Source organism: Rattus rattus, chromosome X (genome assembly GCF_011064425.1).
Source record: "Rattus rattus isolate New Zealand chromosome X, Rrattus_CSIRO_v1, whole genome shotgun sequence".
NCBI lineage: Eukaryota > Metazoa > Chordata > Mammalia > Rodentia > Muridae > Rattus > Rattus rattus.
Window position 1 is genome coordinate 114,020,083 of NC_046172.1, and position 70,735 is coordinate 114,090,817.

At 42.1% G+C, this 70,735-nt stretch overlaps 2 long non-coding RNA genes across 3 annotated transcripts; both read right to left on the minus strand.

The window, feature by feature from the left end:
- Nucleotides 1-14,870: 14,870 nt before the first annotated feature.
- On the minus strand, nt 14,871-56,919 carry LOC116888676. 2 transcript variants are annotated; one of them, XR_004386334.1, is made up of 8 exons: nt 56,810-56,919; nt 52,550-52,623; nt 47,236-47,353; nt 44,501-44,652; nt 23,141-23,232; nt 19,707-19,778; nt 16,741-16,909; nt 14,871-15,210 (listed from the first exon to the last, which is right to left on the minus strand). It is a non-coding gene; the product is annotated as an uncharacterized LOC116888676 (long non-coding RNA). The 2 variants fall into 2 exon arrangements; XR_004386333.1 differs by having other exon boundaries at nt 23,132-23,232.
- LOC116888677 lies at nt 29,873-33,097 on the minus strand. Its single transcript, XR_004386335.1, has 3 exons — nt 32,866-33,097; nt 31,603-31,735; nt 29,873-30,057 (listed from the first exon to the last, which is right to left on the minus strand). It is a non-coding gene; the product is annotated as an uncharacterized LOC116888677 (long non-coding RNA).
- Nucleotides 56,920-70,735: the final 13,816 nt, after the last annotated feature.

Sequence of the window (70,735 nt, forward strand, 5' to 3'; positions counted from 1 at the left end):
TCGGTATTACTTCGTTTCAGTTACATTGCTTCCACACCAGGGTATTTTTTATATTGTATGAGTATTTTGAAGGCGTCCTTTCTGTTTCTTTCTCAGCCTGTTTATCTTTTTGAGGCTACTTACTTGTTTGAGTTAATTTTGTACCCAACCACTTTGCTGGAAGTTGTTTATCAGGTTAAGTAGTTCTCTGGTGGAACTTTTGTGGTCACATAAATATACTATCATATCATCTGCAAATAGTGATATTTTGACTTCTTCCTTTTTCAATTTTATCCCATTTGACCTCATTTGTTGTCTGATTGTTCTGGCTAGGACTTTGAGCACTATATTGGTAAGTACAGAGAGAGAGTAGACAGCCTTGTTTGGTCCATAATTTAGTGGTTTAGCTTCATGTTTCTCCCCATTTAGTTTGATGTTAGCTACTGAACACCAAACATGTGATTTATGTCATTAAAAATGTTTTGTAATTTAAAAAAAAAAATTAAAACAATTTTTTTTTGGTTTTTTTTTTTGGGGAGAACCCCAGGAGCCTTGCACTTCCTAGGCAAGCGCTCTACCACTGGCTAAATATCGACCCTTAAAACAATTTTTAAAAATTACATTTTTGTTTCCTTTATATCAATAGTAGATATATTAGGAAGGGCTAGAGTCTTATCCTAGCACCAAAATATGTTAAAAAAGAAAAGCAGTAAGATCTAGTGCCACTATCATCTGTCATCACATCTTTTTTGAAGATGTGAATACATATGATTAAGGCCTCTGATGTCTGCCCATCTTTATCCAGGAGCTTTCTATCAAGTGATTCTATATTTGCAAAATTTTCTGGTGGTCTTGATAACAAACCAAAGGGATCCAGACCTAGGGAAGAAAAAGAAAATTCATAAACATCAGGATTAGAGAACAGCAAAGCATGGTTCTCATTCAGATTCACTTCAACCATTGTGACCTTTGTGCCAGGGATGAAGCTGACTTACTGAAAAGCAAACCCCAATTACAATGTATTTTACCTCTAACAAGTTCTACTTTCTGAACCGTTTTGACATTTTTTAAATAATGGCAAAGGTCTAGAATGTGAAAATAAAACATTCATAGACTGACATAAAAACCACAGCCAACAAAGGAATAAGGATGGTTTATTCTGGATCCATTTGAGTCACCATGGCCGAGAACTGATTTAGATCACCCCAAATTCCATGTTCCAACATGGAAACAGTTTCCCAAAGATTTTTATACTTTTTTATACAACAAATAAAATCATGAATCAGGGCAAGTTTAAAAGACATTGGAGTGGATGGGAGGTGGCTGTAACATGATAAGGAAGTTGTTCTACTGGCTCCAAGATGCTATCTGTTGACATTCTGCACTCTTGAATGGGTGGAAGCTAGTGGTCTGCTAAATTAGCCAGCTTCTGAGGCTTTTTATATTATCATGATATGTTGCTTCACATCAGAGTAATGGAGCGAGGAATGAAAGCTGTTTCAGAAGGCTAAGCTAGCCCAAATTAAAAGTAATTGTCCTCTAAACCTGAAAACCCCCAATCTCTCCGCTAAAGACTGATTCATCTCAGCCTCCGAAGACAGACTCCTCCAAGATTGGATTCATCCATGTTTTGTTGGTTTTTTGTTTTTTGTCTTTGAGACAGGTTTCTGTGTGTGTGTTAACCCCAGCTGTCTCAGAACTCACTCTATAGGCCAGGCTGGCCCTTAAGTCAGAGATCCACCTGCTTCTACCTTCAAGCACTGGGAATAAAAGCGTAACTTTACCACAGCCCAGTTCTTCAGTTTTTACTCACACCAATACAGCTTCTTTTAGCATTTTTTGCTCATATATAAATCTCTTTTTTACTAGATGTATTCATTTTTTTTACTTTTGTATTTTTCCCTGTATGTATGTATGTACATCGTCTGTATATATGTATTGCTCACAGTGGTTAAAAAGAAAGCACTGGAGCCCTGGAAAATAACAGTAGGTGGTGGTTACCTATATGAATACGGAAATTGAACCAGGTCTCTGTAAACAACCCAGAGCTCTTGGCTCCTATAACATCTCACTGGACCGAATAAAGTCTTCTTTCATGAAAAAATTAAGGCATTTTATTCATTAAGTAGTTAAACAAATTTCATACATAATACATATAAAATTAATATATACTAGGAATCTCAAAGGTCATTTCACTACTCAAGTTTGTGTTTTTGACTGAGGTCTCTACATAGCTTTTTATTGTTTAATGCTTAAGTCTTTACATATCTATAATGCCAGACTGAGGTAGAATTGCTAGTTAGAGGCCAGCCTAGATGGACTACACAGTGTATTCCTCCCAATAGAAAAAGGTACGTTTGTATCTTCAGAATCCATTGGGGGGGGACTCAACAAATGATGTTTAAAACTGAAAGCTTCTCAATACAGTCACCCAGCTGTGTACACAGAACTTTCAGACACCAGCAAATCATTCTCATACACTCAGATTTTTTATGAACATCTTTTTTTTTTTTATTAACTTGGTATTTCTTATATACATTTTACGATTATTGTTTTCCTTTCGGTTTCGAGCAAATATCCCCCTCCCCCCCCCTTCCTTATGGGTGTTCCTCCCAACCCTCCCCCCATGCACGCCCTCCCCCAACAGTCTAGTTCACTGGGGTTCAGTCTTAGCAGGACCCAGGGCTTCCCTTCCAATGGTGCTCTTACTGGGATATTCATTTTCTACCTATGAGGTCAGGTCAGGGTCAGTCCATGTATAGTCTTTTGGTAGTGGCTTGGTCCTGGAAGCTCTGGTTGCTTGGCATTGTTGTACATATGGGGTCTCAAGCCCCTTCAAGCTCTTCAGTTCTTTCTCTGATTCCTTCAGGGGTTCCTATTCTCAAATCAGTGGTTTGCTGCTGGCATACGCCTCTGTGTTTGCTGTATTCTAGCTGTGTCTCTCAGGAGCGATCTACATCTTCTGCACTTCTTTGCTTCATCCATCTTGTCTAATTGGATGGCTGTATATGCATGGGCCACATGTGGGGCAGGCTCTGAATGGGTGTTCCATCAGTCTCTATTTTAATCTTTGCCTCTCTCTTCCCTGCCAAGGGTATTCTTGTTCCCCTTTTAAAGAAGGAGTGAAGCCTTCACATTTTGATCATCCGTCTTGAGTTTCATTTCTTCTCGCATCTAGGGTAATTCAAGCATTTTAATAGCCACTTATCAATGAGTGCATACCATGTATGTCTTTCTGTGATTAGGTTAGCTCACTCAGGATGATATTTTTCCCTTCAACCATTTGCCTCTGAATTTCATAAAATTTGTTTTGATACCCATAGTAATATTCCATTGTGTAGATGTACCCATTTTCTGTATCCATTCCTCTGTTGAAGGGCATCTGGGTTCTTTCCAGCTTCTGGCTATTATAAATAAGGCTGCGATGAACATGGTGGAGCGTGTCTTTTTTATGTTTTGGGGCATCTTTTGGGTATATGCCCAACAGGGGTAAGCTGGATCCTCAGGCAGTTCAATGTCCAATTTTCTGAGAACCTCCCTCTGATTTCCTGAATGGTTGTACCAGTCTGCAATCCCACCAACAATGGAGGGTGTTCCGTCTTTCTCAGCATCCTCGCCAGCATCTGCTGTCACCTGAGTTTTTGATCTTAGCCATTCTCACTGGTGTGAGGTGAAATCTCAGGGTTGTCTTGATTTGCATTTCCCTTATGATTAAAGATGTTGAACATTTCTTTAGGTGTTTCTCAGCCATTCGGCATTCCTCAGCTGTGAATTCTTTGTTTACCTCTGAACCCATTTTAATAGGGTTATTTGTCTCCCTGCATCTAACTTCTTGAGATCTTTGTATATTTTAGATATAAGGCCTCTATCTGTTGTAGGATTGGTAAAGATCTTTTTCCCAATCTGTTGGTTGCCGTTTTGTCCTAACCATCAGTGTGCTTTTGCCTTACAGAAGCTTTGCAGTTTTATGAGATCCCATTTGTCGATTCTTGATCTTAGAGCATAAGCCATTGGTGTTTTGTTCAGGAAATTTTTCCAGTGCCCATATGTTCCAGATGCTTCCCTAGTTTTTCTTCTATTAGTTTGAGTGTGTCTGGTTTTATGTGGAGGTCCTTGATCCACTTGGACTTAAGCTTTGTACAGGGTGATAAGCATGGATCGATCTGCATTCTTCTACATGTTGACCTCCAGTTGAACCAACACCATTTGCTGAAAACGCTATCTTTTTTTCCATTGGATGGTTTGGCTCCTTTGTCAAAAATCAAGTGCCCATAGGTGTGTGGTTCATTTTCTGGGTCATGAACATCTCTTTTTTAGTTATTAAATTATAAAGTAGATTATATATGTTGCCCATAAAGTACATTCAAACAATCTTCAACATTGACAGATATTATAAAGACATAGCTTTATACAGTCTTTGTCATTACCTTAAACTGTGGGCATATATTCATTTTAATATATATTTTGAATATCTGGACTTCTGTATTTTACTTGAGAAGACATTTAAGAAATGATAAAGTAAATAGAGCTTGGCACCGTGTCTTATATGAAATTCAATGTCAATTACTTGTCTTCAAATTCCAAGTGACATTTACAATTAGCAATTCTATTTCTGTAAAAAAAAAAAAAAAAAAAGCATTCACATTGAATCTACCCCAACCACCCATCCCCACACATACATTTACTCTTCTAGATGGAAGCCTAATTCTTTGCCCTGTGTTTTGATGGTTGGGTACACATCAGGCCTATTCTAAACTCCCGTGGCACGTGGAATTGGCTTTTCTTGCGGGTCTTCCAGTGCTGCATTTCCTGGATCCAGCAGGTGTAGTAAGTGCGGCTGTAGAACAGCGATGGTGAGTGAGTTCTGCTTCCAGCACGGGCAAGAGCAATAGAAACACACACCTCCTCTTACAGTGCGGTGCCTCTAACCCACAGGACTTCCCTCTTTAAAAGTTCATTCTTGAGTTCCTTCATACAAAGTCTTCTCTCTAGCCCATGTTTACCTAGTGCTCACTGTAGTCCTTTCCTACCTTCGGAACACTGGGATTACAAGCAGGAGCCATCTTGATGACGTAGAGTTTGCATTTGTTTTTGAGTTATTTCCACATTTTCAAATCAAAGCTGGGAATAGCACAGTTTCAGTATCCCAGACTACTTGTGTCCACTTCAGGTCCCACGAGGAATTACACCCGCTTCCTGGCATTTCTTGGGGCATTGGAAGACAATGAGCTTCAGTTTGAAAGCTAGCCTTCCTTCCAGCAGGGGCTTATAGGAAAGAAACTGCTGGTGTCCTGTTGAAACTAATTCCTCTTGGGGGCAGCAGAGCTCTAGGTAAGTTCAGCAATGCCACCTTACATCCTATTCTCCCCCCAGTTTAGTCTGAAAAAAAGAACAAGAAAAATGCCCGCTTCTTCTGTGCAGATTCTAGTTGTACAAGGCAGCCATTTTACTTTTACATTTGCAATTCAAACCAAAGATTGCAAACCACCACCCTTCTTCATGAAAACACCTCTCCTTTGTCTAGATAAATTCCCTCAGAGCCATGTGCATTCAGGCTTGATTTACTTGGTGATACTTGTCCACTAGGTGAATAAAAAGTAGAAAGAAAGCATGTGAATTCTGAGGACATGTCTAGTAAATCCTGAATCCAAGTGCTTTTTTACTCATTTCTTTACTTATGAATTTCTGCAGTGTCCTCAGGTTGTGGGAGGACAACCGCCATGCCTGAGGACCTCTGTTCCATCTCCAGCACCCTTTTTAAAGGAGATAACTAACACTTACAAATTGTTCTCAGACCTTGGCAAGCATACTACAAGGGTACACTCGCACCTACAGTAAACATGTATGGTATTAAATTGCTTCACTGCTGATAGTTCGTGTCACCCCCTAGGTTCTACACCAATGTACAGTTAGGGTTCAGTTCTCCAGGCTGTAGAAAGAAAATAATGCCCAATCTCTTCCAGAACCCTAAAGGCCAGGGCTGTCATGGGAAGGAAACTGGAGGTAACATGTCTGTTGAAACTATGTCCTCATGGGGGCAGTAGAGCTCTACGAGGAGCCATCGTGGTGCCCTCCTCTTCCACCCATCTTATTTGAAAGGAAAAAAAGAAAAAATCATTTTCCATTTCTAAAAATATCAGAAATTAAGCCTGCCTTCCATTTAGGCTCAGAGGCAGCTCATAAGGCAGCCATTTTGTTTCCGTATTACCTCTTCAAGGCTAACAGATGCCTATAACTCCATCCATCAGCACCCCTGTCCTTTTCCTAGGTAAATCTCTGAACTCCACAATGGGAATCGATGGTCCAGAAAGATGCTGTTGTATTATCATATCTCCTCAGTGGGGTAACATGGATGAAGCCAGGAAGACAAAATTGCTTGAAGCCTGTTTTCTAGCAAATATTTAGCAGATTTTGGTATGTTATTTAATGTAAGTTACCTCAGGCCCACTCACCTATGAAATTCCTATTTTCTAAATAACATTAACTCCTAACTGAAGTGCCATTCTCCCATAAAGCCATTCTGAAGGACATACATCCATACAGAAGCATTTCTCAAATTTCAAGCAAAACAATACTGTCTACTTTTTATAAAGCAATGTTTTACAGTATATTAAATTTTACCATTACCTGTGGTAGAGGTCTAAAGTGTGACAAACAAGGTTTATGAGTCTTCATATTTACTGTTAACACAAAAATACAGCCCTCACCTCCAAAGGGATTAGAGATACTATATGCTGAAGTCATATATGAGTAATCTTGACTCAAGAATGCATATCTAGGTTACCCCAACTTACATGTTCCAATAAGGTAGCAATTTACTGAACTATTTATAGTAATAAAACAAAGAAAGTCAGAATACAGGCCCAAGGCCTGGGATGACCTCAAATTCAAGAGTCTGAAGAGCAAAAAATAAAAAAACTATCTATAAAAAAAGAAAGAAAGAAATGAAATAAAAATTCTAAACTACAAATATCATTAAGATTGGCCAAATCTTAACAAAATATAAAATTTTCTCAAGGGTTTTATCATCTGGACCAAATGTGGTTATCTTACACTGTTACTCATTTAATCAAGGGGTACCAAACAGCCAAGAGTTCAAGATAAGCCTGGACTACTACATTGGGACCTGTTGACTGAAGGGGAAAAAAATCACCTGTATTACAGAATAAATGTGTACTGTATATACTGACATAATACATACTTTTACAGTAGAAAAGCAGATGTTTTGCTGTCTTGGTGTTTACATTGTTTTTTGTTTTGTTTTATTTTAAAGTGTGCCTCTGAATGTATACCAAGTGTGTAATGCTAACCGCAGAGGACAAAAGGGTGTGTCAGAACCCCTGGAGCTAAAGTTCCCAGGAAGAGATGAGCCTGTTGACTTGGGTACCCATGACAAACTCAGATGCTTTGGGAAGAGCAGGAAATGTTCTTAATGAGTCACCTCTGGAGCTCTTCTCATGTTCTTGTCCTGAAACCTTACCATGAAACTTTATAGTTAAATCTGTGCTGAAGGTACCAACCTGTGATTCCCACAGTAGAGGAGTTCAGGGAAGAGAATTAAGGTTTCGGGAACAGAAGGTGTGGGGAGCGGGTGTAGCGGCAATCCCAAGATGGCGCCTGGGACTGCTACCGAGTCTTAAGACTAGCACCTGAAAGTAAACCACGTCCCATCATGAGAGCTGTGCAGGCGCACCATCACGATAGATCAGGCCATGTGACCTGGACCTATGAACAGAGGATACGCACACTGGATGGTTGAGCAGTTGAGGGAGGTTATAAGGGAGTACGCTCGGGGGCTGGAGAGAGTTTGTTGCTGCTTGCATGCTAAAAGGTTCCTGAATAAACTGCTTTGAGAAGAACGTCTTGGTGTCGCTCCTTTCCTGCTGGTCGGGGTTGGAAGCGACAAGAAGGGACACAGCAGATCCACAGCTCACTTATGACATAGAGAGCTATGCTAGGAATGAGTAAAATATAAAGCAATTACAGCCCAATGCTACTGTGTAGGTTGGCCAGATTGTCCTAGGCCTCAATGCTATCACCATCCTCCAACCTTGGGAGTGGTGGCACTGCAGCTCAGTTACTTGAATTATATTTCCAATATTCACATCTAGGATGAACAAATGAAAACTTTGGTGCAAATAACATTACCCAAAGCAAGCACCATTAACAGCTTGTTATATATGTGTATTTAATTGGAAATGGAATAAAAGGAAGATTGTTGATGAGAGCTAATACTTTTAAACTATGTATGGTTTGTCAGGGTAATATTGTATTTGTACCTTTGGGTGGACACACAGGGAGAGGAAAACAGGGAGACTGGGAAATGGAGTGGAGGTTTAGTGGCAGAGAGAAGGAGGACACTAAGAAGGAAGAAAGAGGCTGAAGAACTCAGGACAGCCATCCTAGGTGTTTTTATCAGACAGGAAGGGTAGGGGGACAATCACTCACAAGCCATTGTGTGCAGCTCTGCCATCATAAGAACATGGTTTAAAAATTAACAGCACCATTTCCCATGATTCTTTGCAATGGCAGAAGATTACAGACAGCAAGAACAGCTCTGGGTGCCTATTTGAGCTTCCTGGATTTCTCCTCTGGCCCCAACAAAAACTCTGTAGTTTCCGTAGTGCTTTCTCCTCAGAACCTGGAGAATGAGGTGTCTGGCTTCCATAGGCCACGAGGAAACAGGTTAAGATCACTAGCTGAGAACCAGTGAAACCCGCCACTCTGCTTCCTGTTCCTGAGGACAGCTGTGCATGTGGTACAAATCTCTCAATCAACATATAGTCTACATTAACACTCTGTAAGATCCCATGATTCCAGTCTGACTACAGAAGGAAAAAAATATATATATATAACGGACAAGCTTTGCCATTTGGGACTCGAAAATTTCCTGTTTCAAAGGCGACAAAGCAGGATCAAGGAAGTCCCTGTATGCCTGAGCCCTGTGCAGGAATATATGAAACATATTCCACATGACGGCACTGTGGCCCCACAGGAGTGACTATGCCCTGACTGAAGTTCCCTATTCCCCACCTTTCCAGTACGAAAAAAAAGTCAATACAAATATAGTATCCTGTAACTGGCTGGGTCCAGCCTTCTTTCTGTCAGAGGCCTGTTGTATTCCCAGAATTTAGCTTCCGTTTTGCATTTTATTCCAATGACATTCCTAACAAGGATAGACCTGTGCTCCCACTAAATAAATAATTGAATGGATAAAATGAAATATAAAATCAAAGCGAGCAAGAAGAGAAAGGAAAGCAAGCCTTGAGGCACCCACCTGCCTCATTCCTCTTCTCTTGGGAGGAAGTCTGTGCAGTCCATGCTCAAATCCTGCATTGCTCCCCATCTGCACCCAGCAGCATTCAGCCTCCATGCTTGGCCCTGAAGTCTGATGGATTCCTGGTCTTGAGAGCGATCTCAGGGATCACTTCTAGGGAAAAAAAGGACATGAGGCAACCTCAGGGCTGAACAAAAGCAAACCATCAGGGGACCTAGTCCTTACCTACTTCACACAGACTTCCCTGGATAGCATGCTGTGTGTGATCCAGACAAGGGCTCTAGACAAAAGGCCTTGTGTGTCCTGTGCCAGGCTGACTCTAGTGGCCCCGGATAGAGGATCCAGATACCTGTCAACACTGAATGCTTTACACAACCCCACTTGGAGAAACATGTGCATTGAAATCAGAGTGGTTTCCAAATGGATCTGTCACTGATTCTCTCTAGGGGATACTTTAGTTCACACTGGAACAGGGGCACAGAGTCTTCCGACAATGGAGGCCTATCACTGTTTCCCATGACATAACTATATATGCCTGTTACTGTCTTCACTCTAGATTATACATTCAGTCTTACACTTGCCCTTGGCAATCAAGACATGGACCTCTGAGAGGAGCTGGGACTACACAATGTGTGCCAGGGCAGCTTGGGCTAAACGGGGAATCGCTGTGTCTCACCAAGAAAATCCTACCCACACATGGCACAAGGAGCAGGAGACAGAAGTCCCCACCAAGAGCCTGCATTTTCTTTCCTGTGGTTTCTTCTTGTTATGCCCCAGATACAAAGAACAGAGCCCCACCCCACAACTTCCTGTGTCACACTGTCTCAGTCCCTACTGGTCTTCTGTTGGTTCTGTACTCTTCATGTTCAGCTCCAAGGTAGTGTTGGTGTTCAAATCTCTCCTGCTGGAGAGGAAAGGCACTGGGCCCAAGTGTGGAAGCCAAAGGAATCCTATCTGTTATTCTTTCCACATCGCTAAGGCTCATGGGAATGAAGCTACAGTGGCCCTACATTATAGCTCTGCCTGCAGGATGGCAGTAGGGCACTTTAGAGCACTTTATATGGTCATATAGGCCATCCTTGACTACTTCTCTCCCATGATCAAGCATAAACACACACACAAAACCATTATCTAGAGACAACGGATGAGGAACATGGATATCTAGCAATTTTTATTGTTTTTCAGATGTAATTCTCTACTAACCTTTCTTCGTTCAGACTTGTTATAATCTACTTGGAGTTACTTGTACTTCAAAGGGGAAACTTAGTGGATGAAGGCAGAGAAATGAGAAAACTGTGAAGTCTGGACATTGTCTTTGGCATATAATTAATGAACTGCCAAGGGATATTGGGTGATGTTACTTAACACAAGGTGAAACCTACTCCTGACATCTGGGCATGGTAGTATGGACATAGAAATTCTGAAATTCCCAGGGACAAGGACAGATGTCTCATGGAAAGAACTACGCCACCATGGGCCATTTAGTTAGTTCACTAAAATTTGGACTTAACATAGTCCTTTGCTTCTAAATCTCTTGGCATCACTCTATCACAAAAAACTTACAAAAATATTGCTGGGGCCTGGAGAGTTGGCTCAGTGGTTAGAGCACTGACTACTCTTCCATAGGTCCTGAGTTCAAATCCCAGCAAACACATGGTGGCTCTCAACTATATGTAATGAGATCTTATGCCCTCTTCTGGTATGTCTGAAGACAGCTACAGTGTACTTATATATAACGAATAAATAAATCTTAAAAAAAAATAATTCTAGTAAAATTTTAAGAAGACCATTAAGTATCTGGAATGTGTTAAAAAAAAAAGAACTATCATAAAGAAAGAAAGGGGAAATACCCTAGGTAACAGAAGGAAAAGAGTCCCATGTTCTAGGGAAGAATTGGAGCATAGATTGGCTTCATGTGGAACAAAACACAAAGAAAAAAAAATGCTGCTGAAAATACTCAAAGTTGGGCTGAAGAACTCAGGACAGCAATCCTTGGCGTTTTTTCAGACAGGAAGGGCGGGGGACAATCACTCACAAGGGCTTGTGTGGAGCTCGACTGCCCTCATGAGGATGCAGTTTCAAAACTAACAGCACCAGTGACTTGCCTTCCCATGATTCTTAGCGGTGGCGGAATGTTACACACAGGAAGAACAGCTCTGGGTCCCTAGTTGAGCTTCCTGGACTTCTCTCCTCAGGCCCCAACAGAAGCTCTGTACTTTCTGTAGTACTTTCTCATCAGAACCTGAAAAGTGAGGTGCCTGATTGCCCTAGGCCACCAGCTACCAGGTTAACCTCACCAGCAGAGCACAGAGGGAACCCGCCCCTCTGCTTCTTGTTCCAGTACCTCAGGTCAGCTCTGTTCCTGGTCCAAGTCTCTCAGTCAAGAGTCTGCATTAATGTTCTGACAGGTCCTGTGTTTCCCATTTCTCTACAGAAGGAAAAAAAAATGTAAGAGGCAAGTTTGCCCATTCCGGATTCTGAGACCCTCCCTGTTTCAAAATGGCTACAAGAAGGATCTAGGAAGTCCCTGTGAATGCGTGTTATGGAATGTTTGAAACATATTCCGCATGATGGCGCTATAGCCACACAGGAGTTAAGACATCCAGACAGAAGATCTCTCTCCCCGCCTTTCCAGTATGAAAAAAAAAAGTCAATACAAGCATGGTATCCCATTACTTCCTCCTGTCAGAATCCTGTTGTGCTCCTAGAATTTAGCTTTTATTTTGCATTTTACACCAATTCCATTTCTAAGGAGGCTGGACCTCTGCTCCCACTAAATAAATAATTAAATGGATAAAAAAATATAAAAAACAAAGCAAACAGGAAAATAAAGGAAAACATGCCTTGAGGCATCCACCAGCCTCATTCCTCCTCTTGGGAGGAAGTCTGTGCAGTCCATGCTCAAATCCTGCATTGCTCCCCATCTGCACCCAGCAGCATTTGAAAGGTAAAAGTTTTAAAGTTGTCCCCCTAGACAAAGTTTAGAGCAGAAGAAAGAAACAGGTTAGGCCCCAGAATTGTATGTTCCAGGAAGCCTCTCCTAGGGCTACAGAATAGGTAATTACATTGGCCAGATCAACAGCTTTCTCCCAGGAACTAGCTGACCATGAAGTTAGATTAAAATTTTAGAGAACAATCTTAAGAAGCAGGAAGCTTCTCCCAGGAATTGGCAGACCATAAAGTTAAATAATCTTGAGAAACAGGAAGCTCCTCCTTCTGATTTTACACTGGTATTCTCTACATTTTCCAATGACGCCCTCCCTACCCCCTTGGGTTGTGGATTCTTCCTTTAAATTCCCCTTCTCTTACCTACTTCCGGTCGAACTCCTGTGCCCCTGAATGGGATAAGAGTCTCGACCTCAGTGCACTGATTCCTATTGATAAACCTCATGTGATTACAGCAAGGATGGTCTTGTGTGAATTCTTGGGGGGGTCGCATCATCCCAAGACTTGAGTGAGGGTCTCCCCACTCTGGGGGTCTTTCACATTCAGCTTCTCTGCTTGCCCCTGAAGTCTGATGGATTCCTGGTCTTGAGAGCGATCTCAGGGATCACTTCAAGGGAGAAAAAAGACTGTCAACACTGAATGCTTTACACAACCCCACTTGGAGAAACATGTGCATTGAAATCAGAGTTGTTTCCAAATGGATCTGTCACTGATTCTCTCTAGGGGATGATTTAGTTCACACTGGAGCAGGGGCACAGAGTCTTCTGACATTGGAGGCCTATCACTGTTTCCCATGACATAACTATATATGCCTGTTACTGTCTTCACTCTAGATTATACATTCAGTCTTACACTTGCCCTTGGCAACCAAGACATGGACCTCTGAGAGGAGCTGGGACTACACAGTGTGTCCCAGGGCAGCATGGGCTAAATTGGGAGTCTCTGTGTCTCAGGAAGAAAATCCTACCCACACATGGCAAAAGGAGCAGGAGACAGATGCCCCCACCAAGAGCCTGCATTTCCTTTCCCGTGGTTTCTTCTTGTCTTGTTCCAGATAAAAAGACCAAAGCCCTGCCCCACAACTTCCTGTGTCAGCTTGTCTACTGGTCTTCTCTTGGTCCTGTACTCTTCATTTTTAGCTCAAGGTAGTGCTGGTGTTCAAATCTCTCCTGTTGGAGAGGAAAAGCACTGGGGTCCACTGTCGAAGCCAAAGGAATCTTACCTGACATTGATTCCCCATTGCCAGGACTCATGGGAATAAAGCTGTAATGGCCTTGCACTGTAGCTCTGCCTGCAGGATGGCAGTAGGGCACCGCAGAGGCTCACAAAGGCCATCCTTGACTACTCCACCCCCATGCTCAAGCCTAAAAAAAAAAAACAAAAACAAAAACACAATAACCAACATAGAGAGACAAAAGCCAGGAACATGGATATCTAGTATTTTCTTACTGTTTTGCAGAAGTAATTCTCCACTGAACCTTCTCCATTCAGACTTGTTAAACTCCCCTTGGATTTACTTGTGTTTCAGAGGTGGGTAACTTGGTGGATGAAGAAAGAGAAAGAAAAACCTTGAAGCCTGGACGTTGTCTTTAGGATAAAATTAGTAACTGCCTAGGGTTTGTTCGGTGATGTTATTTAACACAAGGTAAAACCTACTCCTGCCATCTGGTCATGGTAGTATGAACCTAGAAATTCTGAAATTCTTAGGGGCAAAGACAGAAGTCTCATGCAAAGACCCACGCCAGCCTGGTCCATGTAGTTAGCTCACAACAACTAGGGCTTAGCATTGTTCCTTGCTTTTAAACAATACCTCTATCGTGTAAAACCTATGAAAAATTAATCATTCCAAAATTTTACGAAGACCAATAAGTATCTGGAATGGGTAAAAATGAGCCGTCATAAAGAAAAAGAAATATCCTAGGTCACACAAGGAAAAGAACCCATGAAACAAGAAAAAAAAAAAAATACTGGTGAAATTACTCAAAGATGGGCTGAAGAACTCAGGACAGCCATCTTTGGCGTTTTTTCAGACAGGAAGGGTGGGGGACAATCACTCACAAGAGCTTGTGTGGAGCTCTACTGCCATCATGAGGTTACGGTTTCAAAACTGACAGCGCCACTGACCTTACTTCCCATGATTCTTAGCGATGGCGGAAGCTTTTTTGATGGCAAGATCAGCTCTGGGTGCCTATTTGGGCTTCCCGGACTTCTCCTCAGGCCCCAACAGAGGCTCTGTAGTTTCTGTACTGCTTTCTCATCAGAACCTGGAGAGTGAGAGGCCTAGCTGGCCTAGGCCACCAGCTAGTAGGTTAACATTGCCAAGTGAACGCCAGTGAAACCCGCCCCTGCTTCCTGTTCTAGTACCTCAGGTCAGCTCTGTACCTGATCCAAGTCCCTCAGTCAAAAGAGTCTGCATATTCTGAAAGGTCCTGCCTACAGAAGGAAAAAAAATGTAAGAGGCAAGTTCGCCCATTAGGGATTGTGAGACCCTCCCTGTTTTAAAATGGCGACAAGCAGGATCGAGGAAGTCCCTGTGCAACCGTGTTCTGGAATGTTTGAAACATATTCCGGAGGATGGCGCAGTGGCCACAAAGGAGTGAAGGTGTCCTGACAGAAGCTCTCTCTCCCCCTGCCTTTCCAGTATGAAAAAAAATTCACTGCAAAAGCTGTGTGGGTCTAGCCTTCTTCCTGTCAGAAGACTGTTGTACTCCTAGAATTTAGCTTTTATTTTGCATTTTATGCCATTTCTAACAAGGATGGACCTGTGCTCCCACTACATAAATAATTAAATTGATAAAATGAAATCTAAAAACAAAGCGAGCAAGAAGGGAAAGGAAAGCAAGCCTTGAGGCACCCACCTGCCTCATTCCTCTTCTCTTGGGAGGAAGTCTGTGCAGTCCATGCTCAAATCCTGCATTGCTCCCCATCTGCACCCAGCAGCATTCAGCCTCCATGCTTGGCCCTGAAGTCTGATGGATTCCTGGTCTTGAGAGCGATCTCAGGGATCACTTCTAGGGAGAAAAAGGACATGCTGCAACCTCAGGGCTGCACAAAAGCAAACATCAGGGGACCTAGTCCTTACCTACTTCACACAGACTTCCCTGGATAGCATGCTGTGTGTGATCCAGACAAGGGCTCTAGACAAAAGGCCTTGTGTGTCCTGTGCCAGGCTGACTCTAGTGGCCCTGGATAGAGGACCCAGATACCTGTCAACACTGAATGCTTTACACAACCCCACTTGGAGAAACATGTGCATTGAAATCAGAGTGGTTTCCAAATGGATCTGTCACTGATTCTCTCTAGGGGATGGTTTAGTTCACACTGGAGCAGGGGCACAGAGTCTTCCGACATTGGAGGCCTATTACTGTTTCCCATGGCTTAACTATATATGCCTGTTACTGTCTTCATTCTAGATTATATTATCACAGCAGCCTGGTCCATATAGTCAGTTCACTACAACCAGGGCTTAGCATAGTTCTTTGCTTTGCTTCTAAATCTCCACAATAACTCTATGGTGTAAAACCCATGAAAAATTAATCATTGTAAAATTTTAAGACCATTAAATATTGTAAATGGATAAAAAATGAGTTGTCATAGAGAAAGAAAAGGAGATATCTTAGGTAACACTAGGAAAAGATTCCCATATGATCAAAAAAAAAAAATACTGCTGAAAGTATTCAAAGTTGGGCTGAAGAATTCAGGACAGCCATCCTTGGCGTTTTTTCAGATAGGAAGGGCGGGGGGATAATCACTCAGAAGAGCTTGTGTGGAGCTCTACTGCCATCATGAGGTTACGGTTTCAAAATTTAGAGCGCCACTGAGTTGCCTCCCCATGATTCTTAGCAATGGCGGAAGATTACAGCTAGCAAGAGCAGTTCTAGCTGCCTATTTGAGCTTCCTGGACTTCTCCTCAGGCCCCAACAGAGACTCTGACTGTGAAGCTTTCTCTTCAGAACCTGGCTAGAGTGGGCCTGGCTGCTCTAAACCACCAGGTAGTAGGTTAACATCGCTAGCTGAACTTGGGTGAAACCCGCCCCGCTGCTTCCTGTTCCTAGGCCTCCGGTCATCTGTCTAATTGGTGAAAGTGTCTCAGTCAACAGGGTCTGCATTAATACTCTGTAATGTCCTGTGATTCCAGTGTGCCTACAAAAGGAGTAAAAAAAAAAAAAACCAGTAAAGGCCAAGGTTTGTCATTTATATTCTCGTGATTCTTACTTCAAAATGGCCGTCCACAATCAGGTTTGATGATGAGGTATGCATGTGTGGCAGTAATATTTGCTGATGGCAGTGTTGACCCAGAAAATTAAAGGTCCACTGACTGTAGCTCTCTGCTCCTGCCTTTAAAAACTGGAATAAATGGGAGGTCTCTTTGCCTTTTTCCTTTATTGTGAGGAAAACTGATCTGGGCAGTTTAGCTTCCATTTTCACTTTATACTCTTACCAATCTAGTGGATAAGGACCTGTATCAGAACTCAAGCACCAAAAAGACAGTCAGATAGAACGATGGGGAGGAGTGAAAGTGTTGCTGAGACACCTACCTCCCGTCCTTGTCCATCCTCTCTGAAGACCTGAGAGCCAGAAGTGACAGCCTAGTCAATAACAATCCTGCATTTCTCCCTGTCTTCAGCCAGCATCATTCTAGCTCCAGTGCTTTCTCATGGTACCTGATTGTTTTGGGATTTGGGGGGCAAGTCTCAGCATCCAGTTCTAGGTAGGAAATGAAAATACAGCTAACTCGGTACCTGGATTAGAACTAAGTGGGCTCCAGGAAACCAGGTTGCCAGCCAGTTTCACTTGTTCCCTAGGCCTCATATTCCAAACTCTGATACATATAATAGGCCCAGTATGGACCGCAGGATGTGACCCTGTAAGGTGGACCTGGAGACTGGTGAAGACTGAATGCTACAGAAGCCAAGCATTTTTAGTGTTTGAGCATGTTCAACAGTCTAGCAGTTTCCTCTCCTTTCACTGTGGACCTCTTATTCTTCATCATTATTTTTCCCTTGAGCATCAGTGTTATTTTTCCTCATTGATACTTAAGATATACACCATATACAGGATTCAGCACTTTCATTAAACTTAATATTCACACTGATGAATTTTCCACATTCACTCCAACTCACCCAATGCCTAGACCCACAGCTCATTACCGATAATGAAATACTCATTAAATTTGCATTGAAATTCATTATGTTGCACAATGATTTTCATGTCTTTACTATGCATAATGTACCTAAGGCTAAGGAATCGTTATAGCTCAGAGTTTGAGGCTAGCTTATTTCTAGTGAGTATATGTCAGCCTGGAAACTAAGAAGAAAAACATCAAACAAAAATACCAATGTATTATTTAATACATTAATAAGTTTCTATTCATATATAATACAAACTTTTAAAATCTTAATACAGGTTAACAGCCGCAAGATTTCTTTGAAGATTTATTTTATATGTGTGTGTGCACATGTATATGCCTATGAATGTATGTTATGTATGTGCAAGTAGCCACAAAGTCCAAAATGAGGTGTTGGCTTCCCTGGAAGTACAGTTAAGAGGAAATTATGAGCCTGTTCAGTTAGCTGCTGAGAACCAAACTCAATTCCTCTAGGACAGCAAGAGATGGTATTAACTGCTGAGCCCATTCCGGAGCTGGGCTTCTTCCTGTTTGTGTCCTAAATTCTTACTTTACAATTGTATCTTTGCAACTGTGCATGCTGGGGTTTATGTGTGATTCCCACCCTACACACGTTCAGACAGGGTGATTGAGGGTTGCTGACTAGCTCGGGCAACATAGCAATCTCAAGACCCTGGCCTTCTCCAGCCCACTCTCCCCATCACTGGGAACCTTCACGGGAAATCATTCTTGGTAATTCTACATCCTCCTGCTGTTAATAATGCACTAGCTGTGGTCAAAACGCCATCTTAGTGCCCTTCCTACCTGAGAAACATCATCCAGAAAAAAAGGTGTCAGGGAACACAACTGTTTTGACTTTCAACAGGATATTCTGAAGGGTCTAACTTTTGTTTTGTTTTTCTATTCGAAACCAAACTTTCAGCAAAAGAATTAATTTCGTAGAAATCAAATGTGCTCCCTGCTTCCCCACGCGGTGTTTCTCATGCATCTGGACCTGTGTTTGCCCAGTACTCCATGTCCCATACTTGGCCACTGCATCATATCTCTGTCTCAGAGACAAAATGGACATTCCAAATAAAAAAGGAGAAGAATGTTCTGGAATTTAAATTTGTTGCCCAGAAGAAGGCATCTCTAATAACAGATCTTAGCTCTGAGGCTCTGCAAAGATTCTTCTGTTAACTCTACAATCCTCATAAACTAATGGATTTCTTAATACACTCCTCATAACCAAGATGCACATATTGACAAAAGAGAGCAACAAAAACCACTTCAACAGCTTGTAGCTATATTCTACTGCTTCCTTTTCAGGTTAGGTTTTCCTTCATTTCATGAGATAGGGTCTTTGGCTCAAGTGGTCTAAAAGACCCAAGATAGCCCATTATGACTAAACTTTTGATCGTTCCTGCCTCCACCTCCTACTGCTGGGATTGAAGGCAGGCTCCACTGTTGATAAAATGTTGATAAAATGCAAACAGAAGGCCTCATGCACAGTACAAGCCCAGGGATGTTTTCACTGCACAGCCTCAAGATTACCCTTTCATTAGTTGTTAAAATGATAATTTCAAACATTTTTGTGCATGGATTCAATATAAGAAAGTACTATTTAAAAGAGAAACTGTGGAGATTAAGGGGTCATATCGAATAAAGAGTCATGCAATCAATCTCAGAGCTTCTACTACTATTAATTTTATATACTCAGGAGCGATTAAGATTCTTATGGAAAACAGCATAAACTACTTCAGACAGTAAACATGGATTCTTTGATAATTGATAACATGTACGGCCTAACAGTTCTCTTAGGGCCTGAGAGGAATTTAAGGAAGGCCAGCCTCTAGCACTAGCTTCTCAATGCCTCTACAGATGGACCTTAATCCAAGTCAGTGGTTCTCAACTTTCCTAATGCCAAAACCTTTACTCCAGTTCCTCATGCTGTGCTGACCTGGAGGCGTAATATCATTGGGGTTACCAATTTTTTACTATTGTTATGAATCATAATGTAAATATCTGATATGCAGGACATCTGGTATGCAAACCACAGTTTGAGAATCACTGCTTTAAGGAGAAGACAGGAAGTTGGAATGGCGCTGTTTTGAAACTGCTTCCTCATGGTGGCAGTATTGTACTAGACACTTACACAACCGCCATTTTGTAATGTCTTCTCCCGCCCTTCTTGTTTGAAAAAAAGAAAACCCACATAAACTATGGATACCTTGTACACTGTCCAGTTGGAAGGGACAAGATTAAACTATTTTGCTCTAGGTGTACTATTCTCCATAAAACCAAACTTAGGCCAACCACTTCATTGTTAACATTTTCTTACATTTAAATTCTCTCATCTACCCTTCTGGCAGATCTTGTCTGAAATGCTATACTCACATTCGACACTGTACTTCGCCGCCATTTTTCATACTCTGTGTTGAATTGTTGGCAGTTCTTTGCTTTAAAGACCTAAGAAGAGGCAGAGACAGTTCTCATCAGACACCATTTTCTAACCTGTACCCCCTGTATATAGCATAAATTTCTGCTAGGACAGAGAGACCTCGCTCAGCCCACAGTTCTGTGCTTAAAGTGGAACGAAAATGCATTCCTTTGCTATGAAGTGTTTTCTTTTCTTTCTAACTGAAATATTTTTTAACAATAAATTCTGATCATGGTTTCCCCTTCCCCATCCATCTCCTCTAATACCTCCCCCTCCCCCGCCCCAACTCCAGGCCATTGCCTTAGGGAGCCTATATGGTGATTCACTCCTTTAATCCTAGCATTTAGGAGACAGAGCAGGCAGATCTTTGAGTTCTAGGCCAGCCAGAACTACAGAATTTTTTTTTTTCTTTTTAAAAGGGGTGGTGGTGAAAAATACAAACAAACCAGATTGTTTTTAAAAAGAAGCAAAAGCCCTACTGAAGGATATTTGATCGCATAGTGAACCCCAAGAGTGTGACCTGGCAAAATCTCATCATGGTAAGGCTCAGCCTTAGCACATACCTAGCAGAGTGAGAACAAAATAAACATAGGCGAAGACAAGAGTCAGAGAATGAGGAGCCCAAAGGTTAGAACAGGTCATAAAGGTAGTATGAGGCCAAGCACAGGAATTCAGTGAGAAACCTAGAGAAAAGCCTGACTGAACCAGTCAGCTGGGAGAGGAATTTAGGCCAGAAAAGCAGGGTTGACCAGCCAGCCAGAAATCAGAAAGAACTAGAAAGGGTGAGCTTATTCAGCAGTAAGTCTCACAGGCTGAAGACATTCTAGGCCTAGATAAGACTGTACAGAGGCCTAGGTTAGCAGACTGAAGGCAGTAAGCCTCCAAGATGACAATTATACAGAAGAGTAAAAGTTCCCTTTACAAAACACAAGTATTAAACAGAGATACACAGAAACACATACAAACACAAAATCCATAAAAACAGAATGAGAAACTATAACATACAAACAGACTTATAAGATAAAATACCCAAAGAAAAGGTTTACCCTTAAGTGTGGTTTAGTACCCAATGACACTCTATTAGAGAAACCCAGAATTTCCTTTACAAGTGGGTGTCAATTACAGAGCATCTCAGTTAGGAATGGGGGTCTCTTGTCACTATCAGAGCTGGGATCATATCTAGTTTCAACCTGTGTAGGGCCTGTACATGCTCTGAGTCCTGAGAGCTGTGATGTGTGTCAGCCCTGTTGTGTTCAGAAGACACACAGGCCCTCTGGCTCTTACAATCTTAAGAGCTTGTCATCTGCATAGCTCCCTGGGCCTTGGGGGCGAGAACCATTCAGGAGCAAGTGTTCCACAAGACTCCCTCTCCAGTTGTATGTCTCTGTGTTACTTCCCATCTACTGGAAGACAAACTGAATAAAACATTTTTCAACCCCTTTGACTTTCGTGTGGTGCATATGTTGTTGTGTGTATGTGTTTATGTATGTGTGTGCACAAACTGGACTTACAGCAATGTATAAAGTTGAATAAGGTAAAATACTTGAATGCAACATGGAAGTTTGTAATACAAATTAATAAATGTGGGCTTCAGGCTGGCCAATTTTTCCTCTTAGACTTTACTGGAAAGATATTTATAATTAAAATGAATTTTCTCAGCTTACAGAATAGATACACAGGCATAAAAAAAAAATTCTGTAACAATGACTTATAAGAAAGGCCATGGTGGGTGGTTCATACCCTGAATCCCAGCACTCCTGAGCAGGGGAAGAGGGAGGTGGATCTGTTAGTTCCAGACCAGCCTGGCCTAGAGTGAGTTCTAGAACAGTCAAGGCTACAGAACAATTGTTTTGAGGACAAACAAAAAAAAAAAAAAAACAAAGAGAACTAAATATATTAATAAAATAATTTCATCAGAATGGGTTATCATCATTAATCCCATCAACTATTTTCTAAATTTCCATCCCAATCATATAATAATAAGATTTAATGCCACAGATATTAGGAAGTGGGAAATTCCAGGGCACATATTGTAGAAATAAATTAGCTCCCCACCTCCAGTAGTGAGGATCAAACCAAGGGCTAGGACATGTAACCCAAACATTGTACCCCCCATTTATAGCCATTGCATTACATGTTCACTGTACGTGTTTACTTCTAAATCTCACAGCACATCTTTATTGCATAAAAGTTTAAAAGGGTACCAAAATCTTAAATAATATTAGGCACTTGAACAAAGTGGAAAGGAAACAAATGGGAAACAACCTTTGGTGTTTTGGGAAAAGCATCCAATGATCCCTTCTAAATTTGAGCTTTAGTTTGGCTTCACCTGAAAACACAAAATAAAATACTTTTCAAAGTACCCAGAGCTGAGCAAAACCCAGAGCACCCATCTTACTTGGTCCCTTTCTTTCTGGGTGGCGTTTTTTCAAACAGGAAGGGCGGGGGACAATCACTCACAAGGGCTTGTGTGGAGCTCTACTGCCATCATGAGGATGCGGTTTCAAAACTAACAGCGCCACCGACCTGCCTTCCCATGATTCTTAGCGATGGCGGAAGATAGCGGAAGATAACAGACAGCAAGAACAGTTGTGGGTGTCCATGACTTCTACTCAGACCCCAACATAAACTCAGACCGTAGTGCTTTCTCATTGGAACCTGGAAAGTGCCTTACTGCCATAGGACAGCATCCAATAGATCAATATTGCAATCTGGGCAGCGTGAAACCCCACCCCTCTACTTCCTGTTCCGGGACCACAGGAAATGTAATAGGCACTTGTGTTTCAGTCAAAAGGATTAACAGACCCTATGATAGCCCGTACCTCCAAACTGCCTACTAAAAAAATGGAGTAAGGAGGGGCCACAATTGGCCATTTATGAATCCCCTGGACACTCCGCCTTCTCCAGAATGTCTAGCAAAAACATTAAGGTAGTGCTCTGCGCCTGGGTATATATGAATTATTTTCTACATAGAAAAGAAGTAGAGTAAGAGTCCAAACACGGATAATTAGTAACTTTCAAACTATCATAGCTTTCCTTAATATTTGTAAGTCCAGCATGGAGGAAGAGACCTGTAGTTAGGTATGTATGAAATATGTTCTGAATGACGGTGTGTTGCTCTAAAGACGAAACAGTACCCAACCCCCAGTTCTGATTTATACAAACAAAAAACAAAAACAAAAACAAAAACAAAAATTGAGTCTAATTGGAGAGTCCAGCAATGGAAGCAGCCTTTGCCCCCTTCCTTCAAAGTGAACAAAGAGGACCCTTTGGCTTTCATTTTGTCTCAATGTCAGACAAACTGGATCTCTTCCTGATTTGATCTCCAAAGGACAAAAGACCAAAACAGGAATAAAGAAGGAAAGAGAAAGAAAAGTGAGACCTGAAGCACCTCATGCATCTTCTCTTTGGATAAAGTCAGCATTCAACCTCCAAAGGGTTCTTGTGATATTTATGATTATCTTGTGCTCTTAGGGTCCATTTCTAGAAAGAAGAAAGAAAATGCTGTATGGAACCTCCGTGTCTGCATTAGAGCAAATCCAGGTACCAGAAACCGTACTCTCAGACAAATTCACTTATTCCTTGGGCACCATATCCCGATGGACATAACAGGCCTTGTGTGGGCAGTGGGTGGTTGACTAGCATCATATAAGGAGAATATAAGTAGTAATTCTGAATGCTCATAATCGAAGGGGGAGAAATACATTGCACTGCCTATAAATGCCAATGAGATAAGTAACAGTATCTTATTATTCTCCTATTCTTGTGAAGGGCCACTAGGAAGCAATTCATTGGAGGCTTATTAACAGTTTCCAGTAGTAAATTGATGTCCAATGTGGCGAGAAGCATGGAAGCAAGCAGGCAGGCGAGCTGCTGGCCCGGGAGCTGGGAACAAGCAGACTAGCAATTACTTTCACTGCATGGCTTCAGGAGTCTGTCTTCATTAACTGTTGAACCAGTCATTTTAAATATGTTTGTGCATAGATTCAGGAAATAAGGAAATTCCTTTTTAAAGAGGAAATATGGAAATAAAGGGATCGTATTACATGAGCAATCTCAAAGCATCTACTACTGTTTATTTTAATGTACTCAGGAACAATTAAAAACACCCTAGGTAAAACATCATAAAATATTCAAACAGTAAATATAACCATTCCATTATTTGTAACACCAAGAGTGTATGAGCATACACATTCTCTTAGGCCATACTGAAATTCAAGGAAGGCCAAGGTCAAGTTCTCCAGGCCTCCAAGACCACCCTTGCTCCAAGGAGAGTGCAGGAAGCTGGAATGGCGCCAGCTACATGGAAACTGATTCTTCAAGAGGGCAGTATTGTTCTATGTACGTATAAAAACCCCATTTTTTTTGAGCCTTTTTCTCCCATACGCCTCATTAAAAAAAAAAAAAAAAAAACCTGCAAGAAGATAAGACATATGGCAGCTTTGTACTTGGCCCAGTCTGAAAGGACAAGTTCACACTGCTGTGCTCTTGGTCAGGTGCTCCCTGAAACCAAACTGTGGTCTGTGAACTGTGAACGGAAGTTCACCTCCATTTGTCCTACTCTGTGTTGAATTGTTGGCAACTCTTTGCCCTAAATACCTAAGAAGCAGGGACAGCTCCCATCAGTCACCACTTTGTAACCTGTGCTTCCTGTATATAGTATAAATTTCCACTAAGAGACCAGACTGTCCCCATCCTTCCGGTCTCAGTTAAAAACAGGAGGAAAACACATTTCTTTGTATCAAGTATTTTTTCTTTTCTAATTGAAAATAATTTTTCATACAATATAATTTACTCTTGCTTTCCCCTCTATTTCCTCACGGATCCTAACTAAGCACAAACAAACCAGAAGAAAAAGTACGTAAGAATCATACATGCACACAAACAGAAAAATCATAACAAAACAATTTCAGAAACTGTAAGATGCAAACTAAATAGCAGCAAATTTAAAAAATGCCCAGGGAAAGAATTGAGACCAATCAATCAATCAATCAATCAACAAAATTATCACTGAGTTTGCTTTGAGATGGCCATTACCTATTAGTTATGAGGCCTACCCTTCAGTTTGTTTATATATCCAGGGACACAACTGACAAAAACAAAAACTTCCTTTGCAAGTGGGTGTCATATGCAGCTAGCTTCCTGGTTAGGGGTAGGGATTCGTGTCCACTTTCCACTGTCAGTATTGGGATGATGTGCAGTTTCGGCCTGTGAAGGCCCTATGCATGTGTCTGCCCTGTCTCAGTGGGTTCTAATGTGTCAGTCCTGTTGTATCTGGAACATACCTCTAGTGTGCTCTGCTTCCTCTTCTACATAGCTTCCTGAGTAACACGGGGAAGGACATGATAGAGACATTGCCTTAAGGACTGAGTTTTCTGAAGTCACACACTCTCTCCACATCATCCAGCTTTAGGTCAATGTGCTACTTCCCATCAATTGGAAGAGGAAGCTTGTACAGCATTTCAACATCTTTGAATGTCTTGTTGATGTGCCTGCATGTGAGTGGGCCTCAGACTACTGATAATGTTATGTGGAAAACAAGTCTCATGCAAAAATACTTTTCAAAGTACTCAGTCATCTTGCTTTGTGCCTTTATTTCCGGGTAGCATATTGTCAGACAGGGGAGACAAAAATTAAAATACTAATACTGTATTAAGGTTTGAAAAACTCAGGACAGCCATCTTCCTTGGTGCCTTTTGAGTCTGAACGGTGTTTTTTCTTTTGTTTTCTTTTGCTTTTCTGAGAGAGGGGCAGGAGAAAAGTTGTGACAGGCTCTTTCCTGGAGCTCTACCACTGTCATGGGGGTGGACTTTAAACTCACTGTTGTGATTTATAAAAAGAAAGAAAAAGGCTCCACTGAGCTATCTACCCATGTTTCTTAACAATGGCAGAAGATGGCAGAAGTTTACAAACAGCAAAAATACCTCTGGGTGCCTGTCTGGGCTTCCAGTACTTCTCCTCAAGCCCCAACAGAAACTCAGGACTGTAGTGCTTTCCTATCAGAGCCTGGAGAGTGAGGACCTGGCTGGCCTAGGCCACCAGCTACTAGGTTAACATTGCCAGGTGAGCACAATTGAAACCCGCCCCTCTGCTTCCTGTTCTAGGACCTCAGGACAGCTGTGCACTTGGTCCAAGTCTCTCAGTCAACATGGTCTGCATTAATACTCTGTAAGGTAACATAATTACAGTCTGTCGACAGAAGTAGAAAAAAATGTAACACGCAAGGTTGTCCATTCAGGATTACAAGACTGTCCCTGTTTCAAAACAGCGACAAGCAGAATGGAGGAAGTTCCTGTACATGCCTGTGAGGGAATGTATGAAACACATTCCGCATGATGGCAGTGTTGCCCCACAGGAGTGAAGATGTCCTCACAGAAGCTCTCTGTCCCCGCCTTTCCAGCATGAAAAAAATTTCAATACAAATGCAGTATCCTGTACCTGGGTGGGTCTAGCCTTCTTCCTGTCAGAAGCATGCTATACTCCTAGAATTTAGCTGCTACTTTGCATTTTATACCAATGCCATTTCTAACAAGGATGAACCTGTGCTCCCACTAAATAAAAAATTAAATGGATAAAAAGAAATATAAAAACAGGCAAACAAGAAGAGAAAGGAAAGCAAGCCTTGAGGCACCCACCTGCCTCATCCCTCTTCTCTTGGGAGGAAGTCTGTGCAGTCCATGCTCAAATCCTGCATTGCTCCCCATCTGCACCCAGCAGCATTCAGCCTCCCTGCTTGGCCCTGAAGTCTGATGGATTCCTGGTCTGAGAGCGATCTCAGGGATCCAGGGAGAAAAAGGACTTGTGGCAAAACCTCAGGGCTGAACAAAAGCAAACCATCAGGGGACCTAGTCTCCTACCTCACACAGACTTCCCTGGATAGCATGCTGTGTGTGATCCAGACAAGGGCTCTAGACAAAAGGCCTTGTGTGTCCTGTGCCAGGCTGACTCTAGTGGCCCTGGATAGAGGATCCAGATACCTGTCAACACTGAATGCTTTACACAACCCCACTTGGAGAAACATGTGCATTGAAATCAAGAGTGGTTTCCAAATGGATCTGTCACTGAAATCAGAGTGGTTTCCAAATGGATCTGTCACTGATTCTCTCTAGGGGATGGTTTAGTTCACACTGGAGCAGGGGCACAGAGTCTTCTAACATTGGAGGCCTATCACTGTTTCCCATGACATAACTATATATGCCTGTTACTGTCTTCACTCTAGATTATACATTCAGTCTTACACTTGCCCTTGGCAACCAAGACATGGACCTCGGAGAGGAGCTTGGACTACATAATGTGTGCCAGGGCAGCTTGGGCTAAACTGGGAGTTGCTCTGCCTTAGCAAGAGGGCAAAGCTTAAAATCCTACCCACACAAGGCAAAAGGAGCAGGAGACAGATGCCCCCACCAAGAGCCTGTATTTCCTTTCCGGTGGTTTCTTCTTGTCAGGTCCCAGATAAAAAGACCAAAGCCCCGCCCCACAACTTCCTGTGTCAGCCTGTCTCAGTCCCTACTGGTCTTTTCTTGGTCCTGTACTCTTCATTTTTAGCTCCTAGGTAGTGCTTGTGTTCAAATCTCTCCTGCTGGAGAGGAAAAGCACTGGGGTCCACTGTCGAAGCCAAAGGAGTCTTACCTGACATTGATTCCCCATTGCCAGGACTCATGGGAATAAAGCTGTAATGGCCCTGCACTGTAGCTCTGCCTGCAGGATGGCAGGAGGGCACAGGAGAGGCTCAGAAAGGCCATCCTTGACTACTCCGCCCCCATGCTCAAGCCTAAAAAAAAAAAATACAATAACCATAATAGAGAGACAAAAGCGTGGATGTCTAGTATTTTCTTACTGTTTTGCAGAAGTAATTCTCCACTGAACCTTCGCCATTCAGATGTGTTAAACTCCCCTTGGATCTACTTGTGTTTCAGAGGTGGGTACCTTGGTGGATGAAGAAAGAGAAAGGAAAAACCTTGAAGCCTGGACATTGTCTTTAGGATAAAATTAGTAACTGCCTAGGGCTTGTTCGGTGATGTTATTTAACAGAAGGTGAAACGTACTCCTGCCATCTGGTCATGGTAGTATGAACCTAGGAATTCTGAAATTCTCAGGGGCAAAGACAGAAGTCTCATGGAAAGACCCATGCCAGCCTGGTCCATGTAGTTAGCTCACAACAACTAGGGCTTAGCATTGTTCCTTGCTTTTAAACAATACCTCTATGCTGTAAAACCTATGAAAAATTAATCATTCCAAAATATTAAGAAGACCAAAAAGTATCTGGAATGGGTAAAAATGAGCCGTCATAAAGAAAAAGAAATATCCTAGGTCATACAAGGAACAGAACCCAAAAAACAAGAAAAAAAAAATACTGGAGAAATTACTCAAAAATGAGCTGAAGAACTCAGGACAGCCATCCTTGGCGTTTTTTCAGACAGGAAGGGCGGGGACAATCACCACAAGAGCTTGTGGAGCTCTACTGCCATCATGAGGTTATGGTTTCAAAACTGACAGCACCACTGACCTTACTTCCCATGATTCTTAGCGATGGCGGAAGCTTTTTTGATGGCAAGATCAGCTCTGGGTGCCTATTTGGGCTTCCCGGACTTCTCCTCAGGCCCCAACAGAGACTCTGTAGCTTCAGTACCTGGAGAGTGAGAGGCCTAGCAGGCCTAGGCCACCAGCTAGTAGGTTAACATTGCCAAGTGAGCGCCAGTGAAACCCGCCCCTCTGCTTCCTGTTCTAGTACCTCAGGTCAGCTCTGTACCTGATCCAAGTCCCTCAGTCAAAAGAGTCTGCATATTCTGAAAGGTCCTGCCTAGGGAAGGAAAAAAAATGTAAGAGGCACGTTTGCCCATTAGGGATTGTGAGACCCTCCCTGTTTTAAAATGGCGACAAGCAGGATTGAGGAAGTCCCTGTGCAACCGTGTTCTGGAATGTTTGAAACATATTCCGCAAGATGGCGCTATGGCCACAAAGGAGTGAAGGTGTCCTGACAGAAGCTCTCTCACCCCCGCCTTTCCAGTATGAAAAAAAATTCATTGCAAAAGCAGTATCCCAAAGCTGTGTGGGTCTAGCCTTCTTCCTATCAGAAGACTGTTGTACTCCTAGAATTCAGCTTCCATTTTGCATTTTATACCAATGCCATTTCTAACAAGGATGAACCTGTGCTCCCACTAAATAAATAATTAAATGGATAAAAAGAAATATAAAAACAAGCAAACAAGAAGAGAAAGGAAAGCAAGCCTTGAGGCACCCACCTGCCTCATCCCTCTTCTCTTGGGAGGAAGTCTGTGCAGTCCATGCTCAAATCCTGCATTGCTCCCCATCTGCACCCAGCAGCATTCAGCCTCCATGCTTGGCCCTGAAGTCTGGTGGATTCCTGGTCTTGAGAGGGACCTCAGGGATCACTTCTAGGGAGAAAAAGGACATGTGGCAACCTCAGGGCTGAACAAAAGCAAACATCAGGGGACCTAGTCCTTACCTACTTCACACAGACTTCCCTGGATAGCATGCTGTGTGTGATCCAGACAAGGGCTCTAGACAAAAGGCCTTGTGTGTCCTGTGCCAGGCTGACTCTAGTGGCCCTGGATAGAGGATCCAGATACCTGTCAACACTGAATGCTATGCACAACCCCACTTGGAGAAACATGTGCATTGAAATCAGAGTGGTTTCCAAATGGATCTGTCACTGAAATCAGAGTGGTTTCCAAATGGATCTGTCACTGATTCTCTCTAGGGGATGATTTAGTTCACACTGGAGCAGGGGCACAGAGTCTTCTGACATTGGAGGCCTATCACTGTTTCCCATGACATAACTATATATGCCTGTTACTGTCTTCGCTCTAGATTATACATTCAGTCTTACACTTGCTCTTGGTAACCAAGACATGGACCTCTGAGAGGAGCTGAGACTACACAGTGTGTCCCAGGGCAGCATGGGCTAAATTGGGAGTCTCTGTGTCTCAGGAAGAAAATCCTACCCACACAAGGAGCAGGTGTCCCAGATAAAAAGACCAAAGCCCCGCCCCACAACTTCCTGTGTCAGCCTGTCTCAGTCCCTACTGGTCTTTTCTTGGTCCTGTACTCTTCATTTTTAGCTCCAAGGTAGTGCTGGTGTTCAAATCTCTCAAGCTGGAGAGGAAAAGCACTGGGGTCCACTGTCGAAGCCAAAGGAGTCTTACCTGGCATTGATTCCCCATTGCCAGGACTCATGGGAATAAAGCTGTAATGGCCTTGCACTGTAGCTCTGCCTGCAGGATGGCAGTAGGGCACCGCAGAGGCTCACAAAGGCCATCCTTGACTACTCCACCCCCATGCTCAAGCCTAAAAAAAACAAAACAAAAAACACAATAACCAAATATAGAGAGACAAAAGCCAGAACGGGATATCTAGTATTTTCTTACTGTTTTGCAGAAGTAATTCTCCACTGAACCTTCTCCATTCAGACGTGTTAAACTCTCCTTGAATTTACTTATGCTTCAAAGGTGGGTAAATTGGTGGATGAAGACAGAGAAAGGAAAAACCTTGAAGCCTGGACATTTTCTTTAGGATAAAATTAATAACTGCCTAGAGTTTGTTCGGTGATGTTATTTAACAGAAGGTGAAACCTACTCCTGCCATCTGGTCATGGTAGTATGAACCTAGAAATTCTGAAATTCTCAGGGGCAAAGACAGAAGTCTCATGGAAAGACCCACGCCAGCCTGGTCCATGTAGTTAGCTCACAACAACTAGGGCTTAGCATTGTTCTTTGCTTAAACAATACCTCTATCGTGTAAAACCTATGAAAAATTAATCATTGTAAAATGTTAAGAAGACCAATAAGTATCTGGAATGGGTAAAAATGAGCCGTCATAAAGAAAGAAAAGGAAATATCCTAGGTCACACAAGGAAAAGAATCCCATAAGACAAGAAAAAAAATACTGGTGAAATTACTCAAAGATGAGCTGAAGAACTCAGGACAGCCATCCTTCGCGTTTTTTCAGACAGAAAGGGCGGGGGACAATCCTCACAAGAGCTTGTATGGAGCTCTACTGCCATCATGAGGTTAAGGTTTCAAAACTAACAGCGCCACTAACCTGCTGCCCCATGATTCTTAGTGATGGCGCAAGATGGCGGAAAATTACAGACAGTAAGGTCAGCTCTGGGTGCCTGGGCTTCCTGGACTTCTCAGGTCCCAACAGAGACTCTGACTGTAAAGCTTTCTCTTCAGAACCTGGAGAGTTAGGGGGCCTGGCTGACTAGGCCACCAGCTAGTAGGTTAACATCGCTACCTGGGCTGGAGTGAAACCCGCCCCTCTGCTTCCTCTTCCTGGACCTCAGGACAACTGTGCACTTGGTCCAAGTTTCTCAGTAAACAGGGTCTGCATTAATACTCTGAGAGGTACTGTGATTTTTCCGATTTGTCTCCAAAGGGAAAAAAAGTATAACGGGCAATCTTTGGCATTTAAGAATCTTCCTTAGCCTCCCTCCTTCAAAATGGCAGCGAGTGCGTGCATGTGTGTATGTGCAAGGAAATTTATGAAACATCTTCCGCATGATGGCAGTGTTACCCCAGAGGAGGGATAGTACCCTACCTGCAGCTCTCTCCCTCCGCCTTTACAGTTTGAAAAAAACTCGAATGGACAGAGTCTAACAACCATGGCAGTTTTGTAACTGCTTTCTTTTCAAAATAAGGAAAATTCATCTATGGAGAGTTTAGCTTCCACTTAAATTTCATGGCATTGCCACAGCTATCTATCTACCTGTATGTGGATTCATAGGAATCCACAACCAAAACCAAAAGAAAACCTCTAATGTAAGAAGGAGTCTGACATGGAATATATCATCTAGGCAGAAAGAGAAGGAAGGAGGAACTCTGAGGCACCCACCTTCCTAAAGCATCACACTTTGGGAAGAAATCAATGGCTGCTCACTGATCAAGTCTTGGGTCTCTTCTTCACCCAGCAGCAGTCTAACCCAGTGCTTGCTTGTGCCATGGAGGTTAAACTTTATCATCCAGTTCTAGGTAGAAAAAAAGAAATACTACCAAACCTCAGGATCTGGAGAAGATCAAACCTAGGAACCAGGAAACCTGGTTCTCTGCAGGATCCCCTGAATGGATTCCCTGGGCACCATACCTATCCTGACTTAGGCAACTGGAATGGGGGCCCAGCCAAATTGACTATCCCCGCCCAACCCCCTTAATGATGATCTGGAAAGGTCTCAAGATTTAAGGGTGACAAATGTATTGAAATCACTATAAATCCCAATCAGATAGATCACAGAGTATGTTTTACCCTAAACAAAAGTGAACAGTCAATAAATTTGCGTTTAAATTGTACTGTATTATGTATAACTCCTCATACCTTTATTTTGAAGGAACAGGAAGAGGAAGGTTCAGGAGCAGGGGGAGGGGGTTGTAGGAGTTGGAGGGAAAGACAACTGGAACCAGGGGTTCTTTTGGGGGTGATGTATAAAACTAATACAGTGCAAACTCCTTGGAATCTATGGGAGTGACCCCAGTAAAATCTCCTAGTAATGTGGGATATACAGCCTGAACTGACTGTCTTTTATAACCAGGCAAAGATCCTAGTCCTTGAACTTGGACACCAACCCAGACACAAAAGCAATGACATATAATGTCCTATCTGCAAGACTGGCTGGAACAATGGTGGTCAAGAACTTGTGAAGTGGCCAAGTCATGACTGGCCTAACTTTTGGCCCAAACTAACAGGAGAGTGAGCCCATGGCTGACACTGCCTGGATGACCAGGAACCAGAGGCAGGACAGCCTAAGAGCCTGGATAGAACCAAACAGGACTGCCAATAAATATTTTTAAAAAGTCAATGAAGTGATTCCTAATAATATTCTGCTATACTCATAGTCATAGATCCATGCCACCCAAGAGTCATCAGAGGGGTGTCCTCCAGCAATTGATGGGAGCAGATGCAGAGACCCACAGCCAAACACTAGGTAAAGGCAGGGAACCCATTAAAGAGGAGGAAGGATTGTATGAGCCAGGGGGGTTGAGGAAACCATGACAACAGAGCCCAAAGAGTCAACAAAACAGGGCTCAGAGGGGCTCACAGAGACTGAAACAACAAACATAGAGCCTATGTGGGTCTGAGCTAGGTCCTCTGCATGTACCTTACCTTATGGTTGTGTAGCAGCTGGGTGTTCTTGTGAGACTCCTAACAGTGGGGGTGGGATGACATGTGCCTCTGAATCTTTTCCTTTGCTTGGAACTCTTTTCCTCCTATTTGGTTTCCACATCTAGGTATGATATGAGAGTTTGTGCTCTGTTCTATTTTATTTTGTTAGGCCATGTCCAGTAGATATCCCTGGGAAGCAGCTGCTATTGATTTTGCTGCTTCTGCTCTTCTTCCTCTTTCCCCATTTTGATGGGAACAGAGAAGGAGTTGATCTGGGGGAGAGGTGACATGGGGATAGGGTTTAAGTGTAGGGAGGTAGAAATTGCAGTACAGATGTAAAACGTTAGAGAAAAATAAAAGATTTAAAAACTGGTCACTAATAAATAATCCAATTAAAATGGGGTACAGTTCTAGACAGAGAATTCTCAAAAGAGGAATCTCAGACAGGGAAGAAACACTTAAAAAATGTTCAAGAACCTTAACTAAAGCTATCAAGAGAAGGCAAATCAAAACTCCACTGAGATTTCATTTTGCATCAATCAGAATGGCTGAGACCAACAATGCAAAGGATAGCTCATGGTGTCAAGGATGCATAGTAAGGGGAACACTCCTCCATTGTTGCTGGAAATGCATACTTTACAGCCACTATGGAAATCAGTTTGATGGCTACTCAGAAAGATGGGAATAGCTGTACTTCAAGATCCACTTATGTCACTCTTGAAAGTATAGCAACGAATGTTTCAACATACTACAAACACATTTTCTCAACCATATTCGCTGCTGTTCTATTCGAAACAGCCAGAATCTGGAAATCTAGATGTCTGTCAATGAGTGAATGAAGAAAATGTCATACATTTACACAATGGAATATTAGTCAGCCATTTTAAAAAGGAAAAATCATGAAATTCGCAGGTAAATAGAAGGAGAAACAATCATCCTGAGGTAACTCAGATCCCAAAAGACAATTATTTTACATACTCACTTATATGTGAATGCTAGCTTTTAAATCTCTCAGAAGAAAACTACAATTCACATAACGAGAGGTTATATATAAAGTAAGGAAATATGGAAGGACTGATGTTCCTTGAAGAAGAACGTGGAACTGATAGTTATGGAAGACAGAGTTGGGGGCTGAAATGGAGGAACAAGTAGGGAGAGGGAGGGAAGGGAGGATATATGGGGAGGGAACAAAATGGTACACAAAGCCCCAGGTAGACACCTCTTGTCACTAAATGAAGCCTCCAGTTCTGCTGGGAGTTTCTAATCAAGTTTGGGCAAACCTAGGCTGTTACAAAGGTTTTCCGTGGCTGTTCATAAATGGACAGCAAGGCCAAAGTGCTCAAGAGAACGCCTGTGACTCACTGAAGTGAAGAAGTCAAGCTGGTGTCTACCTAGCACCTTCACCCCAAAAGACTAGTGTCCATGGGACTGGAAGAAGAAAGGGACTAACCGTTCAGTCTACAAGAGTGACTTGCCACGGAGCAATGCTGGCGCAAAGCTTGTGAGAGTAACTAGCCAATGTCTGATTTGAGGTCTAGCCCATTCCAAATGAAACCCATACCCTATTCTGCCTGGGTGGCCAAGAACCTAAGACTACACAGGCCAGGGACCAAGGGGAAAACCAAATACTAAAATGACCCCTATCGGTACCTTGCTCAGCCATCTTCAGAGATGCTTACCTCCTCCAGCAGATGGAAACAAATAGACTCACAACCAGACATTACATCAAAAGTGAAAACTTAACATACTCAACCCTTAAAAACATAACAAACAAACCAACCAACAAAAAGGTCTCCATGAAATCCTTCTCCTCAGGACTTGGGGAACCCTCAGAAGAGAAACCGGAAGGAAATGAGGCAGTGCGACAGGGCACTAGACACAGCAAGACTGGAGCGCACTGAGGTAGCAATCACAAGGCCTGCGTTTGTCTGCACCACACGGGATCCTCTGGCTAAAAGAGGAGTCACACAACACCATACCTAATAGAAAAGCTGGTTCCCATTGACAGCCACTTGCAAATGGACAAGTAGTTTTCTTCACAGAGTCTCACTAGGGAAACAAACCACTCTTAAGGCCAAGCCCCATGCCCAGTAATCGATGCCAACAAAGAACGAATTCGGGGCCATCTTGGAGGTTCTTTGTCTCATAAATAAAAGTCGCAGCATTATAAAGAAAGAAAACATTACAGGTCCTTTTCCTATGTGGGGTGTGTGTGGTGTGTCTGTGTGTACAAAACACTTGGTTTTCAGTTTTATAGGATTTCTTTGTGTGTAGACTCTTGTGCTTTTCCTCTGGCTCCGTTTTTGTTCAGTGGCTTTGTCATTATCCAATGTTTATTTTAAAATTTATTTCATTACTGTTCCTTAGATATCTGTTCAAACTATAGTTTATAAAATGAAATCAAGTTGGACTTATAAAAGCATGTACGGATTATTGGTATATAATACGTGAATGCAGTTTGGTGACTTTGCTACACATATGACAAGCATAATTCAGAAAGGGCAACTTTTCCCTAATACATTGTGAATCTGAAGTACACAAGGAATATCAAATCACGGTACACATATTGGATGCTCACAATAAATTTTCTCATGCTCAAGAATGAATTCACACATATAGAAAACATTCACTAAAAGGATTAATAAAATTATTACGGCAAAATTAGATAAATCTTATTAACATTTTCTACAGTTCCATGTTACTCAAGACATTAGGAATTGGGAAGTTTTCAATAGGATTAACTATGTATGAGGTAGCTACCCAGCACCCATTAATAGTGATTAAAACTCAGGTCCTAGGGTTTCTTATTAAAGAAAGGTAGCCCTCAGCTGTATCGATCCCATTACACATGGTTTAGCATACTCATTTCCTTCGATATTCCCCGGAAACATTATTGTATGAGACCGACAGAAAAATTAATGGTTCCAAACTTTGATACCACCTCTAAGTATCTATAAAGGGAAAAAATGAAGACATATAAAGAAAGAAAAGGGAAAGATCCTAGGTAACAGAAAGAAAATAGTCCCAAGTTCTAGGCAAAAATCAGGCCTCAGATTGGCTTCACCTGAAACAAAAAAACTTAAAAAGAAATACTGCTCAAAGTATTCAAAGTTGGGCTGAAGATCTCAGGACAGCCATCCTTGGCGTTTTTTCAGACAGGAAGGGCGGGGGACAATCACTCACAAGAGCTTGTATGGAGCTCTACTGCCATCATGAGGTTACGGTTTCAAAACTGACAGCACCACTGACCTTACTTCCCATGATTCTTAGCGATGGCGGAAGCTTTTTTGATGGCAAGATCAGCTCTGGGTGCCTATTTGGGCTTCCCGGACTTCTCCTCAGGCCCCAACAGAGACTCTGTAGCTTCAGTACCTGGAGAGTGAGAGGCCTAGCAGGCCTAGGCCACCAGCTAGTAGGTTAACATTGCCAAGTGAGCGCCAGTGAAACCCGCCCCTCTGCTTCCTATTCTACTACCTCAGGTCAGCTCTGTACCTGGTCCAAGTCTCTCAGTCAACAGGGTCTGCATTAATATTCTGACAGGTCCTGTGTTTCCCATCCACCTACAGAATGAAAAAAATGTAAGAGGCAAGTTTGCCCATTCGGGATTCTGAGACCCTTCCTGTTACAAAATGGCGACAAGCAGGATCGAGGAAGTCTCTGTGAATAGATGTTCTGGAATGTTTGAAACAAATTCCGCATGATGGCCCTATACCCACAAAGGAGTGAAAGTGTCCTGAGAGCAGCTCTCTCTCTCTCCGCCCCCCCCTTTTCCAGTATGAAAAAATTTCAATACAAATACAGTATCCCAAAGCTGTCTGGGTCTAGACTTCTTCCTGTCAGAAGACTGTTGTACTCCTAGAATTCAGCTTCCATTTTGCATTTTATACCAATGCCATTCCTAACAAGGATGAACCTGTGCTCCCACTAAATAAATAATTAAATGGATAAAAAGAAATATAAAAACAAGCAAACAAGAAGAGAAAGGAAAGCAAGCCTTGAGGCACCCACCTGCCTCATCCCTCTTCTCTTGGGAGGAAGTCTGTGCAGTCCATGCTCAAATCCTGCATTGCTCCCATCTGCACCCAGCAGCATTCAGCCTCCCTGCTTGGCCCTGAAGTCTGATGGATTCCTGGTCTTGACAGCGATTTCAGGGATCACTTCTAGGGAGAAAAAGGACATGTGGCAACCTCAGGGCTGCACAAAAGCAAACATCAGGGAGCCTAGTCCTTACCTACTTCACACAGACTTCCCTGGATAGCATGCTGTGTGTGATCCAGACAAGGGCTCTAGACAAAAGGCCTTGTGTGTCCTGTGCCAGGCTGACTCTAGTGGCCCTGGATAGAGGATCCAGATACCTGTCAACACTGAATGCTATGCACAACCCCACTTGGAGAAACATGTGCATTGAAATCAGAGTGGTTTCCAAAGGGATCTGTCACTGATTCTCTCTAGGGGATGATTTAGTTCACACTGGAGCAGGGCACAGAGTCTTCTGACATTGAGGCCTATCCTGTTTCCCACTACATAACTATATATGCCTGTTACTGTCTTCACTCTAGATTACACATTCAGTCTTACACTTGCTCTCGGCAACCAAGACATGGACCTCTGAGAGGAGCTGGGACTACATAATGTGTGCCAGGGCAGCTTGGGCTAAACGGGGAATCGCTGTGTCTCACCAAGAAAATCCTACCCACACATGGCACAAGGAGCAGGAGACAGAAGTCCCCACCTAGAGCCTGCATTTTCTTTCCTGTGGTTTCTTCTTGTTATGCCCCAGATACAAAGAACAGAGCCCCACCCCACAACTTCCTGTGTCAGCCTGTCTCAGTCCCTACTGGTCTTCTGTTGGTTCTGTACTCTTCATGTTCAGCTCCAAGGTAGTGCTGGTGTTCAAATCTCTCCTGCTAGAGAGGAAAGGCACTGGGCCCAAGTGTGGAAGCCAAAGGAATCCTATCTGTCATTCTTTCCACATTGCTAAGGCTCATGGGAATGAAGCTACAGTGGCCCTACATTATAGCTCTGCCTGCAGGATGGCAGTAGGGCACTTTAGGGCACTTTATACGGTCATATAGGCCATCCTTGACTACTTCTCTCCCATGATCAAGCATAAACACACACACAAAACCATTATCTAGAGACAACGGATGAGGAAATATGGATATCTAGCAATTTTATTGTTTTTCAGATGTAATTCTCTACTAACCTTTCTTCGCTCAGACTTGCTATAATCTACTTGGAGTTACTTGTACTTCAAAGGGGAACTTAGTGGATGAAGGCAGAGAAATGAGAAAACTGTGAAGTCTGGACATTGTCTTTGGCATATAATTAATGAACTGCCAAGGGATATTGGGTGATGTTACTTAACACAAGGTGAAACCTACTCCTGACATCTGGGCATGCTAGTATGGACATAGAAATTCTGAAATTCCCAGGTCAAGGACAGATGTCTCATGGAAAGAACTATGCCACCATGGGCCATGTAGTTAGTTCACTAAAATTCGGACTTAGCATAGTCCTCTGCTTCTAAATCTCTTGGCATCACTCTATCACAAAAAACCTACAAAAAAAAATAAATAAATAAATAAAATTGCTGGGGCCTGGAGAGGTGGCTCAGTGGTTAGAGCACTGACTACTCTTCCATAGGTCCAGAGTTCAAATCCCAGCAAACACATGGTGGCTCTCAACTATATGTAATGAGATCTGATGCCCTCTTCTGGTGTGTCTGAAGACAGCTACAGTGTACTTATATATAACGAATAAATAAATCTTAAAAAAAAATAATTTTAGTAAAATTTTAAGAAGACCATTAAGTATCTGCAATGTGTTATAAAAAGAACTATCATAAAGAAAGAAAGGGGAAAATACCCTAGGTAACAGAAGGAAAAGAGTCCCATGTTCTAGGGAAGAATTGGAACATAGATTGGCTTCATGTGGAACAAAACACAAAGGAAAAAAAAATGCTGCTGAAAATACTCAAAGTTGGGGCTGAAGAACTCAGGACAGCCATCCTTGGCGTTTTTTCAGACAGGAAGGGCGGGGGACAATCACTCACAAGGCCTTGTGTGGAGCTCGACTGCCCTCATGAGGATGCAGTTTCAAAACTAACAGCACCAGTGACTTGCCTTCCCATGATTCTTAGCGGTGGCGGAATGTTACACACAGGAAGAACAGCTCTGGGTCCCTAGTTGAGCTTCCTGGACTTCTCTCCTCAGGCCCCAACAGAAGCTCTGTACTTTCTGTAGTACTTTCTCATCAGAACCTGAAAAGTGAGATGCCTGATTGCTCTAGGCCACCAGCTACTAGGTTAACCTCACCAGCAGAGCACAGAGGGAACCCGCCCCTCTGCTTCTTGTTCCAGTACCTCAGGTCAGCTCTGTTTCTGGTCCAAGTCTCTCAGTCAAGAGTCTGCATTAATGTTCTGACAGGTCCTGTGTTTCCCATTTCTCTACAGAAGGAAAAAAAATGTAAGAGGCAAGTTTGCCCAAACGGGATTCTGAGACCCTCCCTGTTTCAAAATGGCTACAAGAAGGATCTAGGAAGTCCCTGTAAATGCGTGTTATGGAATGTTTGAAACATATTCCGCATGATGGCGCTGTGGCCACACCCTACTGAAGAAGTCCAAACAGAAGAACACTCTCCCCGCCTTTCCAGTATGAAAAAAATTTCAATACAAACACAGTATCCCATAACTGTGTGAATCTACCCTTCCTCCTGCCAGAATCCTGTTGTACTTCTAGAATTTAGCTTTTATTTTGCATTTTACACCAATTCCATTTGTAAGGAGGCTGAACCTGTGTTCCCACTAAATAAATAATTAAATGGATAAAAAAATATAAAAAACAAAGCAAACAGGAAAATAAAGGAAAACATGCCTTGAGGCATCCACCAGCCTCATTCCTCTTGGGAGGAAGTCTGTGCAGTCCATGCTCAAATCCCATTGCTCCCCATCTGCACCCAGCAGCATTTGAAAGAAAAAGTTTTAAAGTTGTCCCCTAGACAAAGTTTAGAGAAGAAAGAAAAGAGAAACAGGTTAGGGCCTCAGAATTGTATGTTCCAGGAAGCCTCTCCAGTGCTATAGGAATAGGTAATTACATCGCCAGTTCAACAGCTTTCCCAGGAACTAGCTGACCATGATTAGATTAAAATCTTAGAGAACAATCTTAAGAAGCAGGAAGCCCCAGAATTGGCAGACCATAGTTAAATAATCTTGAGAAACAGAAGCTCCTCCTTCTGATTTTACACACTGGTATTCTCTACATTTCCAATGGACCCCTACCCCCTTGGTTGTGGATTCTTCCTTTAAATTCAGTTCTTTCCTACTTCCGCCTAACTCCCCCAAAATTCCCCTGAATGGATAAGAGTCTCCACCTCAGTGCACTGATTCCTATTGATAAACCTCATGTAATTACAGCAAGGATGGTCTTGTGTGAATTCTTGGGGGGTCGCATCATCCCAAGACTTGAGTGAGGGTCTCCCCACTCTGGGGGTCTTTCACATTCAGCCTCCATGCTTGCCCCTGAAGTCTGATGGATTCCTGGTCTTGAGAGCGATCTCAGGGATCACTTCTAGGGAGAAAAAAGACATGCTGTAACCTCAGGGCTGAACAAAAGTAAACCATGAGGGGACCTAGTCCTTACCTACTTCACACAGACTTCCCTTGATAGCATGCTGTGTGTGATCCAGACAAGGGCTCTAGACAAAAGGCCTTGTGTGTCCTGTGCCAGGCTGACTCTAGTGGCCCTGGATAGAGGACCCAGATACCTGTCAACACTGAATGCTATGCACAACCCCACTTGGAGAAACATGTGCATTGAAATCAGAGTGGTTTCCAAAGGGATCTGTCACTGATTCTCTCTAGGGGATGATTTAGTTCACACTGGAGCAGGGGCACAGAGTCTTCTGACATTGGAGGCCTATCACTGTTTCCCACGACATAACTATATATGCCTGTTACTGTCTTCACTCTAGATTATACATTCAGTCTTACACTTGCTCTTGGCAACCAAGACATGGACCTCTGAGAGGAGCTGAGACTACACAGTGTGTCCCAGGGCAGCATGGGCTAAATTGGGAGTCTCTGTGTCTCAGGAAGAAAATCCTACCCACACATGGCACAAGGAGCAGGTGTCCCAGATAAAAAGACCAAAGCCCCGCCCCACAACTTCCTGTGTCAGCCTGTCTCAGTCCCTACTGGTCTTTTCTTGGTCCTGTACTCTTCATTTTTAGCTCCAAGGTAGTACTGGTGTTCAAATCTCTCCTGCTGGAGAGGAAAAGCACTGGGGTCCACTGTCGAAGCCAAAGGAGTCTTACCTGGCATTGATTCCCCATTGCCAGGACTCATGGGAATAAAGCTGTAATGGCACTGCACTGTAGCTCTGCCTGCAGGATGGCAGTACAGCACCACAGAGGCACACAAAGGCCATCCTTGACTACTCCTCCCCCATGCTCAAGCCTAAAAAAAAATTACAATAACCAAAACAGAGAGACAAAAGCGTGGATGTCTAGTATTTTCTTACTGTTTTGCAGAAGTAATTCTCCACTGAACCTTCGCCATTCAGACGTGTTAAACTCTCCTTGGATCTACTTGTGTTTCAGACGTGGGTACCTTGGTGGATGAAGAAAGAGAAAGGAAAAACCTTGAAGCCTGGACATTGTCTTTAGGATAAAATTAGTAACTGCCTAGGGCTTGTTCGGTGATGTTATTTAACAGAAGGTGAAACCTACTCCTGCCATCTGGTTATGGTAGCATGAACCTAGGAATTCTGAAATTCTCAGGGGCAAAGACAAAGTCTCATGGAAAGACCCACGCCAGCCTGGTCCATGTAGTTAGCTCACAACAACTAGGGCTTAGCATTGTTCTTTGCTTAAACGATACCTCTATCGTGTAAAACCTATGAAAAATTAATCATTGTAAAATGTTAAGAAGACCAATAAGTATCTGGAATGGGTAAAAATGAGCCGTCATAAAGAAAAAGAAATATCCTAGGTCATACAAGGAAAAGAACCCAAAAAACAAGAAAAAAAAATACTGGTTAAATTACTCAAAGATGAGCTGAAGAACTCAGGACAGCCATCCTTGGCGTTTTTTCAGACAGGAAGGGCGGGGGACAATCACTCACAAGAGCTTGTATGGAGCTCTACTGCCATCATGAGGTTACGGTTTCAAAACTGACAGCACCACTGACCTTACTTCCCATGATTCTTAGCGATGGCGGAAGCTTTTTTGATGGCAAGATCAGCTCTGGGTGCCTATTTGGGCTTCCCGGACTTCTCAGGCCCCAACAGAGACTCTGTAGCTTCAGTACTGCTTTCTCATCAGAACCTGGAGAGTGAGAGGCCTAGCAGGCCTAGGCCACCAGCTAGTAGGTTAACATTGCCAAGTGAGCTAGTTAAACCCGCCCCTCTGCTTCCTGTTCTAGTACCTCAGGTCAGCTCTGTACCTGATCCAAGTCTCTCAGTCAACAGGGTCTGCATTAATATTCTGACAGGTCCTGCCTACAGAAGGAAAAAAAATGTAAGAGGCAAGTTCGCCCATTAGGGATTGTGAGACCCTCCCTGTTTTAAAATGGCGACAAACAGGATCAAGGAAGTCCCTGTGCAACCTTGTTTTGGAATGTTTGAAACATATACCGCAAGATGGCGCTGTGGCCCCAAAGGCGTGAAGGTGTCCTGACAGAAGCTTTCTTTCTCCCTGCCTTTCCAGTATGAAAAAAATTTCAATACAAACACAGTATCCCAAAGCTGTGTGGGTCTAGACTTCTTCCTGTCAGAAGACTGTTGTACTCCTAGAATTTAGCTTTTATTTTGCATTTTATGCCATTTCTAACAAGGATGGACCTGTGCTCCCACTACATAAATAATTGAATGGATAAAATGAAATCTAAAAACAAAGCGAGCAAGAAGGGAAAGGAAAGCAAGCCCTGAGGCACCCACCTGCCTCATCCCTCTTCTCTTGGGAGGAAGTCTGTGCAGTCCATGCTCAAATCCTGCATTGCTCCCCATCTGCACCCAGCAGCATTCAGCCTCCCTGCTTGGCCCTGAAGTCTGATGGATTCCTGGTCTTGAGAGCGATCTCAGGGATCACTTCTAGGGAGAAAAAGGACATGCTGCAACCTCAGGGCTGCACAAAAGCAAACATCAGGGGACCTAGTCCTTACCTACTTCACACAGACTTCCCTTGATAGCATGCTATGTGTGATCCAGACAAGGGCTCTAGACAAAAGGCCTTGTGTGTCCTGTGCCAGGCTGACTCTAGTGGCCCTGGATAGAGGATCCAGATACCTGTCAACACTGAATGCTTTACACAACCCCACTTGGAGAAACATGTGCATTGAAATCAGAGTGGTTTCCAAATGGATCTGTCACTGATTCTCTCTAGGGGATGGTTTAGTTCACACTGGAGCAGGGGCACAGAGTCTTCCGACATTGGAGGCCTATTACTGTTTCCCATGGCTTAACTATATATGCCTGTTACTGTCTTCATTCTAGATTATATTATCACAGCAGCCTGGTCCATATAGTCAGTTCACTACAACCAGGGCTTTAGTCCTTTGCTTCTAAATCTCCACAATAACTCTATGGTGTAAAACCTATGAAAAAAATCAATCATTGTAAAATTTTAAGAAGACCATTAAATATTGGAAATGGATAAAAAATGAGCCGTCATACAGAAAGAAAAGGAGATATCTTAGGTAACACAAGGAAAAGGCAAAAAATAAAATAAAATACTGGTGAAATTACTCAAAGTTGAGCTGAAGAACTCAGGACAGCCATCCTTGGCGTTTTTTCAGACAGGAAGGGTGGGGGACAATCACTCACAAGAGCTTGTATGGAGCTCTACTGCCATCATGAGGTTACGGTTTCAAAACTGACAGCACCACTGACCCGCCTTCCCATGATTCTTAGCGATGACGGAAGATTACAGGCAGCAAGATCAGCTCTGGGTGCCTATTCGCGCTTCCTGGACTTCTTAGGTCCCAACAGAGACTCTGACTGTAGTGCTTTCTCTTCAGAACCTAGAAAGTGAGGTGTCTGGCTGCCCTAGGCCACCAGCTAGTAGGTTAACATCGCTAGCTGACCGGGGGTGGCACCCGCCCCTCTGCTTCCTGTTCCTAGACCTCGGGTCATCTGTGTACTTGGTGAAAGTCTCTCAGTCAACAGGGTCTGCATTAATACTCTGTAATGTCCTGTGTTTCCCATCTGCCTACAAAAGGAGTGAAAAAAAAAGGAGTGGCAAGCTTGGCCATTTGGGATTCTGAGACCCTCCCTGTTTCAAAATGGCAACAAGCAGGAACGAGGAAGTCCCAGTGCATGCCTGTGCGGGACTGTAGGAAACATGTTCCGCATGATGGCGCTGTGACCCCACACCAGTGAAGGTCCCCTGACTGAAGCTCTCTGTTCCCGCCTTTCCAGGATGAAAAAAATTTAGATACAAACGCTTCTGTCTAGCCTTCCTCCTGTCAGAAGACTGTTGTACTCCTAGAATTTAGCTTCTATTTTGCATTTTATACCAATGCCATTTCTAAGGAGGCTGGACCTGTCCTCCCAATAAGGAAATAATTAAATGGATAAAATGAAATATAAAAACAAACCGAGCAAGAAGAGAAAGGAAAGCAAGCTTTGAGGCACCCACCTGCCTCATTCCTCTTCTCTTGGGAGGAAGTCTGTGCAGTCCATGCTCAAATCCTGCATTGCTCCCCATCTGCACCCAGCAGCATTCAGCCTCCCTGCTTGCCCCTGAAGCTGATGGATTCCTGGTCTTGAGAGCGATCTCAGGGATCACTTCTAGGGAGAAAAAGGACATGCTGCAACCTAAGGGGGGAACAAAGCACTACTAGGCCTTCATGCTTGCTTGTGAAGTCTGCTTGTCCCCTGCACTGGAGCAGCCTGGTTAATGTTGTTCAATGCACCAGAGCTTCATAGATACAAACCCAAACCAAAAACCTCTTTCCCAGTCCAACTCTTAATTCTGTCAAAATCTTATAGCTCCAACAGTCACTAAGCCATTCATAAAGTCAGAATCTTCTTGATCTAAACACCTCTTCCCCACTCACCCTAAACACATACTTTGAATGACTGTTTCCAACAGAGAAATTCTGCAATAAGTAATTAAGCCACAGATTTGTTAAGTAAACAAAACATCTCACAATAATATTCCTAGGATCATTGCAAATTTCCAGGCCAGGCAGAACTAGAGACCCTAACTCAAAACAAGTGCACCTCACTTAATCTATATTTCTCAAGTGATTTTTAGAGCTTCTTTTCTACATTGCTTTTATAACATAATGTTTATAAGTAAGAATGACACCATTCCTGAGTTCTCATTTTCCTCAAGTCTTTCTTAACTATAAACTGGTCTAATTCAATGTATAATGTACTATCCCATCCAATTTTTATATAGATTTAGAGATTGTGTGAAATAAAATCAAGACATGTATATACAAAATGATGTGTACATAGATACTTAAAAAGGTTATCTGTGCTTTGAAACAAGTTTTCGCACTGCTTTATACCCAGCATGTCCTCTTTTGGAGTGCTGTGAAAGCATCATTCTGAAAGTTACCAATGAGCGATCCTACGAGGTTCTCTACCAAAGATTTACTTAACAATTCTTCATATGCACCATCGCCCCAGTGGAAATCACAGTAAGTGGTGGAACATAACTCATGACATTGGAACACACTGAATTCTCACGGGAGAAGATGGCAGCACTCGGAGTGATGTCTCGTAGACGCTGTTGAGTACTCAGCAAAGTACTATGTAATGTGACTGACATGTGGCAATGATGGCTGCCACCCTTCTTTTATGTCTCAGGCCAATACAAAGCCACAATTCACTTCCTCCTGCCTAGGAGAGTAGCCAGGCTACTGACTATTTCGGCAGGCATGAGAGAACAGTCTTCTAATCTCAGACAACGATTAGATAGGCCAGGAACCTGAGACTTGGGAGTCTGAGATTAGCCTGTACCACAAAGTAAATCCTTGCCTGAGGGAAAGAAAAAGGAAGGGTATCCATGGAGGGAAAGATTTGTAATTCCACCTATTCCTGAGGCTACTGATCTTAAAATTCAGAGCAGCCTGGTCAACATACTACATTCCTAGGCAACCCAAGCAACACTGGGAGGCCTTGCTTCAAAGGGAAAGTGACCTTCATGTATGGCTCTGAGGTAGAAGGCTTATCTTTGCACCTTGCCTGAGGTCCCAAGTTTAATCTTCAGTACATTGTGTGTGTGTGTGTGTGTGTGTATAAAATCATAGTTAAATAAATACAATTATATAAGAACATAAATATATGTATATATAAATATACTATAAGTGTTAAACATTATCTAAATAATGTATAAAATTATATAATTACAAATATATACATATATTACATATATGTGTATACACACATGGTCTAAAATCATAGGAAGTGTACTCATTGATCTGGGTCTAATAGAAAGAACTAAAAAGGAACTTGACTTGTGCAAGGATTTTAAGAAATTTCTTCCCTTTTCTGCCTTTCTCCACATCACTTACAGCATTAACAAGGCTTTAAGGTATTGGACAAGAAACCACACTTTAGTGAACAAAAATCCAGTGAAAATTTACCTAGGGAAAACACAAAAGTCTGGACGGAATAGGTGATTTTAGTCCTTACGTTGGCTTGAGAAGGAAAACAAAAGTAAAATGGCCGCTCCATTACCCTGCTCCACTGAATTTGACAAAATGGAGGGCTTTTCCCTCCATTCTCGGAGCTTTTTCCCTATCAGCGAAAGGTTTGTTTTTTCAGACAAAGAAAGGCGGGAGAAGAGGATGAAAAGATGGCGGTTCTGGCGGTATCTGGAGCCCTACTGCCACCATGCGGCCACAGTTTCCAAGAAAGCAGCACATGTATCAGGTTCTTTCCCATGAACCTTAGCAGTATGCAAAGATGGAGCCTGCTGGGATTGGAAAAGACCTGGACTCTGCTGTTAGGCATACTTCCTTATATTACTAGGGCACAAGTTATAATCTGAACCCTAAAACTACTTTTGGGTAGGACCTGCAGCTTGCAAGGCACACAGACACAGGAAGTCATGGGCTAATACTTCAATTCTGAGACTTGCAGGCATTTGAGACAAATGCAGGTCTTTGTGGGATATTTTCCTCTACATCTCATCTTGTGGAGAAAGAATTGTCTTTCCTGCGGTAAATCGACTCTTTGGAGTCCTTTTAGTTTCTGTCAGAGTATAACTGATAGGACAGTAAAAGGAAGTTTACATGCATTTGTTATGTACTTGATGTGTTAATGTCTTTTGGACAGCCAGCCAAAGGTGGAGTGCTGTATGACATTACTGTCTGACCCAGAGCACCAAAGAAAGCCGACCCTTTTAGTGATATTCACAGTTCTATGTAAAACCAAAGAAACTGGGAGGATGGAGATCCTGCCCCTTGACTTCCTGTGTCAATGTCTTCTGACAGCTGTTGGTCCACAGGGAGAATACACCAGGGTCCAGATCCATCTGCAGTAAAGAAAGTGACCCAAGTCTGAGTGCAAGCCTCTGAGATCTCCCCAAGGGCTGGACTAGCTGCTGGAAGTGTTGAGCTCATGGGAATGACGTCTTCATGGGCCTGTTCTTTCCTTCAGATAAGGACTCACTATGCAGACCTGAACTCACCAAAATATGTCACATTCAGTTTCTCAAGGGCCAAGATTAAATGACACCACTTTTCGCGCCACCAAAACCTGCTTGTCTTTTTTAAAAAGAAACTTCCTCCGCAAGATGGCAGTAAAGCTCCAGGTATGCACACAGACACCCACTCCTACCCCGCCCTTCCGATCTAAAAAAAAATAAAAAAAAAAAAAAAAAAAACAAAATGCTCACTAGAAAAGAGGACATTGGGAAAACAGGGCCGCTGCTTTATATTTGCCTTGCATGGACAAGTCACAAAGTAAACTTATTTCTGTCTGAAGCCAAAGTGAGGACTATGGTCATCGCCACCATTCTCAGCAAGAATCTTGTTTTCTTAGTATTATATACTGCTGCTCTTGGTTTCATGTCTTTAGCAACCCAAATTATTGTTTGTTGTTTATATGCAAATCCTCATAAGCCTGGCCTAAGAGAAATAAAGAAATTAAGAAAAGTCAATGGCATAGGGAGGCATCTCTAAGACCCTGACGACTTACTAGTAATAATGACAAACTTACTTTGGTTATTGTTAAAACAATGAAGACTATCGCAATAAAAACCTTTCAACAGGGAAAAAAATTAATCAGACTCAGCCCTGAATACAGCAAAGGCTACTAGGGACTTACAACCAAGGCGCTAAGTGAGGACTATCAGTGTATGGGAAATGTCTTTTTTTTTTTTTTTTTTTTTATATGGGACTATATCAACAGTCTTTTTATGCCAAACTGACTAACTCTACTGTTCAAAGATGAATATCTATTATTCAAATTAATTACTAATTAATTAAGGGTTCAGATGGTATGATTTAATGAATGAATAAACACACAGAGAGAGAGAGAGAGAGAGAGAGAGAGAGAGAGAGAGAGAGAGAGAGAGAGAGTGTTAACTTAGAAAGTAGGAGGGCCTGACCTCCTCAGCACAGCAAACCAAGCATGGTGACTCATGACTATAATCCCAGCACAGGTAAAACGAGAAAGAGAGAGAGAGAGAGAGAGAGAGAGAGAGAGAGAGAGAGAGAGAGAGAGAGAGAGAGAGGGGGAGAGGGAGAGGGAGAGGGAGAGGGAGAGAGAGAGAGAGAGGGAGAGAGGGGGAGGGAGAGGGGGGGGGGGGGAGGGAGGGGGAGGGGGAGAGGGAGAGGGAGAGGGAGAGGGAGAGGGAGAGAGGGTGGGAGCGAGAAGATGAGACCACAAAAGCTTATTTCTTTTAAGGAGAGACAGTAGATAAAGTCTGGTCAAGGAGATTGTCACCACTGGAGGCAGTAAATAGTCCTTCTCTATTTACTGGGCTAAAGTAAATGAAATGGGAGGTACCTATTTGCTTTACATTCCTAGAAGACATGCTCAGATATCCTTCTTTGGAGCCATGTCATTATCTCCTTTTGAGCAGAAATTTCTCAAATATATAAAACTCATATGATTCATCTCTTAACACAAGTCTTTAACTGGCTAGTCATAGCTGCATTAGTAAAACAGATTGAGCTCTAATTCAGGTTTTTGGTGTTGTTTCTGGTTGGCTGTAAAACTTGTCTCCATCTGTCACTACTGAAAACAAGACATAATATTGAGAGGGAAGAATATCACTCATTTTCTCTCCGACGTAATCTATGGGGATACAGGAACTACAAAGGTAGATGGGGGTTTACGACAGAAAAGGAATGTTCCTCCACTGAAGTTACTTAACTGGGGAAAAAAATATGGAGGTTTTGGTTTTAGCTCTCGGACTTTAGTCTGACCGGATGATTTTTTTTCTTATGGGGATTTGTGTTCATCTGCATTTACTATATAATGAAAATACCTATTAAATTCCTTGGACTCGGTGAATGACTGTCTCAAAACAATAGGACAGGGAGCTGCTGGTGGTGGCGGGTAACACTTTCAGTTAGTCAGTTTCTTATGCTGCAATGTTGCTTCAGGAAAAGGTGAAACAGTCAGAGAGTGAGAGACAGCGGGCCCTGTTCCTGAGCTCAAGGCTTCTGCAACCAAAGTCCCGCCTCACAACTTCCGGAAAGTTAAGAGCAGCTTTTGCTTTTCTCAACACTGATGAAATGTTTCCCAGTCTACATCGAACTTCTGCCCAGAACTCCTAGACTAACTTAAGACTCGAAAAAAGGTGGGCCATTTTGATATTAGGGCCAGCTAGTCTTCTTTACAGAATGGATTTGTAAAAACCGGAAGTCCTCGCAGGAATTCGATAATAACTGCGCTCTGGGATTTGAACCTATATCCACGCGATGGCAGTAGTGCTCCAGATAGACAAACAGTTAACAATGTGTGCCTTTCTTCTCCGCCCATCACATCCAAAAAAGAAAAGGTACCAGCAAGCTTGGCTAACAGGATCATTAAAAAAAAAAAAAAAAAAAAATCAAACAATCAAAACTTGTCTGTTTTTCTAAACCAAAAACCAAACAGTAGCAGAAAATCACTATGCTCATCAAGAATTAAAAGGGAAAAAAAATGTTTTAAAAGATTAAAAAAAAAAATCTAAATTTTAGATTCCTTTAATCTCAGCACTCTGGAGGCAGAGGAGGGCAGGTCTTTGAGCTCCAGGCCAGCCTGTCTACGTGTGTCCCAGGATAGGAGGAGTTATATTGAGAGACTCTGTCTCAAAAAATAATTAATAAGTGTGTGCCACTCAAGTTTCTTATCTTACCTGTAGTCTCAGCTGATGCAGGAGAATAGCCTTAACCCATGAATTTCTATGGAAGAAACAAACAATACAATACAATACAATACAATACAATACAATACAATACAATACAATAAAGTCTCACTGCTAGCGCTCACAGCTGCTCTCATTCGCTGAGCACCACACACCTCTAGTATGTTCCCCAGTCATCGAGTTGTCAGCTCCTGAAGACAAAGGAGCTAAGCCTAAGAAAAATTAAAATTAAAATTGAAAAAGGAGGAGGAGGAGGAAAGGAAGGAAGGAAAGAATGAAGGAAGGGAAAAGGAAGAAAAGAAAAAGGGAGAGAAAAGGAAAGGAAAGATGCAGGAACTCAAGCTCGAGCTCGGGCGTACCTCTCTAGGTAACGCCGTCCTTTGGCTCACCTTCCAATCTCCCAAGTAATTCACCATATTCTGTAAAAGACCTAGGCCATCGACTTTTTATGAGTTCTTATCACTGTATGCAACACATGGCAGGATTCCTATGTGTGTGTATATTACATGCCAGTCAGACTACTCAAGTGTTTTCTTAGGCTTGTATGAACTAAATAAAGCTACTAGAAGGAAGAACAGAAGCTGGCCCTGGGCTAAAGACTCGACAGAGCCAAGAGACTGAATTTTATTTGTTTTTGTGTTTTTGAGACAGGGTTTCTCAGTGTAACCAGCCCTGGCTGTCCTGGACTCAATTTGTAGACCAGGCTAGCCTTGGTCTCAAAAATCTGCCTGTCTCTGCCTCCTGAGTGCTGAAAAGGCATGATCCACCACCTCTGGCTCAATAGACTGAACTTGAAGTTTATACAAGTATTTATTGCAAGCCAAGGCCGAACTACCTTGTGCTGTTTTCAATCTCTTTGAAAGCCATCCACTGCCATCTGGTGTCTGATCTAACATCTTTGTGACTATCAACACCCTAAAATGTATTCTTGGCAGACCACTAGCTCTCACAAATCCAAAACCTACCTCAGAATTCTTCCCTTGGCTATAATTCACATATCTGTGACCTCTCCCAATGCATTTGGAAAATTCTTTGATTTATGACTTTGTTTTATAATAAAATATCATATAATTACTTCAAATATAGAACATAGTATTTGTGTTCCTGGGTCGTGGTCACATTTTGGCTCCAGAATAAATGATCATCATCTCTTATTCCCTTTGAAGTGAGACCCATTCTGTGTGGACACTTTCATTTATTACTTGAACACAGCACTTTGCCATGTTATTAAATAGACTTCAGCTGTTTTCTATGATATGACATCATTCAGTGTTCTGGGGCAATCATCTGTGTTGTAGAGAAAAGTATAAAAACTATTTTCTCATTAGGCTCCACCACACAGTACAAGTCAAAGATTCCAAAACCAATCATGTATAAATCACCTCCTCCCACACAGCCTTTAAGATCTCTGATAAACTTTTAGATTATTTCCTTTAGGCCATCTCAACAGAGTCTAAAACTTACTTTCACAAATAACAATAACTTTGTATTAAAATTCGATGTTTTTACCCTTTGGTTCGCACAGAAATGTCCAATCTTTGAGCCAGGTATAGTGATTTGGCTCAGAAATCCTGCTGCTCTGGAGGCTGAGGCAAGAGAAATAACACAAGACTGAGGCCAGCCAAGGCCACAAAGGTCACCAGGCAAAGCTAAGCTAATGTGTGACCTGGCATGAAAAATAAAAAAATTAAGAAGGGGGAAAAATAAAGAAACCAAACAACAAATAGATTTCATCCCTTATTCCTAAGCAGTCTGACAAAATTACATATTAATTTTTCAAGTTCTCATCTTTAGTAAGTAAATCACTATAAATGATGCTTATTTTGTTTGATATATTTAATCTATATTGCTACATGTCATGTTCATAGGTATATAAGCACATAGTTCTGCCACATTAATGGCAATTTCATTCATACTGAGTACAGCTTTATCTACAATCTTCTGTACCAACTAGACACTCAGAATATTTCCATATTAATATATTTTCCCTAAACAGAAAACTTTTTATATTTACTCTTTGAAGTAGACCCTCTTCTAATATATATAAAATATTACATATTTATTATTATTATTATTATTATTATTATTTTCCTTATCACTTACTACAGTTTGAGGTCCTCCAAGCACACTAACTATTCTTTGGAATATGTACTTTTCCCCACTTTAGACAAGGTCTCACTGTGTAGTCCAGGGTTGCCTTGAACTCAGACATCCATCTATCTGTCTCTGACTCCTGGGTGCTGAAATTGAAGTCACAGCAACCACACCTAGCCATAGATTGTATAATATTTTTAATGCTTCCTCTTTAACTTCTGTGGTTTTAGAAGTAACAATTACAGGCTACTCATGGATAAAAAATACAGAACTTACCAGCACTACAAATTCAAGCAGACAAGGGAGTTTATAAAGTGCTTGTCTTCAGTTCTCCCGTTTTCTATCACCAACTGGAGATACAAATATATTAAATCACAAATGGCCAACAGATCACATTTCATGAGCAATTATTTCTACACTTAATTACTTAAAGTTTATTCTCAATTCTTCAAGAATCTCTAGACTATACAACTTATCTAATACAAGTGATCTCAATTCACTCCAAATTCAATTTCCCTGAAAGACTATGACCTTGACCTACTTCTGTAGGTGCGTCACTGTAGCTGGAGCCAAGGATCTTGTACATGTACATGAGTGTTCTGCCACTGAAGTGTACTCCTAGCCCCAGCATATTGTAAAAAGGATGGACAACTCTTTCAAAGGTTTGGAATTTAATTAAATCGATTTAGTCTCATTATTAAACAACCCGCATTCTTTCATGTGAGAGACAGGGTCTCAGCCTAGGCTGCCTTCAAGCCTGCTATGTAGCTTAATGCTGGCCCTGAACTCCTGATGTGCTGGGACTTCGGTATGCTAGCATAATCCTAAAAACATAATGATACATCTTCATTCTTTCTTTTATTACATTATACCTGGTTAGGTGCCATGAGTCCATCACTATTCACAGGAAACATGACTTTTTGGTGTGTGTGTGGGTAAATATCATAGCATTCTTAAAAAATCATTTTTATTTATTTAATTATACCATGTTTTGCTTGAATGTTTCCCACATGTGTGCCTTATCTTCATGGAGGTTAAAAAGACATCAGACCCCTGAAACTGAAGTTAAAGGAGTCTAAATATGGGTGCTAGGAATTAAACCCGGGTCCTCTACAAGAACAGCCAGTAAGTTCTCTTAACTGCTGAGCCATCTCTCCAGGCCGTCATAGTGTTACCTCGTAGTTGAACTAGTACAAAGACTAGCATGCATATTGGCAAACAACAAAAACCATCAAATAAAACAAATATTCTTAGATGCTGTATAGCTATCTCATCTTTGATCAACTGAATTCTGCTGTTGTACTTATAGACAACACATGTATGGGCACAAGTTTGTATACAGGCTGACAGGATTTGTTGGTATTGATTCTGACTTGTATAATGTGTAAGGAATATATTCTTGCCTCTTCAGTTGCTTCTATTATCTGTATTCTCAGGTCTCCTATCATAATCCCTGTCATATGTCATTACGTGTAGAAATTAATGATAGCATTCCACGTGCGTAAACATTGAGAGTAAAGTCGCTTAAGAGGGAGGCCATTGGGGACTACTGGGAGTATAAGGATATGGAAGAGCAAGGTAACAGAAGCAATGTATGGTATCAAAGTATAGTAAACGTCTTTATGAAAATGCCATAACTAGCAGGGGTGATGGCTCATGCCTAATTCCAGCCCTTGATTGGCAGGATGGATGGCAATTTGAGGACAATCTAGGCTACACTGTGAGCTCCAGACTAGTCTGAATTTGGGAGTCTCAAACTCTGGTCCCCTCCCTACAAAGGAAAAGAGAAGAAATGAAATTGTGAAACTTGCTATTTTGTATAGTTAATATAAAAAAAAGTGATGCCTTTAAATTTTGCATAGAAATATGATTATTTTTAAAGAAAAAGGCATGTTTATTTTCCAATTTTGTTTTTGAACGGTACTGGGTTTTTCTTTTTTAAAAAAATTATTTCAAATTTTGAAATATTTTAATTCTAAACACATAAATTAAAACTTTATGGCTGAGGCTGAATAGATAGCTCAGTGGTTAAGGACACGTGTTCTTCCAGGGGACCTGAGTTCTGTTCCCAACACTCACATGGTGGCTCACAACAACTCTATTTCCAGTTCCAGAGGATCTGATGCCCTCCTCTGGCCTCTGTGGGCACCATTCATGTGTACACAGACACACATGCAGATTAAATGCCCATTCACAGAAAATAAATGAGAATAACAATACTAATAATAGATTTTTAACAACTTGAAGGAAAATACACAACTGGCAGTTACACAATTAGTCCTTTGGACCTAGTCATTGTTTTGCTCACCATATTTCTGTGAAGAACATATTTAAACATGTGCATAGTAAATAAGTGGAGAAATTCTTATATTCCTGCCGGAAGCTTTGCCACCTTGGGTCCTCTGGAGCTGATGGGCGAGTCAGCAGGGGACAAAACTTGGTTCTGTGACTATAAAGGTTGCTTAGTATTAATACTTACTCTCTTTGATTCTTAGTTATACTGGGGCCAGAAGCCGATGGCTTCAGATGAATTATTACTTTTTGCGTAACACCCAGGGGTTGGAGGGGGCACTTAGGCAAAGGATTTATTGCTAATAACCTTTGTCCTGGCTATGCAGCCAGAAGTCCTTCATTGGCCTGGGTGGTTAAATCTTTTTGAACCACAGAGAAAGGAAAGGAAAAGAATTAAGATCCCTTACCCAGGAAACTTTGCACAGACACAAATTCATTCACACCCCCACACTCTGGTCAGGCTGGGCATCTGTCTCTATTAACTCCATAAGTATTCATGCATGCTTACATACATACACATAGACCTACATATAAACAGACATATACATTTGGGCAGATGGACAGACAGACAAATGGACAAATAGATGGATGAATGGAGAGATGGGGCAGAGCTCCCCAAGCCACCACACCACAGCACACTACACTATCTTCATTTCTTTTCTCTGGCCTTTTAATAGACAAAAGTTCTTAGAAAAGTACCTCATAAATAAAATGTTCCACAAAATGGGAGTTACAGAAGGATGTTGTTGATATTAAGTTCAAAGCAGTGTTCCACTCTCTATTGCTCATTGTAAGTTCAAATCAACAGTTTCTCATGGCCTTGTCTTGTCAGTGCACACCTCTGGCCTCATCCTTGGACCTGAATGTTTTTCCTTGAACACTAATTTGTCTCAAGCCTATTTCTTTTTAGTGTAATTATGAAAGCTCATTGTATTTTTTATTATGCAGCCTTTACTTACTATTCTGAGGAGTGGGCACATTCTATTCTTGCTTCTAAGTTTATTCTATCTTCCTAGCCAACAACTAAAACCATCTCTTAAAACTCTCTTCCTAAGATTATTTGAATCAAATCAAGAACTCTATAAAAACCCTAATTCCTCTAAATAGCTGTAATTCATGAAAGACCATCTTTATGTTGATCTGCAAGAAATCTGCTCAATATAGTAGGCTAATGCCCAGGAGTTATATAATATTAATTTACTAATGTCAGGAAAATCATATCAGCTCCAAGAAGCAGTCATGAGATGAAGTCTCTTTAAGACCTTGCCACATAGAGTTCACCCATCACAGACCAGGCAAAAAAGTGGGCCACCTCCAGGTAGGCCACCTGCTAGCCATAGCCTCCCCAAGATGGCGCCTGAACTATTATCTAACTAAAATAGCTTCACCTGAATGTACTAACAATCTATTATTTCATTCCTAAAGCAAAGGCATCTATCTTTCCCCTAAGGAGGACTTGAAAATGGCTTTCAATGTTCGAAAGATTTAAGAATACTATTTTGCTCTATGAGAAAGGTTAACTGTCGTAACCATTGACAGTGGAAATGGCGAATCAATAAACAGCATTGCTTTTCTGGTTAGAGCTTGTACAGTTCTGTAAATCTCCGCACAAAGTGAGTTGTAACGATGCCTTTGTTTTCATGTTCCTGCTCACTTAAGGCACGGGGCATAATGGAAGTACGTATTGAACTGTACTTGTTTAACTTCAGCACAGCTGAATTTAGAACTCTCTGCTAAGGTAAAGATGGGGGTCCACTGTGCCGTTACTGAACTGTTTCTTTCCTTTGAACCTTTCATTTAGAGATACCATTTGAACTGACACGAATATAATGTGAAGAATATGTCAGTTAGCCATAGCTGCAATCTGTCATTTCTGAATTCCTGGGACCCTTTAGGTTTCCACTCACCTTCTGGCTAGATGTAGTCTCTTAATGTAAAGCAAAATGTATGTGACTATGACATTCTTATACCTTAAGATTTCTAGGGCTCTGGGCTACCCTATCTGCGGTACAATTCTACAATTCTAACTTCAGAAACAATGCACCATGTTCACACAGGTAAATCCCTTAGTCTAGCACACGGGGAAACTATTACTTCACTGCAGACAGCTCAACCTAGCTGGCACGCATTTCTCACCACCTGCTTGCCTACAGTCAGCTGAAGAAGGCATGGGTCACTTTCGCATACTACTCAAGACCATGGAAATATGCTGTTTCTAATGTCCCCATTCGTTCCATGGCTTACCTTAATCAAGAGCATTCTCCAGGACAGCCAGGCCCATCACCAATTTCCCTGGTAACTTCTTCGTCCTCATAGACAGGGATGAAGGCTTGGTAGGAGAGGTGAAGCACACCTGGGTAAACGAGTTCAAGCAGGGAGCAGGCATTAAGCAATGGAGCAGAGTAGCTCTCCCTCCTGTCTTGTGAGTGCGCAGTTACCAATACTCCCATTAGCACAGAGGAAAATAGTCATGGCCAGTGAATCCTATAAAATATTCAGTATTTCTTACTATGCTGAGACCAAGAGTTCCTCGGTCCTCCAAGAGTTTCTGATGTGCTTTAAATTCTCATAAGAGGATATCCTGGTAGGCCTAGAGGGAATCTTCACTCGAAAAATGCTAAGAAGCAGGCAGTTGAATAAAATAATACCTGCTAACATGAATCCACACTTAGGTCCCAAATAGCATGAGTTTCATTTTTATTACTAGGCATCCAGTTTAAATAGGCAAAGTCCCGTCTCTTAGGAAAACTGAGGTAAGAGCATATCCTTCTAGAGCAGTGGTTCTCAACCTGTATGTCGTGACCCCTTTGAAGGTCAAACAACCCTTTCACAGGGATCACCTAAGACCATCAGAAAACAGATATTTATATGACAATTTATAACAGTAGTAAGATTACAGTTATGAAGTAGCAATGAAAATAATTTCATGGTTGTGGGCCGGCACAGCATGAGGAATTATATTAAAGGTCACAGCATTAGGAAGGTTGAGAAGCACACTGTTCTAGAACAGGCCTTCCACCACACCCTGGGGAAAAACTGCACAGCCACTCTAGCTGTTATCTCTTGGGCCTGAAAAGGCCACCTCTACTCTCTAGGCTTTCCCTGGATCTTGACAACGGAACACCAATTCTGAGTGTCTTTTGAGACTCCAAATACTCCATGATGAAAAGTAGGAATTTCCTGAGAATCTGATCCCAAGTCCTAAGTCACGTTTATTGGGTGCCTAAATTTGCATTACCTTGGGAGCTAAATTCCAGAGATTTGTTCAGCTTCTACCACTTCTGTCAAGTAGCAGAGACAGAAAACAAATCCCAGAGCCTCCCCGAAAAACTCCTTGATTGCTTTGTTTTTGCCTGACTTCACTGACTATTAGCTACAGGGCTTTCGCCAATTTACCAATCTGGCAGCTGGCCTCAGTCACACAACCATGCCAACAGTTCCCTTTAGTTGCTTCCTTTGGATCCCATCTTTGTCTCAAGCTCCTATGTTGATGTTAAAGGTGGTCTGTTCGGGGCCTAGGCCCACTTATCAAAAGAGCCAACCTTTTTTAACTGTTAGATCTACTCTCACCACAAGATACCGGAAAACACCTTCCTCTTGTGGATAGTATTATTCTGGAAAACCTGATTAACCCGCTGCCCCTTCTACTTTCCACTGTTTGGCTGGAGAAAAAAACCTTGTGAGAAGAAAGCTACCACCCAGTTTGCTCTGGTAGGAGACATCTTACAGGCCTGTAGCACCCAATTTTATTAGCTATGGATGGTCTTCAAGAATTCCACTTTCATTCAGCCAAGATTCCCTACTCTTAGCCTAGTCATCTGCTTCAGTGACCAATCCCTGCTAAGAAAACAAAGAGGACTCTGGAATTTAGCTCCCAGGGAAATGCAAATTTAGGCACCATACAGACCAGACCTAGTTCTCAGGATCAGATTCCCAGGAATCCGCCATTTTCTCACCAGGGTATTTGGCCTTCTGTGTTCAGTAGGAGGCAACATGGCTGCAGCTTCACATCCCAACTCCGCATTCTTATGAATCTCCAGGAGTGACTATAAATGCCCGTCAAAAGGGACTTGAATTTGTCTCATAGGTTCATTTGACATGGGAGCACAACCACATTTCCTTCACGCCTGAATCATTAATGAGTGTCTCTTGTGTTTTTATTAGACCCATTAAAGCTTAGGAGTGAGTCTTCCAGTGTTCTCGCCTAACATACAGCTTGCACAAGATTTAGAAAGTCACCCCATCTTGGTCAGGAACAAAAGCAATGTCATAAGCTTTTGGATCAAACACGGATGATTCTTTGCAAATTTATTCCCATTTCCCTTTTCAGTACACACATATAATTTCGTATTTATGGCCAGTAAAGTGCAACAAATTTATAATGAAATTAGATTTACATACACATCCCATTAAATTCCAAACCTGTACTTCTGAGATCCAGGTAGATTAAAATATCCTGAAATATTTCAAAGGACTGGGTTTTAGATAAAGAGATTTCCAAACTTTCTACACTGACTGTTCAACAAAGAACATTAGTTTCTCCCTTAATATTTAAAAATCTATATAGCAATACAAAATAGCTATAATATTATCATTCAAGGAATTTATTATCAAGGCCTTCCTTACCTAAATTGCCACGTGATAACGACAAAGATATGCACATTAAAGCTTAAGAAACTTAGGAACTCAGCCAGGTGGTGGGGACGCATGCCTTTGATTCCAGAGGCAAGGCAATCTCTGAGTTTGAGGCCAGCCTGATCTTCAGAGCTAGTTCCAGGACAGTTAGAGACCAGGGCTACACGGAGAACCCCTGTCCTAAAGAGGGGGGAGGGGGCTTAGGAACTCTAACTGTACACTTCGTAGACTTTGCTACAAAAAATATCTTTAAAACTGTAAGACAAGGGCTGGAAAGATGGCTCAGTGGTTAAGAGCACTGACTGCTTGCTCTTCCAGAGGTCCTGAGTTCAATTCCCAGCAACCACATGGTGGCTCACAACCATCTGTAATGAGATCTGATACCCTCTTCTGGTGTGTCTGAAAACAGCCACAGTGTACTTACTTGAGACAAACAAATCTTAAAAAAATAACCGGCAAGACATATAGAATTTAATAACCTAAGTTTCTTAAAACTTTAAGATGCCTTTAGCATTTCTCTTGAATACTGTCCACACAGTAAATTTCAAACAGGTAACTTGTGAAACTTGATAGTGCCTATCTTTTCAGGAAAAAATAAATGTGTTGTATACATTGAATACACTGGATTTTCCATGTGTTAATCATTTTTTCAATAAAGGCAGGGGGGAAAACTATTAGCTTAAAAAGTAGTAGTCACCGTATTTGCTCAAGTTTTGACCGTAAAGGCAGTTTTTAAAAAAGGAATAGTTATTTCCGAAATCCAGTCACACAAATGTATATTCTAAGAAAACTGGCCAACAGGTGCATTCACACCCTTTGTACTTCAGTGATGTATTTGTGTAAAAATATAAATACAATATAGATATGAATACACAACATTGGCTGAGATGTTCAAGTTGAACAGTACAGTCAAGCCCTCTTTAACACTGACTAGGTTCAAAGTATAAAACTGTAAACAGAGTCTACAAGGAAAGGATTGGATATAAGTGCGCACTCAAGCTGGTTTCTTCTTAAATATAACCGGAGGCATGCAGGGTATGGCTCCGCAGAAAGTGCTCGGCACAAACATACCATTTGCTCCCCAAGTGCTTGGCATCGTTATTATATTTGTTTTCAGAAGCCCTTTCTATACCAAGAAATTGTAAACGTTTACCCACTGTTGGCAAAGTATTCTAATTTTGAGAAATTACAAAGTAAAAACAAACTGTACTTTAATCAGAGAAGAAAAAAACAAAACAAACAAAAACAAAAAAACGAACAAACAACAAAAACGGCCTTGCCACACATTCTCTAAACTTCACTTTGCGTGTAACATATAATTTTTAAGGGCCAAATTCCTTTGTACTTTGGGCATTAAATCGTTAAGTTTTCCTCATTTGTGGCTTTAATACCTTTAAAATATAGTAAATCTTTAGAATAATACTGCTTTAAAAATCCTGCCCGTTTTTCAATTTTCTAGAAACAACCATGTCTCTGGTTTACTACCTACCGTCCAACAGCCGTGGCTGATGACTTTTTGCCTGCTTCGTCTCCAGTCCTCCGGTCTTGTTTTTTGGTCTCCATTTGTTTGGCGTCGTAGGCTTCCTAGAATCCTGACTTCTCTTGGCGCGATCGTTCTCGGTTTTTGGGGTTTTTTTTCCCCCATTCCTCTCCAAGGCTCTAAAACAACTAGGACGCACCGAGACTTTTAGCAAGAACATGAAGTTCTGAGCCCAGGCCTGACTATGCTACGTAAAAGGACCCTAGAGCTCGGAGACCCCACGTGTGGATCGTCTCCGTGCCCCGAGAGGGAAGGGAGGGAAGGGGGACCAGGAGAAGCCAGGGTGTGTCTGCAGGTGGCCTCTCTAGTCCCGCCCACTGTCCCGAGAACCTCGCCCTCTTCCCAAGAGCGCCTCTGCCTGGCCTTCCCCCATTGGCCAGTTCCCTTCACGTGGGCCCTGAGAGGAGGCCTTGGGAACAGAAGCCCGGATCACTCTCGCCACCCGGACTCCAATGACAGGAATTTCCCAGAGATGCCCTCACGGTGGCGCCTAGAACTGTAGCAGAGAGCCGATCTCTTCCGCTTGCTTCTCTTCTTCCCATCTAGTTTTTTGTTTGTTTTGTTTTTTTTGGGGGGGTAGGCCTGGGGGATAGGGGTGGCCTGGGAGGGGGCGAGTGGCCAAGAGACAGACACCAGAAACTAAGTCTGCTTTTGACCTTGCCCAGTTGGAGAAAACTTGCTTGCACCATGATTTCCCTTTTCGTTTTCCTCTCAAGTCAGAGGCCTACCTAGTTCAAGAAATCAGCTTCAACTTGCCTGCCTTCACAAGTCCCCCCAAACACACACACACACACACACACACACACACACACACACACACACACACACACACACACACTTTGCGCAACATTTACTCATGGAAGCATATGTCTTAGAGTATCCGGAGGGGAAAAAAATCCAGGGACTCAGGAGTCTAGGAGGAAGGAAATGTTTTCAGCTACAGGGCTGGAGAAGAGCCGCTCCAGGCATTTTTACCAGAGCCATTTCGCTCCCTTCCCACATTTCCCTAGGGATTCTGCACATATTCTAACCACAGTATCATAGCTGTATGTTGGGAAGAAACTGCTATTTCTCCACAATCCCAAGCTGTGTGTCTAGTGGACTACGAACACACGTAAGGCAGTATGCTCCGTATTAAGGAGAAAGGGGTTTTGACCATTATTTTATTCATTAAAATTAGAAGACAAAGTCCACTTGCACAGTGTCATTTAGAATGATCCACATACTCAAATACTGGCAAATTCCAGGTGTGAAAATCTTAGCTTTGTGGTCTCATTACCAGAGACACTTTTTTTTTTTTTTTTTTTTTTTTTTTTTCGGGCTGGGACCAAACCTTAGGGCCTTTTGCCATAGGCAAGCGCTACCACTGAGCTAAATCCCAACACTTCTTTCTCATGGTTTAGTGTGGCTGTCAATGACTTCACTGTGTAGGTACACATCCCTGGGGAGATCATCTTACAGTATTTCCTTATACATAATAACAAGGCATGGTATTGCTAAGATTTCAGAAAACAACCATGTGTTGCTGATCAAAAGAAAAGCACCTTCAGAAACAGCTCCTGGTGGAAACCACAGATAAACAATTACATGTTGTTTCTTTTTATTATTGGATATTTTATTTATTTACATTTCAAATGTTATACGCCTCTCCTGGTCTCCCTCCCTGAAAACCCCAAGCCCATCCCCTCCCCTCCCCGCTTCTGTGAGGGTGCTCCCCCACTCAACCACTCCCTCCTGCCTCACCGCACTGGCATTCCCCTACACTGGGGCATTGAGCCTTCACAGGGCGAAGGGCCTCTCCTCCCACAGATACATGCTGTTTCAGCACACACATACAAACTGAGATTCATTGTATTGGCATTGACTTCACCAATACATACAGACATTTATATCAAGCTTCCTGTATGTTTATGTTTTAAAGAGACATTTTTATATTTCATATTTTTTACCTATTTCCAGGACAGTTGATCATTCTCGTGAAAAATTTACATAAGCCAATTTTTTCATAAAATAAAACACTGACCAAAAGCTGTTGTTGTTATTTGAGACAAGTATCATGCTGTAGCCCAGGATGGCTTGGAACTCATTATATAGCTCAGGCAAGCTCGACATTCAACCTGCCTCAGCTTCCTGAGTGCTAGAGTCCCATGGGTGCTACTATACCTAGAATCATGGCTTTCTTTTTTTATGACAGCATTGATTTTATTTTTACTTATATGTGCATAGGAGTGTGTGTCTATGTCGGGGTATGGGCACATACATGTGGGTGTGGGATGAGGCCAGAAGCATTGTAGTCTTCGCAGCTGGAGTTATAGGCTGTTGTTACCGGCAACATGTGGGTGCTAAGCACTGATCTCAGCTCCTTTGCAAGAGCAGGATGCACTGTTAATCACTCTGCCACCTCTCCAGCCTTCCCCTCCCTCCAAACAACTTCTTGCTTGGCAGATTGACTAAAAAGATTAGGGTTTCTTGAAACAAATATACAATTTATTTTAAAAAAAAACCATTCATTTAAATCGAGGCCAGAAAGATGACTCAGTAGTTAAGAGCTCTTGTTGCTTTTATAGAGGACCCAGGTTCGATTTCAAGCATTCAAATGGCAGTTCACAAACCTCTGTAACTCCAGAACTCCATGTAACACACACACATACATGCAAGCAAAACAGTCTTGTACATAAAACAAACAAAATTTAAGAATATGTATAAAATATAACTTACTTAAATAGGAAATGGTGCCACACACCCTCAGTGTCAGCAATGAGGAAGCAGAAGCAAGCGGTGACTTTGAGGCCAGCATAAGTGTGGTGGTTTGAGTAGGAATGGCCCCATAGACTCATGTGTTTGAATGCTTGGCCCACAGGGAGTAACACTATTAAGAGGTGTCACCTTAGGGGCTGGGGATTTAGCTCAGTGGTAAAGTCCTTACCTAGGAAGCGCAAGGCCCTGGGTTCGGCCCCCAGCCCCAAAAAAAAGAACCAAAAAAAAAAAAAGAGGTGTCACCTTATTGGAATAATTGTGGCCTTGTTGGAGGAAGTGTGTCACTGTGGAAGTGGCCTTTGAAGTCTTATTTATACTCAAGGTATGCCTAGTGTGGACACAGTATCCATCTGCCACCTATGGTTCAAGGTGTAGAACTAGGGACTCCTCCTGCACCATGCCTGCTGGACGCTGCCATGCTTCCTGCTATGATAATGGACTAAACTTCTGAAACCGAAAGCTGGCCCCAATTACATGTTGTCTTTGATAACAGTTGCCAGCGTCATGATGTCTCTTTACAGCCATGAAACTCTAACTAAGACAAGGAGCTACATAATACCATCCTGTCTCAATAAAACAAAACCTCAAAAAGCAATTGAAATTTAATTCTCTGTGTAACACTCACAAACACAATTTGAAGACTTGGGCTTTCTCATGCTAATATGTACAGTATGTATTATTCTAAAGCAAATACCGAATTATAACTCCACTTACATGCCTCACAAGATACATAGGATCTTTTTTCTCCTTTTCAAAAGAATTTGTTTATGAATTTAAATATGATTTAACTAAGGACTCATTATGTAGCTGAGGCTGGCATGTAAATTCGTTAGGTATTCAGCCAAGACTGGCCTCAAGCTTCAGATTATCTTGCTTTAGCAAGATTCCACTATTTCCTCTGTGCTATGTAGGTGCAGCTGTATGAGCTGCAAACTCTGATTCTGTGCTTTCCGTACATTTACTTTTCTTACTATAAAAATGACTTCAAACATTGTTTTGTTGATCTTCCTGCTTGCCTTCACCCAAATCCTGTCCTTCCTTCCTGCTCCGCCCCGTCCTGACCCCCACTAGACCCTCTGTCCATTCCAGACATAGATACTCTCCTTCCCCCACTTCCTTTATTTCCCCTCGTAATTTGCTCCCACACCTTAATACCCCTTTCTTATCTCTCATGGGCCCATAAAAAGTTTTGTGAACTATATCTTCTGACAAACACACATAATGTATACAGATACATAAGAATTAAAATACAGGGGCCCGCAGCAGCTCTCTGCTCCCAAAACCCGTGGGAGAGAGACCTCACCGCCTGGTCAGGTGGGCACTCCTGAGGCTGCAGAGCGGAAGAGACCACCAACACTGCCCACCACTGCCCACATCACTGGCCCAAGAGGAAACTGTATAAGGCCTCTGGGCTCCCGTGGGAGAGGGCCCAGGAACAGCAGGACCCCTGCCTCAGACACAGCCGGAACCTGAAGGAAACAGACCGGATAAACAGTTCTCTGCACCCAAATCCCGTGGGAGGGAGAGCTAAACCTTCAGAGAGGCAGACACGCCTGGGAAACCAGAAGAGACTGCACGCTGCACACATTGCTGATTCCAGAGGAAAACACCGGAGGCCATCTGAACCCTGGTGCACGGAGGATCCCGGAAGAGGCGGCGAGATCTTCCCGTTGCTGCCACTGCAGAGAACCCGTGGGCAGCACCCCATGAGCTTAACTTGAGCCTCGGGACCACAGGTAAGACCAACTTTTTGCTGCTGCAAGGACCTGCCTGGTGAACTCAAGACACAGGCCCACAGGAACAGCTGAAGACCTGTAGAGGGACAAAACTAAACACACGAAAGCAGAACACTCTGTCCCCATAACTGGCTGAAAGAAAACAGTAAAACAGGTCTACAGCACTCCTGACACACAGGCTTATAGGACAGTCTAGCCACTGTCAGAATTAGCAGAACAAAGTAACACTAGAGATAATCTGATGGCGAGAGGCAAGTGCAGGAACACAAGCAACAGAAACCAAGACTACATGGCATCATCGGAGCCCAATTCTCCCACCAAAACAAGCATGGAATATCCAAACACACCAGAAAAGCAAGATCTAGTTTCAAAATCATATTTGATCATGATGCTGAGGACTTCCAAGAAAGACGGAAGAACTCCTTAGAGAACAAGTAGAAGCCACAGAGAGGAATCGCAAAAATCCCTGAAAGAATTCCAGAAAAACACAATCAAACAGTTGAAGGAATTAAAAATGGAAATAGAAGCAATCAAGAAAGAACACATGGAAATAACCCTGGATATAGAAAACCAAAAGAAGAGACAAGGAGCTGTAGATACAAGCTTCGCCAACAGAATACAAGAGATGGAAGAGAGAATCTCAGGAGCAGAAGATTCCATAGAAATCATTGACTCAACTGTCAAAGATAATGTAAAGCGGAAAAAGCTACTGGTCCAAAACATACAGGAAATCCAGGACTCAATGAGAAGATCAAACCTAAGGATAATAGGTATAGAAGAGAGTGAAGACTCCCAGCTCAAAGGACCAGTAAATATCTTCAACAAAATCATAGAAGAAAACTTCCCCAACCCAAAAAAAAAGATACCCATAAGCATACAAGAAGCCTACAGAACTCCAAATACATTGGACCAGAAAAGAAACACCTCCCGTCACATAATAGTCAAAACACTAAACGCACAAAATAAAGAAAGAATATTAAAAGCAGTAAGGAAAAAGGTCAAGTAACATATAAAGGCAGACCTATCAGAATCACACCAGACTTCTCCTTAGAAACTATGAAGGCCAGAAGATCCTGGACTGATGTCATACAGACCCTAAGAGAACACAAATGCCAGCCCAGGCTACTGTATCCTGCAAAACTCTCAATTAACATAGATGGAGAAACCAAGATATTCCATGACAAAACCAAATTTACACAATATCTTTCACAAATCCAGCACTACAAAGGATAATAAATGTTAAAGCCCAACATAAGGAGGCAAGCTATACCCAAGAAGAGGCAAGAAACTAATCGTCTTGGCAACAAAACAAAGAGAAGAAAAGCACACAAACACAACCTCACATCCAAATATGAATATAACAGGAAGCAATAATCACTATTCCTTAATATCTCTCAACATCAATGGCCTCAACTCCCCAATAAAAAGACATAGATTAACAAACTGGATACGCAACGAGGACCCTGCATTCTGCTGCCTACAGGAAACACACCTCAGAGACAAAGACAGACACTACCTCAGAGTGAAAGGCTGGGAAACAACTTTCCAAGCAAATGGTCGGAAGAAGCAAGCTGGAGTAGCCATTCTAATATCAAATAAAATCAATTTCCAACTAAAAGTCATCAAAAAAGATAAGGAAGGACACTTTATATTCATCAAAGGAAAAATCCACCAAGATGAACTCTCAATCCTAAATATCTATGCCCCAAATACAAGGGCACCTACATACGTAAAAGAAACCTTACTAAAGCTCAAAACACACATTGCACCTCACACAATAATAGTAGGAGATTTCAACACCCCACTCTCATCAGTGGACAGATCATGGAAACAGAAATTAAACAGAGACGTAGACAGACTAAGAGAAGTCATGAGCCAAATGAACTTAACGGATATTTATAGAACGCTCTACCCTAAAGCAAAGGATATACCTTCTTCTCAGCTCCTCATGGTATTTTCTCCAAAATTGACCATATAATTGGTCAAAAACGGCCTCAACAGGTACAGAAAGATAGAAATAATCCCATGCGTATATCGACCACCACGGCCTAAAAGCTGGTCTTCAATAACAATAAGGGAAGAATGCCCACATATACGGGAAATTGAACAATGCTCTACCAATGATAACCTGGTCAAGGAAGAAATAAAGAAAGAAATTAAAAAACTTTTTAGAATTTAATGAAAATGAAGGTACAACATACCCAAACTTATGGGACACAATGAAAGCTGTGCTAAGAGGAAAACTCATAGGCTGAGTGCCTGCAGAAAGAAACAGGAAAGAGCATATGTCAGCAGCTTGACAGCACACCTAAAAGCTCTAGAACAAAAAGAAGCAAATACACCCAGGAGGAGTAGAAGGCAGGAAATAATCAAACTCAGAGCTGAAATCAACCAAGTAGAAACAAAAAGGACCATAGAAAGAATCAACAGAACCAAAAGTTGGTTCGTTGAGAAAATCAACAAGATAGATAAACCCCTAGCCAGATTAACGAGAGGACACAGAGAGTGTGTCCAAATTAACAAAATCAGAAATGAAAAGGAGACATAACTACAGATTCAGAGGAAATTCAAAAAAATCATCAGATCTTTACTATAAAAGCCTATATTCAACAAAACTTGAAAATCTACAGGAAATGGACAATTTCCTAGACAGATACCAGGTACCGGGTTAAATCAGGAACAGATAAACCAGTTAAACAACCCCATAACTCCTAAGGAAATAGAAGCAGTCATTAAAGGTCTCCCAACCAAAAGAGCCCAGGTCCAGACGGGTTTAGTGCAGAATTCCTATCAGACCTTCATAGAAGACCTCATACCAATATTATCCAAACTATTCCACAAAATTGAAACAGATGGAGCACTCACCGAATTCCTTCTATGAAGCCACAATTACTCTTATACCTAAAACCACACAAAGACCCAACAAAGAAAGAGAACTTCAGACCAATTTCCTTATGAACATTGACGCAAAAATACTCAACAAAATTCTGGCAAACCGAATCCAAGAGCACATCAAAACAATCATCCACCATGATCAAGTAGGCTTCATCCCAGGCATGCAGGGATGGTTTAATATACGGAAAACCATCAACGTGATCCATTATATAAACAAACTGAAAGAACAAAACCACATGATCATTTCATTAGATGCTGAGAAAGCATTTGACAAAATTCAACACCCCTTCATGATAAAAGTCCTGGAAAGAATAGGAATTCAAGGCCCATACCTAAACATAGTAAAAGCCATATACAGCAAACCAGTTGCTAACATTAAACTAAATGGAGAGAAACTTGAAGCAAATCCCACTAAAATCAGGGACTAGACAAGGCTGCCCACTCTCTCCCTACTTATTCAATATAGTTCTTGAAGTTCTAGCCAGAGCAATCAGACAACAAAAGGAGGTCAAGGGATACAGAACGAAAAGAAGAAGTCAAAATATCACTATTTGCAGATGATATGATAGTATATTTAAGGATCCCAAAAGTTCCACCAGAGAACTACTAAAGCTGATAAACAACTTCAGCAAAGTGGCTGGGTATAAAATTAACTCAAATAAATCAGTAGCCTTCCTCTACACAAAGAGAAACAAGCCGAGAAAGAAATTAGGGAAACGTATAATTCCTTCATAATAGACCCAAATAATATAAAATACCTCGGTGTGACTTTAACCAAGCAAGTAAAAGATCTGTACAATAAGAACTTCAAGACACTGAAGAAAGAAATTGAAGAAGACCTCAGAAGGTGAAAGATCTCCCATGCTCATGGATTTGGCAGGATTAATATAGTAAAAATGGCCCATTTTACCAAAAGATCTACAGATTCAATACAATCCCCATCAGCCACCAATCCAATTCTTCAAAAGAGTTAGACAGAACAATTTGCAAATTCATCTGGAATTAACAAAAGAAGCAGGATAGCTAAAACTATCACTCAACAATAAAAAGGACTTCAGGAATCACTATCCCTGAACTCAAGCAGTAAATACAGGCAATAGTGATAAAACTGCATGGTATTGGTACACAGACAGATAGACCAATGGAACAGAATTGAAGACCAGAAATGAACCCACACACCTATGGGGCACTTGATTTTTTGACAAAGGGAATACAAATCCATCAATGGAAAAAATGGCATTTTCAACCAGTGGTGCTGGATTCCACTGGAGGTCAACATGTAGAAGAATGCAGATGCCTTGTCGGTACAGTAAGTCCCAGTCTCCCATGCCATAGATGGCCACTGTAAACGTGGACTAGAAAAGATGTCTCCCGGACAATCACCTACACAGCTTTATTCTGAAGGCATTTGCCTTGACAAAAAGTCGGTACTGAACGGATATTGAATAGGGTAGATTAATGCCTGGGGCTGGCGTCCATTCAGAAGCACTTGATCATGAAGGCAGAGAGTAGACTCGAGTATTAGCTATTTTTCTGATTGCTGTGGTAGAACACTGGCAGAGCAAATGACAGTGGGACTTCTACTTGGTGGTGGTGGTGGTGGAGAAGGCACTGCAGGGTGGCCCTGATTGTGGCCTGGAGCTGGGTGGCTCAGTCTACAGCAGCAGACTAGGAAGGAGAAAGCAAGAGCAGGTGCACCCTTAGGAGCCCTACCCCTAATGATCTGCTCCCGTTAGCCAGACCCGATCTCCTAAAGGTTCGATAGCCTTCAAAATAGTGCCACACTCTGGGAAGCCTGGGGAGACATCTCAGATCCAAACCACCACACTATGTATATCAAATGGACCCTTTTAACTTAAATTCCACAGGAGAGGGTCCAGAGTGAGGGCTGGTACTGCTCAGGCCCTTGGGTGCTCAGTGTTATGTGTTATCTTCTCCTGGGGAAGAGGTGTTTAAATACCTGGTAAGCAGTATTTCCAGTTATATCCCTGAGGGCGTTTCCAGAAGGGATTAGCATTTGAAAAGTAGAATGAAAGACGGAGAATAGCTCTTCCTTCGACAATCTAACCCTAGGAGAGAAGAAAGGCAGAGGGAAGCAAACCCGTTTGCTCTCTGAATGTATATATTATTACTTCTCTTGACTTTAGACCAAAGCCTGGTTCTTTGTGTTCCTTGAGTTTCCGCTTATTCGTGGCACATTCTGAGCATGCCCAATAGCATCTGCTGGCTCCTATAATAAACCTCCCATATATGTGTGTCCCCATTCTATTGGTTTTGTGCATCTAGATAGGTCAGACTAACCATCCATCACCTTCTGAATTACAGACATCTTTAGGGACAGATGGCCTAACAGGCGAAGGCAAATTCGGGCTAGCACTGGGCTCATGGACCAGAGAGGAGGACAAAGATAAGGAGTCCGTGGGGAAACAGGGAAAACGGACATAACATGGCACCTGCAAGACCTGGTTTGAAGATTATGTCAGGAAAGGCGATGACTCTCCTTCTTAAATACAAGGAGGCATCAATAAGGAAAAGACAGCCTAACTTCCCCGTGAGACGCCTGCTGTCAGAAAGTTTCTCTCTCAGAGGGATGCACATTTTTTCCAT